Source organism: Peromyscus maniculatus, chromosome X, assembly GCF_049852395.1.
Source record: "Peromyscus maniculatus bairdii isolate BWxNUB_F1_BW_parent chromosome X, HU_Pman_BW_mat_3.1, whole genome shotgun sequence".
Lineage (NCBI taxonomy): Eukaryota > Metazoa > Chordata > Mammalia > Rodentia > Cricetidae > Peromyscus > Peromyscus maniculatus.
Genome location: NC_134875.1, coordinates 20,603,265 through 20,675,353, shown reverse-complemented (window position 1 = coordinate 20,675,353; position 72,089 = coordinate 20,603,265). Strand labels below are relative to the sequence as shown.

At 41.7% G+C, this 72,089-nt stretch overlaps 1 protein-coding gene and 1 long non-coding RNA gene across 4 annotated transcripts; one reads left to right on the top strand and one right to left on the bottom strand.

The window, feature by feature from the left end:
• Positions 1 to 5,241: 5,241 nt before the first annotated feature.
• LOC143270932 (uncharacterized) lies at positions 5,242 to 6,627 on the bottom strand. The gene is made up of 2 exons (XR_013048134.1): positions 6,222 to 6,627; positions 5,242 to 5,618 (listed from the first exon to the last, which is right to left on the bottom strand). It is a non-coding gene; the product is annotated as an uncharacterized LOC143270932 (long non-coding RNA).
• A 17,346-nt stretch (positions 6,628 to 23,973) lies between these two features.
• LOC143271014 (synaptonemal complex protein 3-like) lies at positions 23,974 to 41,619 on the top strand. Of its 3 annotated transcripts, none has more exons than XM_076562728.1 (9): positions 23,974 to 24,064; positions 30,099 to 30,236; positions 30,652 to 30,718; positions 31,162 to 31,196; positions 33,489 to 33,606; positions 35,060 to 35,159; positions 38,143 to 38,241; positions 40,670 to 40,777; positions 40,915 to 41,619. In XM_076562728.1, exons 2-9 carry the CDS (start codon positions 30,146 to 30,148, stop codon positions 40,969 to 40,971), a joined length of 675 nt encoding a protein of 224 aa, XP_076418843.1. In that variant the 5' UTR covers positions 23,974 to 24,064; positions 30,099 to 30,145; the 3' UTR covers positions 40,972 to 41,619. The 3 variants fall into 3 exon arrangements, with proteins under 3 accessions (XP_076418843.1, XP_076418842.1, XP_076418844.1); XM_076562727.1 differs by lacking the exon at positions 23,974 to 24,064 and adding an exon at positions 24,082 to 24,285; XM_076562729.1 differs by lacking the exon at positions 23,974 to 24,064 and adding an exon at positions 24,082 to 24,303.
• Positions 41,620 to 72,089: the final 30,470 nt, after the last annotated feature.

Sequence of the window (72,089 nt, the reverse complement as noted above, 5' to 3'; positions counted from 1 at the left end):
AATAAAAAGCTGACCGGCCAATAACTAGGCAGGAGAAAGGATAGGCCGGCCTGGCGGACAGAGAGAATAAATAGAAGGAGAAAATCTGGGAGAAAAAGAAGAAAGAGCAAGAGCACAAGGAGGGGAGGGTGTTGGGAGCCAGGAGCCCAGCCACCCAGCCACCCAGCCAGCCATGAGTAAGAGTGAAAATAAGATACACAGAAGAAAAGAAAAGACCAGAGGGAAAAGGTAGATGGGGTAATTTAAGTTCAGAAAAGCTGGCTAGAAACAAGTCAAGCTATGGCAGGGCATTTAAAAGTAAGAAAAGCCTCTCTGTATTTATGTGGCAACTGGGTGGTGGGGCCCCAAAAGAGTAGAAAAATCAACCGACAGCACTCTTCCTCATGTCTACCATTATGCACAGCCACTAACTTACTTGGGGCAACTGCCAGCAGCTCCTGATTGCCCTTTTTACCTCCAGAGGAAAGAGTGTAGGGTCTACTAGGCAGCACCTGCCTCGCTGATCATTCAGGCATCACAAACACTATTAACCTGAAGTGATTTGCCGACACCTTCCTTCCTGATAAGTGTCCCAAATGTAACCCAACACACCAGAGGTTCTCCAGGCACTTCTAAGAATGATGAAAGTCAGGCTGGAGGAGTTCAGAATGGAGATTGTGGAGTCATAATCTTGGTCAAAATTTGAAGAGTCACTCAGTGCTCTGATGAGTCCCTGAACCAATTGTATGACCAGCTCTGTGACAGTTAAAGACAGTACACCTGTTTTGACCCGGAGGCCCCTGTGCACTGGACAGTGGTCAACACAGCTTTTGGCCAACAGTTGATGACAGATGTTCACTGGAAGCCCCAAATGCAAGAGGGATTTTACAGGGATACATCCTGAGCAATTTATAGACATCACCATCAAAGTGGGTGTTAACTGGGAAAAGGCTGCAAAAAAATGATGGTGCTCACATTGGGGACTAGAGAAAATTCAGCTTCCCCGAAATTCCTGCAACAGTTGGTTTCCATATGAAGGTTAAAATAACTGGTTTCCTTTCTGATAGCACACATGAAAATTCAGATGAACAAAAACGAAAATAAAATTCTTACAGACATTATGAGGGAATATGTTATTTTATTTTACTTATTTTTATTGAAAATAGATTCTTCTTGGCAAAGACCAAGATAGCCAGGAGTCTCTCTTCCTTCAAGATGCCTCAGTGAAGGAGTCAGTGATGGTAGTGTCTGGGCCTTGCTATAATTATGCTCATAGTCAGCCCTTACACCAAGTACGCAGTTTTGATCAACCAGGCCACACCCACCCTACAACTACCCAATGCCTGTGCAAGATAATGGGAACATGCCTAATGTACCCAGCCACTCCCAGGACCCTCAGTTCCCATACCTAGAAAGGCTGAAGAACCTGCAAATAATCCTGCTGATGGATGAGGACCCTACCTTGTTGCCCCCCAATAAAAATGTGAAAACCAACTCCCCCCAAAAGGAAAGAAAATAGATTCTTCTCTCATACAATAAATTCTGCCCACAGTTTCCCTTCCTCCTTTCCTCCCAGCTCCCCACCACCTCCCCTCTCCTCTAGATCCACTCCCACTCATTCTCTCATAAGAAAAGAGCAGATCTGCAGGAGACAACAAAACAAGATACAATAAGACCAGGCAGTTGCTCTCACACCGAAGCTGGAAAAGGCAACCCAGCAGAAGGAAAAGAGTCATAGGAGATTATTTTAATTTTTTAAAATTTATTGCCAGGTGGTGGTGGTGGTTACACCTTTAATCCCCGCACTTGGGAAGCAGAGACAAGTGAATCTCCTAGTTCGAGGCCAGCATGGTTTATAGAGTGAGTTCCAGAATGGCTGGGGCCACACAGAGAAACCCTGTTTGAAAAGCCAAAAAAAGAAAATTACGTTTTGTGTGCAGGGGTTTTTTGAATGCATGTATTTATGTGTACCAAATGTGTGCCTGGTATGTTCCAAAGAGGCCAGAAGAGGGCACCAAATCCCTTTAGACCCTATAGTACAGGGGAATAATTTTATGATTCACAGTAGTATTCTTTAAAACACATAGGGGCTAATACTCAGCATACAGAACTACAAATCAGCTGATGATGTAGCTCAGTGGTAGAGTGCAGTGTAAAAAACATGAGTTTGATCTTCAGTGGTGAAAAACCAGCAATAAGCACCACAAATCCAAAGTTGATTTATGCAACTCATACAGTTAAGTCTGAACTGTAAAGTGAGCAAAAACCAATTAGCTGTTTTGAGAAAACAGGAACAAAATCCTCACTAACGGTTTGCGTGCCTAATCTTAGGAGTGATTAGAGAAATACAAGCAAACAATGGCAGTAACAACAACAAAACTCACAGAGAGGGGCTAGGGAGATGGCTCCTTTGGTCAAGTTCTGGCCTTGCAAGCATATGGACTTAAAGTGGGAGCCTAGAATCCACTTTAAAAATCCAGGCTGGCAGGCCAATGCTGGGTAGGTAGAGACAGGCAGAGAGATCCCTGGAGCTTGCTGGCTAGCCAGGTAGTGGAACTGGTGACCTGCAGGTTCAGTGAGACCCTGTCTCAAGATTTAAGATGGAGAATGATGAGGCTATGCATTATAACCGCCTACACACACACACACACACACACACACACACACACACACACACACACACACACACACATACAGAGAGAGAGAGAGAGAGAGAGAGAGAGAGAGAGAGAGAGAGAGAGAGAGAGAGCACATATGTGTACTCAGAAGAACATGTGGGCACACATACTCATAATTCCGAATTATTTTTTACTTAGTGGGGAAAGTCAGTTCCTTTCTCATTAGGATGCTGCAAAATCATCAGGATGTCATTTTTTTCTTAATCAACTTATAAGACTAAAGCAGTCCCTGTAAAAAACTATGTCAGTTATTTTCTTTTTCTGGACGCAAAGGGTACAAAAATGGCCATTAAAATTATTTCCTTTTTTGGTGATTATACTAGAATTACATAACTTCCCCCTTCCTTTTCCTCCCACTGTACCATCCCATAGAGCTCTCTTTGCTCTTTTCAAGTTTAGCCTTTTTCTTTTTTAACAGTGCACAGGTAGGAAAACAGTGAAAGCAAACAGCTTTTGGGAGAAATGCCCTCACTCAATAAAGTGCATGCAAGACTGGTCTGGAAAAATGGCTCAGCTGTTAAGAGCACTTATGGCTCTTGCAGAAGACTCCAGTTCAAAGCTCCCGAATGATGGTCAGAACAGCTTCTTTATTAACCAATGGTATTCACAGACCATCCCACAGCACTAAACATTTTCTGAAGCATCAAAAATTTTATGAACTGCTATACTTACTGATGAAAATGTCCCACAGAAACATCTATGAAAAATGTGTTTTTCTGATTGGTCGATAAATAAAAAATTGATTGGCCAGTAGCCAGTCAGGAAGTATAGGCGGGGCAAGCAGACAAGGAGAATTCTGGGAGGAGGAAGGCAGAATCAGTAGTAACCAGCCAGACACAGAGGCGGTAAGATGACAAGGTAGAACTGAGAAAAGGTACCAAGTTATGTGGCTAAACATAGATAAGAATTATGGGTTAATTTAAGTGTAAGAGCTAGTCAGTAATAAGCCTGACCTAATGGCCATATGGTTTGTAATTAATATAAGCCTTTGTGTGTTTATTTGGATCTGAGCGGCTGTGGACTGGGCAGGGCACAGGAAAACTTCCAAATACAATAAAGTTTTGTAGTAATTAGTCAAGACATGAAATGGTAAATTGGGAATTTGACCTTAAATGTACTTCCTAGTTTATTAACACTTTATTCTGTTTAACTAAGCATAACAAGTCTGTATATCATTTCTGCAGAATCTTTCATCTTTGTATCCTTGGGATTTGTTTAGTAAGAAGTGTCTTTCTGTTTTAGAGTTTGGAGAACTCAGAGAAGAGCAGCTATGATCTGCTTACTAATGCAGAAAGTGAACTTAAAAAAAATTTCAGTGTTTCAAGGCAAACTCATGAAGCAAACTCTAAAGTACACTTTGTCTTGTAAAACTTCAGACTAATGAAAGCATGAGTAACAGTAAACTAAAAATGAGGTAACTGTTGCTGTCTCCTTCTAGGAGTGATTGCAATTATTTGGCTCTTCAATTTTTATTCTGAAGATTCTTTTAAGAAGGAACTTGAGCCAGAGTAATGAGACATAATTACAATGTTAGCTAAGGGGTATGTCTTTAGAATAGAAATAGTTTACATTGTAGTTCTTAATAATTAACCTGTTTCATTGCAAGAGCCTCTTCATATTAACTTCCAAATAAAATCTAAATGACTATGTAAGTAGCAAATACTCCTTTGTACAGAACTTCCACACACTATTGTAGTGATTTTTTCCTTTCTATCACTGTTAATTAATTTTTATCAATAAAGATTATTTAAATTTATATTTTGACATCAGTGTTATATCAGTTCCCAAAGGTACGTGATACAAGTGTAGAAGGTTACATTGGTTTGATTTGATTTGATCTTGAGCTACGCACTTATTGTATTGTGTGTTGTCCAGGAGGGTGTACAATGTCTAGGCTCAAGGTGATCTCAGAATCCTATGTAGGTACTGTGAGACATATGTGCTTACATTGTTCTTAAGAAAAAAAAAATTCCCACTCTTCGACTGGACTCCTGGAGCTTGACCTGGTGTTTGGCTGTGGATCTCTGCATCTGCTTCCATGAGTTACTGAATGAAAGCTCTATGATGACAGTTAGGGTATTCACTGATCTTCTTACTGGGGTAGGTCAGTTCAGGCACCCTCTCTACTATTGCTAGTAGTCTAAGCTGGGGTCATCCTTGTGGATTCCTGGGAACTTCCCTAGCACCAGGTTTCTCCCTGTCCCCATAATGTCTCCCTCTATCATGGTATCTCTTTCACTGTTCTCCCACTCTATCCCTATGTGAAAAAAAAGAAAAAAAATCCCACAAAATCTATCTTATAAACACTATATATTTGCTTACTTACCACAGCCTGCTCTGAGAAATGAAAATGTTTCCTGTTCATTTATAAAAATTCATTAAAAGAATGCACATTTGTGTCTTGGAACAAACTAAACTGCTAACATGGTTAATGCAAGTAACAAAATTTATAAATATCGGGCTCCGTTTTCAGATAAATGACAACTACCCTTACTTAATGATTAAGAATACTTCACATGTCTTCGAACATTAATGGCTTAGAATGGTTTTTATTTTGATGTTCAGCAAATATATAGAAGCCTGATTTTTATATTCATTTCTAAGCTGTTAATTTTTATTTCTCATTTAAAACGTTCATAATTATACATAAAAAGGGATGAAAATTTGTTTTACCAAATATTGAGTATTTAAACATTTCTTTGAAATCAGTCAAACTTACATTTTTCTAAAATTCCCTTCAGTGACTTAATCATTCACACAAAGACATCAAGTGTTTTCCTTGACTGCTGTCCATCTTATTTTTTTGAGATAGGGTTTTCTCACTGAACCTGGAGCTGGCTCTTTCAGCTCCACTTGCACTTCAGGTAGCCCTGCCTGGCGTCTGTCCATCTCCATTCCTCCAAGACTAGGGTTACAGATGAGTGCTGGCACACTTAGCATTTACTGATCGTGGGGTCCATGCTGGAAAATATAAAAACATGTTTTTAATGAACAGTCACAGTCTCTCCATTTGTTCTAAAATAATACCCTACTTTATGCCATGAACTACAAACTACAAGCTTGCGCCTGTCTCTCTTTGCCCTTTGATGCACATACATCTACAACCTTGCTTCAGTGGCTCTAGTATCATTCATTTAATGGGCTCACCAGAATTTCTCAGGACAAAGTCCTAGCTTTTAAAAATTTAAATTATTCAAACTTCCTTGTTAATTATACCATACAAATGAAAGTTCTAGGGTAGCCAATATTGGATTAAGAAAATGTCAGCTCAGACCGCCAAGAAATAATTTTTAAAGAGAGAAGGTGGACATAGACATGGAATTTTGATTGAAGAAAAAATAAATCATAAACATGTAAATAATAAAGTAAATACATATAGTAAATATATAACAGTGAATGAGTTAATAAACATCTCTGATTGTTTCTGTTATTTTGGAAAACAATGACTAATGTAAGAATTAAATGGCATCTTTTAATGTTATGTAACTGTCTCCCCAGAACTGAAACATTCCTTCCTGTAGGGAGGATGGCTGATCCTGCAACTCAGAACTAAAGAAAACTTACAAGTTTGGGGAAGCTCAGAAAGTGGTAAGGTTTTCAGGGGCCCTCCCAAAGGTTAGAAAAGAAGTAAACAATTGCTGGTTGGAAGAGATTATCCGGTGGGGCTGCCTGCAGGTTGAGAAGAAAGCTCCTGGGGACACAGCTTTTGTGAGTCAACACTCATGCTGGGGTGGGCTTCTCTCTGATGCAGCTGCATTTTGAGTCATTCATGTTCCTGTAAGAAACCCCAAGAAATCTTTGGTTCACAAGGGTAAACTTAGAACTGTTTCTGTCACTGATACCCTGTCTGGAGTAAACAGGCAGCTAACTGGTCCTGTTTTGAAACTTTCTATTAGCACTCTTTACTATCTGTGGATAAGATGCATAACTAATTCTTGCTACTACTGATCTGGCCCTGCTTTGTGGGTCCAGCCCCCTCATTCTGAGATCCACTGTATTCACCTAATTCACTTGGGACAGACTTACTTGGACCCTGCTTTAATTTTTTTATTTTTTGGTTTTTCAAAACAGAATTTCTCTGTGTAGCTTTGCGCCTTAACTGCAACTCACTCTGTAGCCCAGGCTGGCTTTGAACTCACAGAGATCCATGTGCCTCCACCTCCCAAGGACTAGGATTAAAGGTGACACCACTGCCTGGCTACATGAGGGTTTTTTTATGACAATGAAACATGTCTGAGCCCAGCAGCACCAGTCTACTTCAGAGAAGATGATGGGCATCAAAGAAACACCATATGGGGTTTATTTTCTTTGTGGTAAAAGTTAGCAACTGGCCAAGAAACTGCCCTTGCCTCAACTGCTGACATATACTGTCCAAATTTGACAGATAGGACACAAAAGAAAATGGCTGCTGAAGTTTGCCAAGACAAGGCAGGACAGTCCTTCAAAATTCCTGCTTCACAGAAAAATCTGTCAGATATTCTAGGCGTGTAGGCCGAAGATGGATCCCCCAAAATTGCAGAGGAACCTCGAGTGACTGTCCAAGCAGCCAGCTGTTTCTGTCATTCCTTAGTTTTGGGAGTTGTTTGCTCTGTAATTCCTGTTTACTCAGGTAATATTATATCCTTCTCAGGTCTCTGATGGAGTTGAAGACTAGATAGTTATAGTTATAGTTTTCCTTGTTACAAATTTTAGAAAAGAAACTCATAAAAGGGGTGTAAAGTGAATAAGGTTGAGAGACATAAAGAGATAGTTTTGGGTTGGTAATACAAGTTAGGATAGAAAATGATTTAGGTACAACACTTTAGGCTTACCAAGATAGGATAGATAATGGAGAATTTTCTCTGAATTTGTCAAATGCAAATGGACTAGACATTGTTAATGTAGTTATTGCCTGTATATATTGTATATAGTTATTGTACTTATTATATATAGTTTTACCATGTTAGTTAAAAACTTCTATTTTTATTTAAACAAAAGGGGGAAACGTGTGATATTTTGATTGTGTTCTGACAAATAAAGCTTGCTTAGAGTCAGAGGGCAGAGCTAGACACTAGCTGACCAAAATTATCCATAGAAGTTTGGAGGACTGTAGACAGGAGACAGTAAGTAGTAAGGCAGGGCTGAGACAGGAACTCGACCCTTTTAGAGGAAGGAACAAAACAGGTAGGAGGTGACTGATGGCAGCTCCCCTGTTTGCTCTTTTAAGTTCTTACCCCAATGTCTGACTCCCGATTTCTATTGATAGAGAATAATTAGATAAGGCTTCACTATCCTCAAAATTTTAAATTACAGAAGACCAACACACACACACACACACTCTATCACTGATTCAAACAATGCCACAATGTGGATAGTGCTTATGTTAATCATCAAGCATAATTTTGGGGGTCAGAGCAGGGACACAGGTTTCTGTCACACCTGCTAAGACAAAACCCTGGTTCTATCGAAAACATAGGAAGGAGACCCTTTTACATCCAAACTGAGTACCCCCAAGGGCACACCTACACGCAGATTTTTCCAGGGACCTTCATATTGATGAACTCACAATGGGTGGGTGGGGCCAAAAGTCTCCTCCCTGTGCCTCTCATTGGCAGTGATGTAACATCCCATTGACTCTCATTGGCTGGGCAGTGGAAAGAGGTGGACTCTCCCTGGGAGCTTGAAGGGAGCTGCCAGAAGCCAGGGTGGTTCCCTGTCCCTGTCATTCCTGAGGGCTGCCCTTTAGCTGGTCACTACCATCTCACAGAGGCTGGAGAAGATAAGTGGGGCCAGATCCTGAGATTCATAACATCAGGCGTAGTGATTCATTCGCAAGCCTCGGCATTGCCCAGGCTGGTGGTAACACCAGTATGCAGAGACTTTGGCAGCGAATTTCAGCTATCTTTCAGTGGAAGACAGGGTCTGAAGAAACACCACAGGAACAACTTCAAGGTATGCCTCCTGGAGTCCCCTCATTCTTCACTCAAGGAGACTCCTCAGAAAAGGGTCTCTCTCCACCATGAGGTGTTGTGGGACACAGATGGCGGGAGGGACCTGCCACCATCCTGAGTGGCTGTTGAGCATGAGGGTGTCCCTGAGTTCCCAAGAGTTAGGCCAACACTGAACTGTGCCCCAAGCTCCCGTGGTGGGCCAAAGCAGGAGGGTGTTTGGACCAACTCAAAGAACACGTGACACAAGTCTTTGCGGGATGTACTATCTCTGCCTTTCCTCTTGCAAAACGCCTCTGTGCATTCCCCAGAGAAGGGAACATCTCACTGGAGATTGAATTTGGTCTTGTTTCCCATGCACACATGTCAGAGTCAGTCATAAGGAGGGTACCACGAAGGAAGGTGGCCGGTTGTCCCAGCAGGATACTGGAGCCAGTTCCCAAGACATTACTTACCCATTATGCTCATTAAGAATAAAAGACAATTTGGAAACATGTCCTTACATCTGCACATATCTTTTAATGCTCGGTCTGAATTTAGAGCCATGGTCATGCATTTGCTGCTGCTGCTGCTGCTGAGACAGGCATATACCAGCAATAATGGGAGTTTAAAGAGGCTTCCTGAGCAGGACTTGTACTCTTACTGGGACAGGCCACCCACAGATGCTGTGGAAGTGACATTCAGTGGTCACGATCTTAGGGCCCAGGAAATGTTTTTCTTGTCAGAGAAGTGATGATATGTGCTCACATCTACACAGGTGCTCAGAGTAGGACTTTTTTGTAGAGACGGATTGCATTTGATATGAACCATTGTGACCTTAGTTTATCTGTGCCATAGATATCTCCAAGTTGAAGACTGTCAGAGGAATTGTGACCACCCTGTGTACCGACTGTGGCTGGATTAATGAATCTATCTTTTTCAATACTGACATGTTGTGTAGCAAAGTCCCACTAAACACTGGGACAAGTGTCATTGCTCTCGTGGAAGAAAACGAAACAACTCATATCCAAAAAGCAATCAAGGTATGCCTGACTTCACCCAGAGTCTCTTGGTGTATTATTTACTTCTCTGTTGCTGTGATAAAATACCATGATGAGAGCAACTTAAGGAAGTGTGTTTATTTGTTCTTATGGTTCTAGAAAAATGAGTGAGTCCATCAAGGCAGGTAGGGACGGTAGGCAGCAAGCAGCAGGTATGGTAACAGAAGCAGGAAGTTGAGAGCTTACCTCTTCAAATGCAGTCTCAAAACACAGAGACACTACTAGAAATGTTGCTAGTCTTTACATTTTCAAACCTCTTGCAATAAATTCACACCTCTTAAACCTCCCCAAACAGTCCCTCCATAGGGATTAAGTTTTCAAAGGCCTTGACTCTATTGGGGACATTCTCATTCAAAACACTGTGTGTGATGGGAATGGTGGTGCCAACTCAGGAAGGAGAGGAAGGCAATTTTCTCAGTTTAAGGCCAGCCTGATCTATATAGTGAGTTCCAGGACAGCCAGAGTTACATGGTGAAAACCCATTTTTCAAAAAGATTCAGAAAAGAGAAAGGAGTGGATGGAGGCCTCATTGGAAGGGGAGGAAGGGGGGGAAACTGTGGTCATGATATTATATAAGAGGAAAAAAGAAAAGTGTGATACTATCATGCATTTTAGTAACACTTTGATCAAATTACATTGTAAATATGAATAAAAAATTAGAGATGTACAGTTTCTTGCTGAAAATAGATAAAAGGGTTTCCTGGCTTTTCTTTTTAGACCATAAACTTAATAACCTTAAAACTTCTCTTCTATGCAAAAATAAAATTTTCACCAAAAAAAGATTAAGAAAATGATGATGTATGGTCAAAGTTGACATCCCACTTCTCTGAGCCTAGTGGATTTGATGTTATAGAATTTGAATGCAGTGATGCTTATTCTGTTTCTAAATATTTTGTATCAGTTCTCTTAATATTTGAAAAACATGACAGCAAGGTCTGAGCTCAGCTGAGGACGCAGGGACTTCCTCTGTTTGTCCATGTCCATCCTTAGCTAACACATCAAGTTTCAGTTAACAGGTGAGTGGGGGCAATTGCCGTCATAATGATAGGTGTACACTTTGTTCTGTGGTTCAAATGGAGGGAGTTCCACCTTTCCTTTGCTCTCGTGTGTGTGAAAAGTTCCTGGGCTTGGTTTTCCTTTGCAATCTCTTGTGATGGGGGTTATTTCTTCCACTTCATCTCCTGCTTCTGCACCCATGTCCAGATAGGGAAAAACATGCTCTCCCTTCTTGTTCTCCAAAATTGTTCTGCTCGTTCTTGTCTCTGTCAACTTTATTCTGCTCCACTCCCATCTCCCAGGTAACCCATTTCTCTTCCTTTGAATGCCCTGCAAAACCCATTTCCTCACATTACACCACCAATGTCAGTCTAAAAATTAATTTGAGTTACAGCCATGACTCCACCTCATTTAGAAGTATATTTTACACTATTGGATTTTGAGTTCCTGGAAAGCAAGAGCCCTGTCTTTCTAAGGTCAGAAGGTGAGTTTGTAAGAGCATTAAACATAGGTGTGAAATTCACAGTTGCAAGGCACTTGCAATCCATGGAGCAAGCACAGACACAATTGATGTCATCATCTCAGGCCAACGGTGTATCATTAATGGGAAATGTAAGGTTTAGGTTTGAGAACAGTTGCTTAGAAGATTTCTGCCACAGGAGTGCTATTTTGGCATGACTAATAAAGTCCATGTCTCTAACATGGAGTCCTATGTCCTGCAAACACCCTTACAACTCTGTTAGGTCAACTTTTTAAAATGCTATTATTTTCATGGGGAATCCTTGGTAACTGTACAGTCTCCGGCCTGTAATTTTTATTTTATCTTCAACCACCGTCTCCCTCTCTTATAGGTGAAAACCATGACTGACCCTGTTGATGGTACTGAGCAATCAGAACTTGACAGAGAACTTTGTATTAAGTGTGTCACCTCAGTCACACAGGACAGCATCTATATCGACAAGGAAACTTCTTTCCCTGTCCATCTGTTTTCTGGAGGTAAGATTTATAGTTTTAAAAGCAAAGAACAAGAGTGTGGGAAGTGTCCTTGAAATTGAAAGTGGGGTATGATTAAAATGGGGAAAGTGGGTAATATTTTAAGTATCACATAGCGGTCCTGTCCCCCAGTGCCATCATCATGCATCCATGTGGTTTTCACTATTCAATTGATTGGTTTGGCTGTTTTGATTTCTCATACAGGGTTCCTCTAAGTTATCTGAAACTCACTATGCATCTGAGAATTGTTCATGACCTTAGCAAACCCATCCCTGACTCTTCTGAGTGCTGAGGGCATAATCTTTCTGCCACTGCATCAGGATACATGCAAAATATCATCAATGATAACATCACACAAGTATAAGACATTTATCTTGAAAATACATCCACCATTTCAGAGCAAAGGTGCAGATAGGCCTCTTTCTTTCTGTGTCCTCTTTCCAGAATATTCATCAGATAGGCTCTCATATTTTGTCCCTAGCCTAGGTACCAAGGTTGAAGCATGTGATCCTACTGTGTACCTGGCTTCCATCCTTAAAAGAGATCTCAAAATGACCACTTGATGAGAAAATCCAGTATTCCTATCTGTAACTTTCACCCTGAGACACACAGTTTTTAGTTATCCATGTCTGTGACTAAATCATTGTCGAAGCACCAGTGTTTAAAGGCCTTAAGCGGCCCTTCCTGTGGGAAGATATTTGAGATGTCTGTGTAAGTATTTGGAAAAGTTACTTTGCATTCAGGAAATGTTTGTCAGCATATCGCCTTGATGAAGGGTCTTAGGTATTGTGACATGACCTGAGTGCCATAATATTTACACTTCTAATGTTCTTGGCTGTTTTAGAATTCATGCCTTACAAAGGAGACTTGTTGCTGGTTGAGTATTCCATGAAGACAGGCACGTCAAACATGGACATCCACACCGTGAGCCCCTTAAGCTCCCAGAATATGGATGAGGTAATTTGCTTCCATGTTGCCCTTGTCATGAATAGGTAGTTGCCTATTTTTCCTTCCTGGTTACTTTTTTGCCCAGGACTTTGTTTGGTATGTTTGCTAGTGTATTCCCTGTCAAAGTGGACAAACTCACTGATTGAAAAGGAAATAAGCAGAAAATAATGTAGAATATACACATTGTTAACTCCTAGCTTTTGTGCTTTACTTGACGTTAGGGTGTTCTGTGAAAAACATTTCAAAAGCGTCTTGGCTGTGTGGCCATTGTGGGGAAACTGTGAGTGCACTGGGTTTGAGGTGTTCAGCCTGCTTATAAGGATGGGTAAGACCTTGTCTAGTACAGCCTGAGAATAAGATGTAAAGTCAGGGAGGCAGAGTGTGAAATCACATTGTGTAGCATGAAGGGCACATCTTCTCATAATTCACCCAACGTTTGTGTTATTTCTGTGGTTTAATAGAAACGAGGTGGGATGCTGACTCATTGTGATAACACAGTACCCAGGCATTCCCTGTGTGTCAAGGATGAGAATCAGTGATGGGTTGAAGGACCTGCTGAGTAGAGCCAAGGGGTGGTTGAGGTCCATCTGTGGTGGGTTATGCTTCTCCATACTCATTGCCTTCATTTCTCATCGTAGGTTTGTGTTACCAGTACTGATGGAAAAACTGGTGTGGTGGAATCCTGTATCTTTTTTACTGCGGATTCCCTCCAGAAGCCTACAGATTATACTCCGGGATTGTATGACATCGTGAATGTGGTTGCTGTGGACAGCATTCAACCACACTGTTCTTGGAGAGCAGTATCAATGATCCCAGTGGAAATGTATATTGACCAAGCCTTGTAATTCACAATTATTTCTAAGGCTCTGGGTTAATAAAACACAATGAGCATGTAATCCAAAGAAATGAACTATGACTCTTCTTTTAAACATCCTGGTGATTTCATTAGGAACATGAACTCATTTTAGGAAGGTACCTTGTTAATTCAAAACCATGCCCTATTGGAACATGATTTTAGCAAAGAAATAGCCCTGCCCTTAGGGTAGATGCATCATTTTCTTTAAGGAGGAGCAGCTTCAGTGTTACCAGTGTCCTCGTGGGCCATTAAGCAGCATAGAGAAGCAAAGCATTTAACTCAAGGTTCCAGGAGTGAGCAGGCAAATGTGACCAGGTTGGATTTAACATTATAGCTCGCCTTCTTGCTTGAGTCTCTCTATGCCTTTCCAAAGTTTTTTTCTCTACAATATCTTTTATTTTCTACCAGCTATTCCATTTGTTAAACTTAGTGTTTATCTGTGGATCCTCTTCCTGTGATAGTATACCAAACATGCAAGTGCAGAGAAATGAAAGACCAGACCCAGGTCTACTTCAAACAGAAAGATGAGAGTACACTTTTAGTAGTCTGAGAGGTGGCACCCCCCCCCAAAGTCCTTCCTATACTGAGGAGGACCTTCTGTGAAGTTAACTGGCCCTCCTTCCACATTTCCTGCCCTTTAGAAGGAATCCTGGACCTTTCCAAGATCTGCAGAGTGAAGGATGCCTGCACTGGAGAGCCAGGCCACCTGGACCAGTTTCCTTACATCAATACCTGGTGTAGTCTGGCCCTCTACCCACAAGACAGAGTTCAATTCCATGCCTCTTGGGTATCCACTGCTGTCCTGATCTCTAAGAGGAGTTTCAACCCTGAAAAAGCCACCTATCTTCCAGTTAGAGGATGAGGATTTGGAACTTCCACCATCTACCCCTCCTTCTGAGGGTGGCCATCCCCACGATAAGAATTCAGAACAAAGTGCCAATGTCTGCTTTGTATCCTGACTTCCCGTCTGATGGCTCATGCCACAGCTGCCATTGGCCCCTTTTCCACAGACCGCTGGAGGGTATCCTCCACCTCAGTATGCTTAAGGTCCAGGTCCCTGAAGGCTTCCCAGTGACCAGCCATTGAGTGCCCCGTGCCTGTGGTGTCAAACTCCATGGCCAGCCAACCTCCAGGAGGACAGGATTCTCAGACCAGACCCAGTTCATTATATTTATCAGGCATTCACCACTACTGATCTCCTGAACTAGTGACATCACACCCCACCATACTTAGAGCAGCCACAAGTTATGATCAAGTGTTGTAGAATATTATTTTGAGTTGTGTTACTTTTGTTTATGTTGCATTTGTTTTAACTGTGAAGCTGTGTTACTGTGCCTATCTAAAACACCTGGTGGTCTAATAAAAAGCTGACCGGCCAATAACTAGGCAGGAGAAAGGATAGGCGGGGGCTGGCAGGCAGAGAGAATAAATAGAAGGAGAAAATCTTGGAGAAAAGGAAGAAAGACCAAGAGAACAAGGAGGGGAGGGTGTTGGGAGCCAGGGGCCCAGCCACCCAGTCAACCAGCCAGCCATGGAGTAAGAGTGAGAATAAGATATACAGAAGAAGGCCGGGCGGTGGTGGCGCTCGCCTTTAATCCCAGCACTCGGGAGGCAGAGCCAGGCGGATCTCTGTGAGTTCGAGGCCAGCCTGGGCTACCAAGTGAGTTCCAGGAAAGGCGCAAAGCTACACAGAGAAACCCTGTCTCAAAAAACCAAAAAAAAAAAAAAAAAAAGATATACAGAAGAAAAGAAAAAAGCCCAGAGGGAATAGGTAGATGGGATAATTTAAGTTCAGAAAAGCTGGCTAGAAACAAGTCAAGCTATGGCAGGGCATTTAAAAGTAAGAAAAGCCTCTCTGTATTTATGTGGGAAATGGGCGGTGGGGCCCCCAAAAGAGTAGAAAAATCAAACAACAGCAATCAACCTCATGTCTACCATTATGCACAGCCACTAACTTACTTGGGACAACTGCCAGCAGCTCCTGATTGCCCTTTTAACCTCCAGAGGAAAGAGTGTAGTGTCTACTAGGCAGCACCTGCCTGGCTGATTATTCAAGCATCCCAAACACTAGTAACCTGAAGTGATTTGCCGACACCTTCCTTCCTGATAAGTGTCCCAAATGTAACCCCAACACACCAGAGGTCCTCCAGGCACTTCTAAGAATGATGAAAGTCAGGCTGGAAGAGTTCAGAATGGAGATTGTGGAGTCACAATCTTGGTCAAAATTTGAAAAGTCACTCAGTGCTCTGATGAGTCCCTGAACCAATTGTATGACCAGCTCTGTGACAGTTAAAGACAGTACACCCCTTTTGACCCAGAGGCCCCTGTGCACTGGACAGTGGTCAACACAGCTTTTGGCCAACAGTTGATAACAGATGTTCACTGGAAGCCCCAAATGCAAGAGGGATTTTACAGGGATACATCCTGAGCAATTTATAGACATCACCATCAAAGTGGGTATTAACTTGTCAAAGGCTGCAAAAAAATGATGGTGCTCACATTGGGGACTAGAGAAAATTCAGCTTCCCCGAACTTCCTGCAACAGTTGGTTTCCATATGAAGGTTAAAATAACCAGTTTCTTTTCTGATACCAGCCATGAAAATTAAGAAGAACAAAAATGAAAATAAAATTCTTACAGACTTTATGAGGGAATATGTCATTTTATTTTACTTATTTTTATTGAAACTAGATTCTTCTTGGCAAAGACCAAGATAGCCAGGAGACTCTCTGCCTTCAAGATGCCTAGGTCAAGGAGTCAGTGATGGTGTTGTCGGGGCCTTGCTATGATTATGCACATAATCAGCCCTTAGAGCAAGTATGCAGTTTTGATCAACCAGGCCACACCCATCCTACAACTACCCAGTGCCTGTGCAAGATAATGGGAACATGCCTGATGTACCCAGCCACTCACAGGTCCCTCAGGGTCCATGCCTGGAAAGGCTGAAGAACCTGAAAATAATCCCACTGATGGATGAGGACCCTTCCTTGTTGCCCCCCAATAAAAATGTGAAAAAGAGATCCCCCCAAAAGGAAAGAAAATAGATTCTCCTCTCATACAATAAATCCCACCCACAGTTTCCCTTCCTTGTAGAGGTAACCAACCGTTTTATTAAACAAGAAACACGTAACCAATGCAAAGAAGAAAGCCAATGGATCAGAGCTTAAATCCTTACCTGCCTGCTGCAGCTAACCTCTTTAGCCAAGAGACCTCCCTGAAAGAGACCTACTTCCTGTCTGTTTGTCTTTATATAGACTTTCTGTTCTGCCTTCTCATTGGTTGTAAACCCAAACACATGACTGCCTTGTCACTGCCTGTATGTACAGCCCTCCAGGTCTTCTATGGTATTGAGATTAAAGGCATGTGTCTCCAACGTTGTCTGTATCCTTGAACACACAGAGATCTACCTATCTCTGCCTACCAAGTGCTGGGATTAAAGGTATGCACCACCATAGGCCAGCTTTTGCTATGTGACTTCCAATGGCTGTTGTACAAAATATTGGCACAGAGTTGGGCTGTTCAACATTCCCTGTGGGAGGACCCTCCAGTGAAATCTTTTAACCAGTTGAGAATTATTAAAAGTAGGCACTGTGAAAGCAAAATTTTCTCTGTCTTTTTCTTGTAAGGGTATTGAAAAGAAACAGTCTTTTAAATCAATAACTATGGGAGGCCATCCTTTTGGTAACAGAGTAGGCAAAGGAATTCCAGATTGTAGAGAGCCCATTGGCTGAATTACTTTGTTAATTGCTCTAAGGTCTGTTACCATTCTCCATTTACCAGATTTCTTTTTAATAACAAATACAGGAGAATTCCAACAGCTGGTTGATTCTTCTATATACTGAGCATTTAACTGTTCTTCTACCAGCTCTTCTAAAGCCTGGAGTTTCTCTGTTGTTAAAGGCCATTGCTGGACCTATACAGGCTTTTCTGTTAACCATTTTAAAAGTAGAGCTGTTGGTGTCTTTGGAAGATCATCAGTTATTGTGCCCTGTTCTTGTATAATATGGATGGCTGGTGACCACTCATTAGAATAATATCTTCTAATATTTCTCTCAGAAACATGTGCTAGTTTATGACTTGTTTCTGCGATTGGAGGGAGGTTAATCTGAGTATTCCATTGTTGCAACAAGTCTCGACCCCACAGGTTCATAGTTATGTTAGCCACATATGGTTTTAATTTTCCTCTCTGTCATTCTGGACCAATATATTCCAGCCATCTTGCACTCGGTTTCACTTGAGATAATGTCCCAATTCCTAACAGTTGAACATTTACCTCCTGAAGAGGCCAAGTTGGATTCCAAAATTCTGGTGCAATTATGGTAACGTCCACACCTGTGTCTACCAGATCAGACAACAAAACACCATTTATTTTTATTGTTAAGTTTGATCTTTGTTCATTAATAGAAGTTTGCCAAAAAATTTTCTTTATGCTTTCTCCTGAACTTTCTATTCTCTCTGTTTCATCATCCTGACCAGCATGATTTATTCCAATAGGCATTTGGTTATTTAATTGCTCTGAGTAGGGGTTTTCTCTACGACTGCAGGAAAAGTTTGAACTGGATTTGCTATGGGGGCCTGCATAAGGCCCCTCTGGGAGATTCCCGAAGACTGAGGCAAAGGATTACCTTACCTGTCCCTTGTGGATCAACATTCATTGGTCCAATGTTTTCCCTTACCACATCTTCTGCATACTCCAGAAGGAAGGGGCATTCTTTTGCCATTGTTCCTTGAAGAAACATTGTTTCAAGGAATGACCTGTTTACAGTCCCTTTTCAAATGTCCTTGCTTTCCACATCCAAAACATCTAACCTTCCTCAAACCTTTTGAAATTGCTTCTCCTACCCACATATCATCATGGTCATGAGCCTCAACATTAACCATGTCTCTAATCCAATCTTCCAAAGGTGCAGATCTTGCCTTTAAAGGCCTGATTATTCTTTTGCATGCTGCATTCGCATTCTCAAAGGCTAAACATTCAATTATTATCTGACTAGCTTCTGAATCTGGGACCATTCTCTTTACTGCTGAAGCCAGTCTTTGTAAAAAAAAATCTGCGAAAGATTCTTTTGGGCCTTCTATAACCTTTGTAAATGACTCAGTTTTTTTTTCCTGGTGCCTCAACTCTGTCCCATGCATTCAAGGCTGCCGTTCGACATAAAATTAGGTTTTGGACATCATATAAACATTGTGTTTGTACTGAAGCATATTGGCCTTCTCCAATAAGTTGATCCTGGCAGACTTGTATTCCTTTATACCTCCATTGTTTTTCTATGTTTTTAGCCTCATCCTTGAACAAAGTTAGCCACTGGAGCCTTTGACTGGGTTCCAGAACATCCTGTGCCAGTTCCATCCAGTCCTGTGTTATAATCCTACTATATGTTGACCAAGAGTTTAACATTTGCTTTACATATGGGAAATGCATGCCATAAGATACTATTGCCTCCATAAACCTTTGTAAATCTAACATTTCAATTGGAGCCCAAATATTTTGTGTAGTCTTTTGATTAGGCAACTGTTGTATGGTTACCGGATAAATTAAGGGTGACTGTATGAAAACAGGCTTTCTTTCTGTAACGTTATGATCCAATCTTGAAACAACTTCACTGTTAATTTCTTCTGTCTGAATTTGAATTTCTCTATGATTCATTTTTCAGGTTTAACAACTTTTTCTGAAACTGTTAACCTGGCACATAAATTGACTATCTTTTTAAATAGTAAAATGAGGATAAGAATAGTAATAAACTGCATAATTCCATCAACATTAATCTTCTCATACAGTTGTTCCATTGTCAGACTGCCTAAAATTTCAAACAAAGCCCAATTTTCTTCCAATATACACATAAAACCCATTTTTTTTAATGTGGAAAAATTTTCTCTTTTAAATAGTTTCCTTTAAAATATCTGACATGTTAAGTGATTTACCAAGTCTGCATTGAACTTTAGAAATCCGAGGGAATTTCAAAACAGCCAACTAGTTTCTCAGGTGAGAATACAGAGAGAGAGAGAGAGAGAGAGAGAGAGAGAGAGAGAGAGAGAACAAGAAAGCGTAGCCACAATTATGCCTAAGAGCTTTAATCCAGCCACATGTTCCCCCTTGAGTCATGTCAAACCTTGGCTCTGGCTTCCTTAAGCTCCGACCATGTGTATTGGCTTTACAGGCAGGGGCCCTGTTTGGCAGGGAAGGCCTGAGTTGTTTGTAGCACCGGCTTTAAGCTAACCACTTGGGGGTACAGTCAGTCTGGCCTGAGGCGGGAAACTGGACCTGCTGCCAAGCCAAGTCAAGTAGTTTTTAATGGATTCTTGTCACATTGGGTGTCAAATGTAGATGTAACCAACCGTATTATTAAATAAGAAACACAGAACCAATGCAAAGAAGAAAGCCAAGAGATCAGAGCTAAGAGCCTTACCCGCCTGCTGCAGCTAGCCAAGAGACCTCCCCGAATGAGACCTAGTTCCTGTCTGTTTGTCTTTATATAGACTTTCTGTTCTGCCTTCTCATTGGTTGTAAACCCAAACACATGGCTGCCTTGTCACTGCCTGTATGTATAGCCCTCCAGGTCTTCTATGGTATTGAGATTAAAGGTGTGTGTCTCCAATGTTGCCTGTATCATTGGACACACAGAGATCTACCTATCTCTGCCTACCAAGTGCTGGGATTAAAGGTGTGCACCAACAATGCCCAGCTTTTGCTATGGCTCTAATAGTTCTGACCCCCAGGCAACTTTATTTATTAACATACAATTAAAATCACATTTCAGTACAAATAAAATATCACCACACTTCCTCCTCTCCTTTCAGCTCCCCACCATTTCCCCTCTTTTCCAGATCTACTCCCACTCATTCTCTCATAAAAAATGAGCAGATCTGCAAGAGACAACAAAACAAGGTACAATAAGACCAGGCAGAAGCCCTCACGCCAAAGCTGGACAAGGCAACCCAACAGAAGAAAAAGAGTCATAGGAGATTATTTTAATTTTTTTAAATTTATTGCCAGGTGGTGGTGGTGTATACCTTTAATCCCAGCACTTGGGAAGCAGAGACAAGTGAATCTCCTAGTTCAAGGCCAGCCAGGTTTATAGAGTGAGTTTCTGGATGGCTGGGGCCACACAGAGAAATCCTGTCTTGAAAAATCAAAAAAAGAAAATTACCTTTTGTGTGTAGAGGTTTTTTGCATGCATGTATTTATGTGTACCAAATGTGTGCCTGGTATGTTCCAAAGAGGCCAGAAGAGGGCACCAAATCCCTTTAGACCCTATAGTACAGGGGAATAATTTTATGATTCACAGTTTTCTTCAAAACACATAGGGGCGAATACTCAGCATACAGAACTACAAATCAGCTGATGATGTAGCTCAGTGGTAGAGTGCAGTGTAAAAAACATGAGTTTGATCTTCAGTGGTGAAAAACCAGCAATAAGCACTACAAATCTAAAGTTGATTTATGCAACTCATACAGTTAAGTCTGAACTGTAAAGTGAGCAAGAAACCATTTAGGAGTGTAGTGGGTAGCTATTCCAGCTTTAATCTGGAAGTTCCAACCCCCATTGAGACTCTGGCAACTGTCATGCCTATGAGGCGGGGCCAAGGGAGACGTCTGGAGACCGGAGACCTGGATGGACAAGCACGCTCTCTGTTCCTGGAACCTGGACGGTGGAGGTTGACTGAGCAGAGCTCCAGAGAACACCGCTGGACTGCGATACACCTTCCCCAGACCCCCCCCCCCAATCTACCTATTCCTTCATTTGTAAGTCACCCACTAAATAAATCTTCCTTTTAACTACGTGGAGTGGCCTTTATAATTTCCACAATATCTGGCGCCCACTTGGGTCAAATTCCAAAGTGCTGGGTGGCTCCTACCCTCAGCCTCCTCCCTGGCTGGCGGGTACCTAAACCCGCCTGCAAAGTTCCATATAACCAGGGAACGCCTACACGGTTCCATTCCCGAAAAAGGGAGCAGCTAGTCGGGTCTCAGCTCCCTAGCTTAGCCCCGAGACCAGTGAAAAACCACTGCTAGTGAGGTATCCTGGCTCCCAGCTCTCGGCCATCCCGCCATCTGCCTCCAGCTGCCGCCAGCCAAGGTCGCCAGCAGGCCCTGCTTTGGAGCTCTACCAGCGCCGCCTGCTGGCTGAAAAGCGCTACTTTACCCCCCCACCGCCTCTCTCATTTGGCCCAGCCTGCACGCACATCCCTTCGGGTTCCCTGACCAGGAATCAAACTGGGCTGTGGCGGTGAGAGCCCCGAATCCTAATAATATCTTAGATAGAACATATTAAGTATTAGATTCAGGTTCTTTAGGATAGGACACCTTTGAATGATCTTTGTAACATACCATTTACCTATGCTCTATACTTCTCTGGATTTTACTATGTGTTTCTTGCTTGATATTGTTTGCATTGGTTGTAGTTCCATCTTATCTAGGTCATTATCCCTCATTATTCCTGGACAATATTTGATAACCATTCCTTTGTATATAGTCTTGTACTAGTTTAGAACCTTCTTATTTAGACAAAAAGGAGGAGATGTAGTGGGTAGCTATTCCAGCATGGATCTGGAAGTTCCAACCCACATTGAGACTCTGGCAACTGTCACGCCTACGAGGTGGGGCCAATGGAGACATCTGGAGACCAGAGAACTGGATGGGCAAGCACGCGCTCTGTTCCGGGAACCTGGACGGTGGAGGTTGACTGAGCAGAGCTCCAGAGAACACCGCTGGACTGCGATACACCTTCCCCAGACCCCCCCCCCCCCCCGCAACCTATCTATTCCTTCATTTGTAAGTCACCCACTAAATAAATCTTCCTTTTAACTACGTGGAGTGGCCTTTATAATTTCCAAAATATAGGAGTTTTAAGAAAACAGGAATAAAGTCCTAACTAACATTTTGCATGTCTAATCTTAGGAGTGATTAGAGAAATACAAGCAAACAATGGCAGTAACAACAACAAAACTCACAGAGAGGGGCTAGGGAGATGGCTCTTTTGATCAAGTTCTGGCCTTGCAAGCATATGGACTTAAAGTGGGAGCCTAGAATCCACTTTAAAAATCCAGGCTGGCAGGCCAATGCTGGGTAGGTGGAGACAGGCAGAGAGATCCCTGGAGCTTGTTGGCTAGCCAGGTAGTGGAACTGGTGACCTGCAGGTTCAGTGAGACCCTGTCTCAAGATTTAAGATGGAGAATGATGAGGCTATGCATTATAACCGCCTACACCCACAGAGAGAGAGAGAGAGAGAGAGAGAGAGAGAGAGAGAGAGAGAGAGAGGAGAGAGAGAGAGAGCACATATGTGTACTCACAGGAACATGTGGGCACACATACTCATAATTCAAAATTGTTTTTTACTTAGTGGGGAAAGTCAGTTCCTTTCTCACTAGGATGCTGCAAAATCATCAGGATGTCATTTTTTTCTTAATGAACTTATAAGACTAAAGTAGTCCCTGTAAAAACTATGTCAGTTATTTTCTTTTTCTGGACACAAAGGGTACAAAAATGGCCATTAAAATTATTTCCTTTTTTGGTGATTACACTAGAATTACATAACTTCCCCCTTCCTTTTCTTCCCACTGTACCATCCCATAGAGCTCTCTTTGCTCTTTTCAAGTTTAGCCTTTTTCTTTTTTAACAGTGCACAGGTAGGAAAACAGTGAAAGCAAACAGCTTTTGGGAGAAATGCCCTCGCTCACATAAAGTGCATGCAAGACTGGTCTGGAAAAATGGCTCAGCTGTTAAGAGCACTTATGGCTCTTGCAGAGGACTCCGGTTCGAAGCTCCCAAATGATGGCTCCCAAATATGCATAACTCCAGTTTCAGAGGATCAGTGCTGTCTTCTGGCTTCTGTGAGCATCAGGCATGCATGCATGTGGTTCATGGACATACATGATGGCAAATACTCATAAACATGTCAGAGAGAGATAGATAGAGATAGAGATCCAGAGAGAGAGACACAGAGACAGAGATACAGAAGGAGCGAGAGACAGAGACAGAGAGAGATACAGAGAGAGAGACAGAGAGAGAGAGAGAGAGAGAGACAGAGAGAGAGACAGAGAGAGAGAGAGGAGAGAGACAGAGAGAACACTCTTGGAATCAGTCTCAGTAGGTAGAGACAGGAGGACCAGAAATGTGGTGTGCCTATGTACATGCAGGAAAAACACACACATTAAATATATACATACATAAATCAAAACAAAAATTCATACAAGGGCCTCTACAGTTGAAATAAGGTAGCAGTGCCATGCTTCGTATTTTACACGTTTTCCTTTCATTTTCAAGCATGTAAAGGAGTATAAACCTAGAAACTGACAGAGTTTCGTGCTTTGCTTTGTATTTTACACGTTTTCCTTTCATTTTCAAGCGTGTAAAGGAGTATAGACCTAGAAACTGGAAAGCATTTGTCCTGAAGTCAGTGGTCCGTTCCCAGGGCTGAAGACGCCATCAGGATCAACCCGTTTGCCCTTCCAGCGGAGTTGGCCTCGCACTCTATGTGCGCATGTGCGGCCGTTCAGCCAATCAGCGAGCGCCCTGAGGAGCCTGCCTCTTCTCCCGCTCAAATCCCAAAGGTCCTCTGGCCGCGGTGGCGCTGGCACAGCAGCTTTCTCGGTCGGGGCGCCGAGTGCCGGAGGGGGCCGACGTGAGGGTGCTCACTGCCCGATGCCCAGTAAGCGAGTTCGGCTCGGCTGAGGGTTTGGGGTCACTGGAGGAGGCGGTGCTTAGTGAGGAAAATCCTCCGGACGGGCCGGTGACCTCTGGCAGGAAGTCGTTCCCGTGACTTCTGACAGGAGAACGGAGGCGGAGAACCTCACTAACGGCCGAGGGATGAACAGGCCGCGGCCTTCGAGGATGGGCAACCCTTGGAGGACACACTCACGGAGCCTGGCGGTAGAAGCCGAGAGCGGGGTGGGGTGAGGGGATGGGGGTGGGGTGGGCAGGACCGGGGTCTGCGGAACATGGAGCCCTGGGGAGGAGCTGTGGGGGCTGCCCCCATGCTTCTGGGTGGGGCCCAGATCCCTTAGACACAAACTGAGGACCCATCTTCGTTTCCCTCCATGTGGTCTGCTGGTTTGATGCGGACGGTGTGGATGGTGGAGAGCGGGGCGTGGCGAAGGAAAAGGAAAAACAGAGGAGACATTGCAAGGGATTAATAAGTAACCCAGGGTGGGTTCTAACCACTGATCCTCCAGGCCCAATCTCCCACATACTGGGATTAGAGCCCTGCACCACCACGGTCAGCTTCTTCTGTCAGTTGCGGTTTGTTTCTGTAGGGTGGGATCTCCCTTTGTAGCTCAGGCCTTGTCAAGCTTAGACTGGCCTTGAACCTGCAATCTTTAAATTGAAAGACCCCTGGCTGAGATCTTCCTCCGGGAGAGACCCCAAACCCAAGGAACACACCGAAACCACAGATCAGATGCAAAAGCAAGAGGGTTTATTTAGACCAGGTACCTGGGGCGAAGTCTCTTGGAGGACTTGCGCCCCTTCCTAGGGCAAGGGGGACTTTTTATGGGATCCCAGGGGCAGAGGCGCGGTTACAGAAGCGAGAAGCATAGTTACAGGGTCCCTATTGGTTGTTTCAAAGAAGGCCAGGGTGAACTTGGGGTCGTATGTGTGTGGCTGATTTGGCCTTGTCCAGGCCAGCTGCTTATTCCTCAAGGCCAGGGGGCCAGCCATAAAATATCCTGATTTGACTTAACTGTCTTTCTCTCAAGGCCGCCGACCACAGTTATCTCTCTCAAGGCTGGCCATAGCTATCTCTGTCAAGGCCGGGTGGCTGGCTATGGCTGTGAACTCCTGTTTTTCTGATTCCTTTAGAATGGCGTTTCTTAGGCTAAGTTATAGGTGGGGGCGCATTTTATTGGCCCAAAGCCCCATGTCCTCATAATGGAGCGGGGGTCTTTCATTCCCCCATTTTCTTTTGTACCAAATGAAATCTTTCATTTTAGGATGGAGAATAAGGGGTTAACTCTATCTCTGACTGTCTGAGCCTCTGATATTGCTGGGTTAGGATCAAAGCCTGGGCAACAGAAACCTTATCCTTGATGAATTGCACTAATCTGTTGAGGATGTATGACTCAAACAATAAAATGAGCAGAAGGATGATTAGGGGGCCCATAATGGTGGAGACAAGGGTCGTAAACCATGGTGACCTTTGGAACTATCTTTTAAATCATTTCTGTTGAGCATGGCTACTTGGAGCTGTCTGAATTGGCCGGTCTCTATAAGGGCTGCAGTCTTGTATCTACCCCAGCAGCTATTTCGCCCATGGTAATTTTTTTCCAGTAACAGGGCCAGCATCAGGGAAACAGGCTCTCTGGTGATGTCCCTCCTTATGTCAGGAGGACTATTAGGGGGATCAAGGGGACCCCCAGGTGAGTCTTATCTTTAGTGGGTTTGGAGAGTGTTGAACTAGATGTCTCGGTGCTCTCAGCTTCGTCGGGTTCCTTGGCAGCCTTTACATGCGACGTGTGGACCCAAGCCGCTGTCCCGTCAACCTCGGCTCTAGGTTCCTAGATTGATGGCGTCGGACCCAGACAGAGTCCCCAATCTTGAATGGGTGAGGCACCACCGGGCGGTTCAGTTGTTCCCGGCAGGCAGGGGTTTTTACATCGTCTTTTGCATCAGTTGGAGGGCTAGTGGCAAAAGAGGAGATATCAGAGTAAAGGAAATTTACAATTGGTGGGGGAGCCCCATACATGATCTTGAACGGGGTTAGGCCATGAGGCCCAGGAGTATTCTGGGCTCGGTAAAGGGCTAGGGGGAGTAGGAGCACCCAATCTCTAGTGCCAGCTGCAAGCGTTAATTTGGTTAAAGTCTCCTTAATGGTTTTATTTGTACGTTTTACCTGTCCTGAGCTCTGGGGGCTGTATGCACAATGAAGTTTCTAATCGATCCCCAGTAGCCTGGCCACCTTTTGACTTACCTGGGAGACGAAGGCGGGCCCATTGTCTGACCCCAATATCTGGGGTATTCCATACCTGGGAAAGATGTCATCTAGGAGTTTTTTTGGTTACCACGTTAGCGGTCCTTTTCTTGGTAGGCAAGGCCTCTGTCCATCTATGATGTAAGCTTGTCGCTCAGGGCTCCATTCCGCCCCCATTTTTTTTGTTAGTTCCTGGTCCTCCGGGCTTCCGCCATCCGGAGGGCCTGGGTCCGCGCGATCAGCTCTGTCTTTTGGGCCGATGTTCCAGGTGGCAGTGGTGAGGTCCAAACTATCTCCGATTCGGTGGTGACGGCTGCTCCGGCCCTCCGTTCTCCTTCTTGGAGGAAGCTGCTCCCATCCGTGTACCAGGCAGCAGGGTTGCGGGGTTGAGGGAGACAACTGGTCTGAACATCACTCGGTCTGGGGGCTGCTGGACCAGAGCTTTTACCGCATGGGAGGATAACACAGTTAATGGCTGTCCCAAAGTCAGTTTTTCTGCATCCTTGAGCAAAACAGCAATAGCGGCTACCCCGCGCAGACAGGGGGCGGGCCATCCTGCAGCTATCGGGCTTTTATGGCCCCAGTCTCTGTACCAGCATTCCTTTTGCAAAGCCTGAGTTCTCGTCCACGAACAGTTCAAAGGGCTAGGACTTGTAGGAGGGTCCCTTTGGGTCCTGTCCAGATGCCAGCTGAACCTTTTTTTCGGTGGTCCTTTGATACCTCCTGTTACCTGTGGCCCCCTGGACCAAAGCTGTGCGGTCACTGAGAGAGCTTCCGGTATGGGTCAGGACTGAATGTTGAGCCCCGGTGTCCACTAGGAAGGTCACTGGCTGCCCCACAATCTTGAGAGTTATCTTAGGCCGGGGGGGGGGGGGCTCCTGGCCGTGACCTTCTCAATCCTCTAGATTGAGGACCCTTGGCTTAGGTCTCCGAGACCCTGGAGGCTCTTTTTTTTTTTTTTTTTTTTTTGATCAGTCACGAGCCCAATGTCCTCTCTGTTTACAGTAAGCACTTTGTCTTTGTCAAGCAGTGTTTTTTTTGATCTCCCGTCCTAACTTTCTAACTCCCTCTCTGACCTGTCCCTGAGACATTACAGTGGCCAGGACTTTTTTTGTTTGTTTTTTCTCTCCCTCCGTGTCTCTTTAAGTCTTTTTTTAAAAACGCGCTGCCGGCGTCTCTTTCTGGTAACCTGAGCCGAATCGGTAGGGGGTCTAGAGCCCCTTGGAGACCAGCTAAGAGCAACTGGCGATAGAGATATAGGTGTTCCATACCTTTGCTGGTTTGTCCCGCCTTCCTCCTAGGCGACCGGCAATTGGGGAGGAAGCAGGAAACTCATCCTCCACTGTTTGGGGGCCGCTGCAGGAGCCGCCGGTCCCTCCGGCGCTGTCCCCATCCCCGGCCCTGCCTGCGTCGCCGCGGGCCTTCGCGATCAGATTCCCCTGGTCAGCACCAGTTCTAAGTCGGCTGTTAGGCGCCGGCCGAGACGAAGCGCCGCGCGGAAAACCGCGGCCCGGCGGGGCGGACTCCTCCGCCCGCGCGGACAGCCGGGGAGAGCGGGAAGCGAGGGGAGCCCCTCCCAGCGCCGCCTCGGATCCCCGCCACCACCGCCACCGCCGCCGCCACTGACGGCCTGCGGGGACTGGGCAGGGGGCGTCCCGGCGCCCTAGCTTCCCGGCGGCCCCGCCTGCGCGCCCGCCTGCGCGTTCTCTTTTCCCGCACCCGCCTGCAAGCCTGCCCGCGCGCCCGCTTGCGCCGGAGCAGCGGCCCGCGGGGAGAGGAAAAGACTTGCTGGTGTGGGGTTAGGGAGGAACAGGGAGTGGGAGGGATCCGCCGATCTGGCTTCCTCGGCTCCGGGATTCGGCGAGCGCTGCTGCTGCCGGGGGGCCAAGGGGAAGAGAAACGGCTTAACCCATGGGGGAGGTTCTGTTGTCAGGAGTCTCCACATGGCAATGTATGGGACCTGGTCCGGGTGGCCATGGGGACTGGAAGCAAAAACTTTTTCCTTCACCTGTGAAATAAGACTGAGGTTAAAGGTTCCCTGACGAGGCCATCTTATATTTATTTTAACCTAATCGGCCTCGCAAAGAGTGATCTATTTTTTTTTCTTGATTACGACTCCTTCGTTGTTGGCTCGTGTCTTTACGTCTGACCAGTGTTTAAGCATGAGGCTCAAGGGGGTGGTGACAGTCTGTCCTATGGCTGTTTCTAGGAGGAGAACGGTTAAACAGAAAACAAAAAACGACAGACCAATATAAATAAGACTAACACTCGCTGCGCGGCTTCGGTTCCAAACCGAAAACAAAACCAGAAAAACCGTGCCCCCAGAGGGGTCTTTAAACCGTGCCCCCGGAGGGGTCTTCAGACCGTGCCACAGAGGGCACTACAGATCGTGCCTCAGAGGGCACTACAGATTTCCGTGGAACTTCTTTCAGGGTTCCAGATTCCCCTGGGACGTCTCCCAGGGTTCAGCGGCGAAGTCCAGGCCCGTCGGCCTCCTCTTTCAGATCCACTGACACAGACAGATTATCAGACGCAGGCACGGAGACAAACAAACAACATTTAACATTCAGACAAACAGACAACCCTCAGACTGGACAGGGATGACATAAATCAAGGCCGGCCGGCTTACCTCCTGATGGTGGGTCGGTGGTTTCAGGGAGGGGTCTCAATCCCCGTACGGGCCACCAAATGAAAGACCCCTGGCTGAGATCTTCCTCCGGGAGAGACCCCAAACCCAAGGAACACACCGAAACCACAGATCAGATGCAAAAGCAAGAGGGTTTATTTAGACCAGGTACCTGGGGCGAAGTCTCTTGGAGGACTTGCGCCCCTTCCTAGGGCAAGGGGGACTTTTTATGGGATCCCAGGGGCAGAGGCGCGGTTACAGAAGCGAGAAGCATAGTTACAGGGTCCCTATTGGTTGTTTCAAAGAAGGCCAGGGTGAACTTGGGGTCGTATGTGTGTGGCTGATTTGGCCTTATCCAGGCCAGCTGCTTATTCCTCAAGGCCAGGGGGCCAGCCATAAAATATCCTGATTTGACGCATTTTATTGGCCCAAAGCCCCATGTCCTCATAATGGAGCAGGGGTCTTTCAAAATATCTTCTGATGTTTGAAATACTCAGCTTCCTCAAATACCCAGCTTCTCGAATGTCTGGTCTTTCTGTGGGAGGAGTGGTGGTTATGGTGGTGGGTGTTTGTTGTGAATAGACCATACGATCTTTTTCCATGAACACATATTTGCCCAGGTTGATTTCTGATAGCACCATGATTTTACTTTAAAACTGAGCTACAGACTTGCTCACTTTTTAAAAAGAATCTGTGAGACATAGGACCAAAATTCAGATGTCCCAGACGTTAAGAACAGAAATATTTTGCTCTTTTTTTTTGTTGGGGGGGGGGACTCATATAGTGTAGGTTGTGGCCAATTTTGCATTTTTAAAATTGAGAAATGACAAATTGTTTGCTTTGGTTAAAAAGGATACTTTTTTAAAAAAAGAAATCAAAGTTTGGATAGAGACATGTTGAGTAGGATACAGGAGGAGATGGAGAGGGGGAAATGTGCATACATGTCACATGTATTGAATATGTATATGAAATTATCAGTAATATAGGAAAATTATTAAAAAATCAATGTAAAAAGACGAAAAAACTTAATCTTTCAATGAACAAAGATAATTCTTATTTGGTTTTTTGACATTTTAAATTTAGCATTTATTTAAATGATACCTTTGGATTTCCATGACTTCTGAGATTCTTTACCTTTTTGTTTCAACTAAGAAAACATCTGATCGTTTGCCAACAGAAGAAGGGATTTTGGTAGAGTTATGTCTGTAGGAAAGCAGGAGCGCTTAGTGCTTTTTGACTTTGATGATGAAGAAGATGGTCTGAGTGTTTTGAAGAAGGCTCTGTCTGAAGGTACAGCATATCCAGTGTTGGGCATTGATTGTGTCCTGGAGTTCATCTGATTGTTACCTAGTCTCAGATTTTCTGATACTTTCATTTCTAATTTTAGATGTACATTTCTCTACCGGAGTTTTAGTGATGCATATAGCTTCTCTTGGCTCTGTAGTCCCGTTATATTGAGAAATAATGAAGAACTTAAAATGGTTTTACCCCAGGAAGACTTGAAAATTGGTCATATAAAATGCTGACAAATTGTGAATTGATTTCATAAAACCTGCAAAGAAATTATTTCATTTCTGTAGCTGCTTCAAAAATTTACATTGAGAAAAGTTCCAGAGAAATGCAAATGAAGATAGCACTTTGCTAACTATTAGTAATATAACATAATTAATTTCCAATGTGTTTTTCATTTGTATTGTTAATACAGAAAAGAGCCCAGTGTTGAACAAAGATGAGAGGAAATGCCCTCCTGCAGAAGTGGATGAAGCTATGGGGTAAAATTTTCAAATACTTTTTTTTGCCAGTTCAATAGAGTACTTCAAATGTAGTGCCTGTGATTCCTGCTCTAGAGAGGTGGATGAAGGTAGATCAGAAATCCGAGGTCATCTTCAGCTATATACGTATTTCAACCTAGCCTGGACTCCTTGAGACCTGGTTAGTTGGGAAGAAGGGGTTCAGCAAGAGTGAGAGACAGATAAAAGAAAGTAATGGGGATGTACGTGTATGAATTGTCAGCAATAAAATAATAACAAAGGTTTACTTTAGTTGTCTAAGAAATAGTTTATGTTAGGTTGCATGTGACATTTGTTCCAACCCATATGCTATATATTATAAATAAATAAAAGAACTTTTTGTGTAAAGTTTTGTTTGTGCTAGGCAAATGATCTACCACTGAACTGTATTTCCAGCTTTAATTTTTATTGTAATTTCTTCACAGAGATGAAATACACACTATGTTGGATAAATACAGAGGTATGTTTTTTGGAGAATAGTATGTTAACACTATATATTAATTCTTATGTAAAAGGAAGTGTTAATTGGTGTTCTATAGAACTGTCATTTAATGCTTTCTTAGCACTGGATTTCACATGAATTTTGTGATTTAAAAACATAAATTTTGCTGCTTAAAATTTTCCATGATAAAACAAAGTAAAAATGATGCCTTTAGACCTGTGAGTCTCATATAGAATTTTAGAAGAAAAAAATAGATGGAGAAAATTTTACAATTCTTTCTATTCCCAGACTAATAGTTCCCACAAGTGATTCTATGTATCAGGTTTTTATTTCCAAAATGTATTTTGTAAGACTCTTGCTGAAATCCCTTTTCTGTGAAGGAGAGCATGATCCTGAACACTAATAAAATTCTTCATTATTATTTGTTAAGATTTATTTTCTTTTTAATTATGTGTCTCCATGGGGGTATGTGCACATGTAAGTGTCTGTCACACTCTGAAGATGGAGTAGGATATCCTGGAGCTGGAGTTAGAGGCAGTTGTGAGCTGTGTAACATGGAACTGGGAAATGGTCTCAAGTCCTCAAAAGAGCAGCAAGCACTTGGAACCACTGAGCCATCTCTCCAACCCCTTTATAATTACTTTTATATCCAAAACTGTGAGGGTACTGGCTTATCGGTTAAGACTGATTGCTTCCCTTGTAAATGACCTGAGTTCTGTTCCCAGCATCCTCATGGTAGATTATAGCTATTTCTAACTCCAGTTCTGGAGGATCTTACTCCCTCTTCTGATCTCTGAGGGCACATACAAGTTATATATACATACTTGCATGCAAAACATTCATCTACATCAAGTGAAGAAAATCGAAAATAAAAGTTGTGAAAGGGAAAGATCTGAAATTTAAATACTGTTCATCACTTGTATAAACTCCCTTTTATATAGTATTTTGTTAATTACTTTGTTAATTTTGTGTTGCTTCCTTGTTTTTAAGACAGGATCTTACTATGTAGTTCGAGTTGATCTGGAACTTGATCTGAAGCCCAGTCTAGGCTTAAACTGTAGATCTCCTGTGGCAGCCAGAGGTTGAAATTGGAATGTCTTCCTCAGTCATTTCATGTGTGTGTGTGTGTGTGTGTGTGTGTGTGTGTGTGTGAGAGAGAGAGAGAGAGAGAGAGTTTTGCCGTCATATATGCATGCAAAACATGCTTGTCTCTTGCCTTCAAGAGCCAGAAGAAAGAATTTATTCCTCTAGGAATGGAGGTATAGATCATTGTGAGGCACCATGTGTGTATGCAGGGGAAATGAACCCGAGTTCTCTGAAGAGCAACCAATGTTGTTAAGCACTGAGAAATCTCTCCAGGGCCTTCCTTTTTTCTTGAGAGAGGATCTCTTTGTATCTGCACCTCATCATTTCGGAGAGATTGAATGTCCAAGGAGTCCGAAGGAGCTGCCTGTCTCTGCCCCTCAGTGCTGTGGTCAGGGACACACAACATCACAGCTGGCTTTTATGTGGGTGGTGGGGAATCAAACTCAGGGCCTCTTGCTTGGCATAGAAGGCATTTTAAACACTGAGCCATTTCCCCAGACAAAAGCTATTTTTCCATCTTCGGTATTTTGCTAGTTTTTATAAAAATATATTTAGGATTATCGTTGACAATATTTTAAACAAATATCTTATTTTTTTAATCATGACTTGGATTATAATACTCAAAAGAGTAATTTTATGTATTTTAAAGCTTGAGTTATAAGACGATCCTTCAGGATCATTTCTGTAGTTAAAAGTTTGACTTCTAACCACTGTTCAAATGCTGGCTAATAAAGCTGATGTCAGTGGGATATTATTTTTTTGAATTTAGAAGTATTTCCCTTCTGCTAAACTGTTTTTGAAGCACTTAAAATTTATCTTCAACATTTTTCTCCTGGGTTCATTATTATTGTGTCTAATTTTAAAATTTTCTTCCATTAGGAAAATCAGAACTAAGGTAAGGTTGAACATTTCTCATCCAAAATATATAGGGCCAAAAATATTTTGGATTTCAGAGTTTTGTGTATTTTATGTTATTTGCATTGACTTCACTGGTTGTCCATCCCTAGTCTGAAAATGCAAAATTCTAAGTACTCTACAGTGGGAAACTTTTTGTGCACCATGTTGGTGATATATTTCAATTTAATTTTAAGTGTCAGTGATATTGTTTAATAATCTTTAGCCATATCTACTTATCTATAGCTATATATCTATATCTATATATATACTTGAATATTTAGGAACAATTGAAGCTATTTTTAACATCAACCTTTATTTTCGATATAGATGGGATTAATAAATCTCTACTTAAAAAGAGAAGAAGAGTGCAAAACCTCTCTGAAACTGTTTCCAAAAAGAGTAGCTACAAGATGAAACAAGTTTGGGGAACCAAACAACAGCGAATGTAAGTTTGCTGGCATTTTTAAGTGCCAAGTTTATATCATCTCTGAGTATATATTGGTGCAAATTACTTATGAAAATAGTATCACCTGTCTATTGGAATCTCCAGTGAAATGTTTCAATTGAATTTTCTCTAAGTAAGTAGTAGTACAGCTGTTGATTTTAAATACAGTGCTTTTACTCTGTGAGGAAAGGTCACGAGGCATGAGAAAACCCAGTCTCAGAGCTTTATTTTGGGGCCTGAGTGAAGAGAGCATGGCAGGCCTGTGGAAGAGATACGTGAGGAGAAGGGACAGAGGTGGGAGGAGAAGAGAGAGGGGAAGAGTCTGTGATCAGCTTTTTAAGGATTTCCCTGCACATGCGCATGTGGGCTTAAGGAGCTATGCCATGCATGTGCAGATTACCTGACTACACTGCACGCATTTGCATAATGCGCAGCATAGTGATGATGTAAGTCCCCTTGCTTAGCTACTGAACTGCCCATGTGTGGTCATACAACTGGAGGAGTGGCAGAATCCTAACAATAATCCCATGTCTTCATAGAAGTGAGACATATTTCGTGGAAGTCAGTGAAGATTACATGCTCTTCCTTCCAAAGAACAGTTGAGAGAGTTATTATTTTAAAAGTAATTCATGTTCACTCTGGAAAAACATTTATTAAGTAAATGGTAGATGACATATAAACTATTCAATGTCTTTTAGTTAACTGTGTGGACAATGTAAAATATACTTCATTTTACATCAAAACTAATTTGTGTTATTTTAATTTACCTAACTATTCTTTGTACTGAATCACATCTGCCAAAAGGGATTAGTAAAATATTTCTACTTAGAATTTACTTTTTGTGTTTTTTTTTTTTTTTTTTGTTATTTGAAACTGAGTTTCTCTGTGTGCCCCTGGCTGTCCTGGAGCTTTCTCTGTTGACCAGGCTTGCCTTGAACTCACAGAGATCTGCCTGCCTCTGCCTCCTGAGTGCTGGGATTAAAGATATGCGCCACCACCCCCCAGCTGAAATAATTTGCTTTTTGTTGGAACCTGTAGAAATAGTGAAAAATTATTTGGAGATTAAATTAATCTTCCCTTGAAATATGTGTGTTTATATATATATATATATATGTGTGTGTGTGTGTGTGTGTGTGTGTGTGTGTGTATGTATATATATGGGAGATATATACATGATATATATGCATCCTTATATTTTATATATACACATATATGATAAAATTTCCTTGGATTTCAAGAGGCAAACCATATGAGAAGATTTTTAGTAAGGAAAAGACGTATTTTTAGAATTTATATAAATCTACTTTTACTCTTGGGTTCCCACCAGAATATTTAAACTGTTAAACTGTTATGATTTCCTTCTTTTTTATCGTATAAAATATGTCAATTTAATTTTGTTTTAATTATTTTCATATTGGTATAAAATGTGAGACTTTATCCTTATGTTTTACAGGCTGGAAGTTAACAATAAGTATTTCCTGCAGTTGATGGATCTGTTTAAGCAGTGGGATTTGGAGAAGCAGAAATACAAGAAACAGCAAGAAAACCTAATTGTTGGTATCGCAATTAGCTTTATAATTAATCTTTGATAGCAAGATTTCAAGTAGGACTCTAGATGCTCGCCTTCAATAGGCCTGGGGAGCTAACCCAAGGTGCATTACCCACTGTTACCCAGTTCTGGTCCTGCAGAACCGTAACCACAGAAGTATAGGCAAATATACCACAGATTCCACTGGGCTCCTTATAGTAGCTGGGATTCTTATCATTTCAAACAAAAGAAACTTTTGAAAGACTGAAGGTGGTTTACTTCTTGCTGTGAAATAAATCGTGGGTAAGTTAGATTTAGGTACGGTTGAATGGAAAACGGGGGTATTTTAGGAACTATCTTTCTTGATGTTGTTGCAAGTTATTCTTGGGGTTACTAAGTTAATCCTTCCAATCCTATGTTTCCTCCAACATTGGAACATGCAGTGGACTGAGACAGACTTTCTCACTACTGCTGGTAGAACAGCATCACCGAGTTCTTTGTGGTCATTTGCCCATTCCTGAAAAAACACACTGTACTTAGATTATGATTTGGTTTAGCTTTTCTTTCCTTTATTCCTTTCCTCTCTCCCTCCCTTTCTCCCTTCCCCCTTCCTTTCTTTCCTTTCTTTTTCTCTCTTTTCTGTCCCTCTTCCTTCTCCATTGCTCCCCCATACCCTTGCTCCCTGCTTCTTGTGATGTGAAACTGAAGACAGGGCCTTTTACAAACTAGTGAATCACGCCACGGCCTAACCACAGCACCAGTACAGGAAACGGTTTACTTTCAATGTCCAGAGCTGTAACACAACTCAAGTCCCCCTCACACATTATATAGCTGTATTAGTTACTCTTTATATTTTCTTCTTTCATTGCTTATAATCATCAAAAAAATTAAACCTGGGCTGGAGAGATGGCTCAGAGTTTAAGATCCATGGCTGTTCTTCCAGAGGTCCTGAGTTCAATTCCCAGCAACCACATGGTAGCTCCACACAAGCACCTGTAATGAGATCTCGTGCCCTCTTCTGGATTGCAGGGATACATGCAGGCAGAACACTGTATACATAATAAATAAATAAAATCTTTCAATACAAAAATTAAACCTAAGTTCTGGGGAAACAGGTCATATCAAATAATTTTGGACTTCATAGGTCAGCTTAGTTTTGCAAATGTTCAATTTGACATACACAAGAAATTTTGTCTAGGAAGATATTGAATAGGCCAATGACTTATATAAGTCTGAGATTCTGGAGAGAACGCTGAACTAAAGCTACAAAGTTAAAATTCTCCGCTTAAATGCAGGTTTTTAACCATAAACCTGCATGAAATCACCAAGGGAGTGATTAAAAATGTAAATAGGAAGTCTGAGGATAGGCCACTAGGGGCCTAGTTGGTAGAAATTCAACTACCCCAAATGAAGGAATTATTTATAAAGAAAAGACCCTTAATTGTGCCATATACTGCCTATAGACCAGATAAGCTAGATTTAACAACAGGATTAAATTTAACAGAATGATTTGGTTGGAAAAATGATTACAAAACTAATTAGAAGCAGGTGTGGTAGTGACAAGTTTAGTCCCAACACTTGCAAGGCCAAGGCAGGTAGATCTCTCAGTTCGAGGCCAGCCTTGTCTACAGAGTGTGCTCCAGACAAGACAGTAAGACTGTCTGAAAAATAAAATGAATTAGAATTAGAATTAGAATTAGAATTAGAATGGGTACAGGACAGAACAGGAAAGAAAGGACTGCTTAGTAGGAGAACAAATGAAACAGGTTTGTAGAGATTCTTGTGTGATTTGGCTTTTTGAGCTGAGAGATAACATGTTTGTGTGTTAATAGGAATAATCTTTTTGTTGTTGTTTTGGTTTTTTGAGAGAGGGTTTCTCTGTGTAACAGCCCTGGCTATCCTGGAACTCCCTCTGTAGACCAGGATGGCCTCGGACTCACATAGATCCACCTGCCTGTGCCTCCCAAGTTGCTGGGATTAAAGGTGTGTGCCACCACTGCCTGGCAATAGGAATAATCTGTAGACAAATTAATTATTTACTTTTTTGTGGTCCTGGGGGCCTGAAATTAGAACCTAGGGTTTCATCCATGATAGCAAATGCTCTTAGCACTAAACTATACCCACAGACATTTCTTACTTTTCCTTATGAGACAAGGTTTCATTAAATTTCCCAGGCTGGCGTGTGGTTCAGGCATGCCTTGTCCTTGTGATCCTCATGCTTCATCCCCCCAAAGCAGCTGATATGGCAGACAGAAGTTAACTGGCCTGGCTAGAGGGTCAAATTACAAATGTAAGGTAGAGGAGGTAAAGGCTGAATTCTTGAGTTTGAATGGGCATGTGAGACAGAACATGGTAAAGAGCAAGTATGTTGTATCCTGAGAAATGAGAGCATAGACAGATACAGGTTGGTAAAGAGAGACTTGATGTTTTCTTTGTGATGTTTCTGTATACATAGTGAAATAAGGACATCAGGTAGTGAAAATGATTCCACCAAGTAGACTAGCTAGAGTTGAATTTTCCAAACTCGGGGTTTAGAAAAGTAAAAGTGAGAGAGTTAAAATTAATTATATTGTAGACATTGAGATTTCAGAGAATGAGCTCTTACTTGGATATGAAGATTTTCTACTTGTTCTCATGTGGTGGTGCATGCCGGTAATGACAGATATTTGGTAGACTAAGGAAGAAGCACAAGTCCCAGCTAGCATGTGCAATATAGGGTGACCCTGTCTCAAAAAGTTAAACAATTCCTTTTCAGCGAATGGTGGGGTCATTATATTGCATATTAATTATTTTTAAAATTACTTAAACTTAGACATAATCTTTGTCAAAGTCAAATGTTAAATGTATTCATTTTCAAATTATTTCTTTTGACTTCAGTATGGAATTATTCTTTTGCTTTAAGGGTGAAAATGTAGCTTAGAGATACAGCATTGACCTATAAAATATAAAGATTAGAAGAACAACAAAAACATTTTCCAAAATACATAAGCATTCCTTTACATTTGTAGAATATTTTCCAACAACAGAAGATGATGCTAAGACAGTGCAAAATTAAACAGATGCAGAGAATGAAACTAATTATGCAGATGGTTACACGATACATACAGGTATGTTGTACCCAGAAATGGAACACCTCAGATAATATGTGTATAATGTTGATTTTCCAGCTGATTAGGGAAACATTTGAATATGAAATTTTAACTGCTTTTCAGTTTGAATTGTTATGGACAAAAGTGTTAAGTATAGTTGTAGAGCTCTAATTGTTTTGTGATGATTATTCAAGATAGGAAATGCAAATTAGTAATTTTACCTAACAATGTACTTGCCATGCATCATAGTCATAACTGATTAACTCTTGAGTCACCATTTCCTATTTATCTGAGATGAGGTCTGTGAATCAGTTCTACATTATCATCTGTATTTGCATCCCAGTGTTTGTTGAATAGGAAATACTGAATTGAAATTGTGGACTTTTTCTTTTCAAATGTATTATAGAAGTACTTTCTGACATCCTCAGTTCTGGAATGTTACACTGACCAAAAATGACTGTAATGCTACTTTATAATCATTAGAGGTAACCAAGATAGTACTAGACTGTTGAGGAGATTTTTAGATTGAGAGTTGCCTGTTTATACATAAGCATATTACTAAACTTGGTTCTCAATATTAAATAGTTTTAAAAGGATGTTAAAAGGTATGTTATTAAAATTTTTAAAATATCTTTCATGGAAACAAAAGTTATTTTAAGTGTTTTCAGGCAGAGACCTTGTCAGCTTTCTGTAATGTTCCCTAGGAACAGTTTTTTGATTGGTATCAATATTTGATAAAGCACTAATCAAGCTTTCACCTAAATAGTATCATCACTGAATGTTCCCATTTACCATTAGGAACATTAGTGTAATGTTTAACTCTTCCATATCTTTTAGGTTCTGAAATTGAGCTTCTGTGCAGTGGCTCATTATTTCATCAAGTCTTTCTTATCGCTATTAACCTTAGTTCATTCTTTCTGCTAGGAAACCTTATCATCTGTGTACTTTGAAAACTCTTAACTGATTTCTCTTCTTCAGTCCATCCTTCATAGGTCTGTCATGTTGTCTTTCTACAACATCTCTTCCTTCCTGCACATCCATCAGTGACTTCTCAGGTGTTATAAGTTTCTTAAATACATTCTAGCTATTTAGATTCCCCATGACTGAGTCTCGTTTTAAGCACCATTTCCTCCATGTACCTACAATCCCCACCTCTACACAACTGCTTTGTCTCACCCCACAGACTGTACTCCTGTGCTCTGGGAGTGTTGTTCTCCAATATGTTTCAGTCCTCCTTATCTGTTGATGTCTTGTTCATTTACCAGCTAAACTAAAATCTTTACCACTCTAATCTCTGTAGATACAGAAAGCTGCATTTCTATTTGTATTTTAACTTATTTGCACTGTTGTTTATATTGTTCCTCATTGAAGAAAAATAAAGCAATCTCCTCTTACTATTGTTATTGTTATTATTACTACATTAAGTAATTCATTTTGGGGACAATAGGAAGTAGAATAATAGTTTATTGAGTGGATAGTAACGGTTTAAAATTGATTTCTTTTGGCTGGATGTGATGGTACATGCCTATACTGCTAGTATTAAGGAGGCTAGGGTAGGGGGATATCAAATTTGAGGATTGACTGAGATACATTGTGAGACCCTGCCTTAAAAAATACTTCATATATATATATATATATATATATATATATATATATATATATATATATGAAGTTTTTTAAATGTAAAAAACCCTGAATGCTAAAACGTGATATTTCTGAGACAGGTCTCACTCTATTGCCTTATCAGGCCTGCTATGTAGGCCAGACAAGCCTTGAATTCACAGAGATCCACTTGTCTTGGCCCTCAAGTGCTTGGATTAAGGGTATGCCCCACCATATACAGATTAAAAATGTAATTTTCAATTTACATAATTTAAAAAGATTTCCACAGGTCAGATCATTTTCTTCCCTTAGTGAATTCATGTCACATTTACCACTAGTCCAAATAAAATATAATCTGACATTTGGAAACCTACTAGAAAATTTCAAAATTATCTTACTGTTGGGACCTTGTAGTCTTAATCCTATGTCTTTAGTCTTTGCTTTTCTTTGAGTCAGGTCCCACTGTGTTGCTCAGGCTTACTTCTAGATCTCTGTTCTCCTTCTTGAGCCTCCAGATACCTAGGAATCTTGTGATACTGCACAACATTTTTGTTGTTGTTTGTTTGCTTTGGCTTCATCTTGATCTTAACAGTTCATTAAACCTTTGTTTGGGAGATAGTATGCTAATTTAGTCTCTTTAACAACATTTGATTCATATCTGATGTCTTTTACTTCATTCTATATTATTATTATTCATTTCTAATTTATAATGTTTTGAAAAATGGAATAAATAATAACCATTGATGAGTATTAATAAAGTCTCACTTGTGAAAATAAATTTTACAATTTAGAATCTAAGATGAAACAGGATGGTTTACAACTGAACTTGCCTTTTGTGTTTTAGATTTTGAAGAACATTGAGGATAAGAATAATAATGATCGAAGTACTGCTTCATTTGTTGAACTTAAAAAAGAAATAGCTGAGTATCAAAAGAAATACATGATGGAAACGGTAAGTTATATTTTAATCTGGAAGTTTTATACATATATATATATAAAATTTAGCAGAAGCACTGAAGTATTTTATTTACTAAAATATGCATAACAACTAAAAATTCATCATTTTTATTTTCTCCTTCTATGAGACAGCAGCAGCAAGAGATTGCAAATATTCGAAAGTCTCTTCAATCCATACTATTTTCATGATTCTTTGAAGAAAACATGAACCTGTGTGGAGCAATATAATTCTAATGTTAGATAAAAAAAAGCATGTTTTTATGGTGGAAATTCACATTTAAATAAAATGAGAACAGCAAATAACTAGCACCTATTCTGATGTTTCCAGGTTTTAACTCTTTTGTTGTTAATTAGTGAGATTTTTCTGTGCAGCAATGTGAATTCACTTTTGTGAATAAAGATTAGTTTGTTTGTTTTTTGCCATTAGTGTATTGCTTTGTTTTATTTTGGAGACATGATCTTACCATGTGACCCAGACTAGTCTCCTATTTCTGAGCTCAAGTGATCCTCACAACTCAGCCTCCAAAGTGCCTGTGATTTTTAATTTTGATTTGCTGATATATGTATAGTATTTATGTATATGTACTATATGTATAATACTTATCTCAAAATTGAACATGTTTATGTGCCTCTTCATAAAAAGGCAGCAGCAAAAGATTGCAAATTCTCTCAAAAGCTTTTACAATTTATTATTGTACTTTCCAAATAAAATAAAAATGGCATGTGACTGGCAGCCATTTCTCTGTAGCAAGGTTTCAACTCTTTTATTGTAAAAGTATTTTTTTCCTCTAACACTGTCAACTCATTTTATCATCAATAAAGAGTATTTAAGTTTAAGTTTTGGCTTCTGAATATTTTTTAATCACTCATAACAGGTACAAACATAGTATTATAAAATGTCAAATTGAGCATTGTATTATGTTATAGGTTTTTCTGTCTTGTCTCGTTTTTTGAGACAGATTCTAACCGTGTTTCCCAAACCAGTCTTGAACTCCAGCGCTCAAGTGATCTTCACATCTCGCCTTCTAGATACCTTGTACTATAGGTGTGTGTCACAGTACTGAGCTTCTTTTTTTTTTGAAGGAAAATATTCAAGATCCCCATTTTACATGTATATCACCTTCTTTGTGTTTAGTAAAATATCAGTCCAATTTGAGGGAAATAAAATATTCTTTGATTTATAAAACTTACTTAAAACAAACCTTGTGTCTAACAATAACTCAAACTGCCGTGTGTGCCTGCAGCTGCCATGCTCCCTGCCACAAAGATAGTGGACTGAGCCTCTGAAACTGTAAGCCAGCCCCAGTTAAATGCTGTTCTTCATAAGAGTTGCAAGGATCCCCTGGGACAGGGCAATAGAGTAGAGTTTGCTGATGGGGAGGGGAACAGGGGGAATCTGGTTGGGGGTATATGGAGAGACTGCAGGGAGAGGCAGCTGGAATTGGGGGGAACTTGGGGGTAATGTAGTAACCTAGTGCAGTGGAAACTTCCTGAAATCTATAAGGGTGACCCTAGTGAGGACCCCTAGCAATGGAGGATACAGAATCTGAAATGGACATCTTTTGTAGCCAGGCAAGGCTTCCAGTAAGGAGCTGGAATTGCATTCAGTCACGTCTTTGGCCAAAGGGGTTCTGTGGAAATCCCCAAATACCCCAGGCTCATGCTAGGACAGAAGGTCGCCCTCCAAATACTGATAGCAGGGTGGTCTTATTACAGAGGACAATATCCACATAGCTCATTGAATGTAGAGAAGTTAGGTGGTACCTTCATGGAACCATCACAGCTATGGTCTAGTCTCTGGTGTGGGAAGGTACTTTTCAGGCCACTAAAAGAGAAACGTGGACAGCAACCAAGCCACAAAACCTTCATCCTACAATCGGCCTGCAAGATATGCAGGGGGAGGGGGAATGGTGGTGCAGAGCTTGTGGGAGTGGCCAACTAATGTCTGGTTTAACTTGACGTCCATGTCATGAGCAGGGGCCCATGCCCAACAATGCCTGGATAGCCCAGAGACCTAGGGTAGAACCAGACATGACAGGCTAAACAAATAAACAAACAAACAAATAAATGTAAATAAAACAATGAAATGATTCCCTATGATATTCTGCTATACTCACAGACTGGTTCCTTGTCCAGTCCTCACCAGAGACACTTCCTCCAGCAGCAGATTGGATCATGTGCAGAGATCCAGAACCAGAAGTATGGAGTCTAAATTGGAGGTCTCCATTCGGTCCCTTCCCTTGGAGTTCAAGAAACCCTGTAGAGGAGAGAAAGGAAAGACTATAGGAGTCAGAGGGAACGGAGGACAGCGGGAGAACATGGTCTACTGAATCAGCTATGCTGGGCTCACCTGGGCTCACAGAGACTGAAGTGACAAGCACCGGCCTGCATGGGTCTGTGCCAGGTCTTTGTGTACATGGTATAGCTGTTAGCTTGGTGTTCTTGTGGGACTTGTTTCTAACAGTGGGAGTGGAACGATCTCTGACTCTTTTGTCTGCACTTGGGACACTTGAGCCTCGATGAAAGCTTTTGCCTTGGCTTACTGTATCTTGTCTTGTCATATTTGGTTGTGGTCTCTGGGAGTCCTCCTCCTTTCTGAATGGAAACACAGGGGGATTAGATCTGGGGGGAAGGGGTTTGTGGGGACCTGGGAGAAGGGGAGGGAAAGGAAACTGGCTGGGATGTATTGTATGAGAGAAGAATCTACTTCCAAATGAAACAAAACAGAAGTCTTTAGACTGTTTATGCACATCTGAAGCCAGTCAATTTTACCACTGATTTCATTGTCCTTGAACATATTCTGAGATGAGCAAAGTGGTTGAATTTGATCATGGAGCCCAGGCTTTTCCTTTGTCAATTTATCCAGAAATGGTAGGACCAACCAACCAGTATCATCATTTTCCTTGTTTTTCCACAAATTGTCAAAAATTTTATGTAGAGTCACCAACTCTGTTTCTGCTCACAACTGGTGAATCAGAATAATCAAATGCATTTGTTTCCTTTAGTCACACCATGGGCTTTCAGAACTCTCTGAGCTTCCAGGAGAGGCTTCAGTAACTGTAGGTGTTGACAAATTGGAAAACCTATGCCATGTGCTTAAAATTTATGCCAGGTGGCAGCGGGACATGCCTTTCATCTCAGTACTCAGGAGGCAGAGCCAGGAGGATCTCTGTGAGTTCGAGGCCAGCCTGGTCTATAGAGTGAGATCCAGGACAGGCACTAAAAACTACACAGAGAAACCCTGTCTGGAAAAACAACAACAATGTTATCCTTATATTTCTGTTGTTTTAAAACCTCTTCTGGTACCAAAATCGGCATTAATCATGGTTCTTTAGAGGATCAAAACTTATGAGGAAAGGCAGAGATAGTACATCCCGCAAAGACTTGTGTCACGTGTTCTTTGAGTTGGTCCAAACACCCTCCTGCTTTGGCCCACCACGGGAGCTTGGGGCACAGTTCAGTGTTGGCCTAACTCTTGGGAACTCAGGGACACCCTCATGCTCAACAGCCACTCAGGATGGTGGCAGGTCCCTCCCGCCATCTCTGTCCCACTGCACCTCATGGTGGAGAGAGAGACCCTTTTCTGAGGAGTCCCTTGAGTGAAGAATGAGGGGACTCCAGGAGGCATACCTTGAAGTTGTTCCTGTGGTGTTTCTTCAGACCCTGTCTTCCACTGAAAGATAGCTGAAATTCGCTGCCAAAGTCTCTGCATACTGGTGTCACCACCAGCCTGGGCAATGCCGAGGCTTGCGAATGAATCACTAAGCCTGATGTTATGAATCTCAGGATCTGGTCCCACTTATCTTCTCCAGCCTCTGTGAGATGGTAGTGACCAGCTAAAGGGCAGCCCTCAGGAATGACAGGGACAGGGAACCACCCTGGCTTCTGGCAGCTCCCTAGGTATGGGAACTGAGGGTCCTGGGAGTGGCTGGGTACATTAGGCATGTTCCCATTATCTTGCACAGGCATTGGGTAGTTGTAGGGTGGGTGTGGCCTGGTTGATCAAAACTGCGTACTTGGTGTAAGGGCTGACTATGAGCATAATTATAGCAAGGCCCAGACACTACCATCACTGACTCCTTCACTGAGGCATCTTGAAGGAAGAGAGACTCCTGGCTATCTTGGTCTTTGCCAAGAAGAATCTATTTTCAATAAAAATAAGTAAAATAAAATAACATATTCCCTCATAATGTCTGTAAGAATTTTATTTTCGTTTTTGTTCATCTGAATTTTCATGTGTGCTATCAGAAAAGAAACCAGTTATTTTAACCTTCATATGGAAACCAACTGTTGCAGGAATTTCGGGGAAGCTGAATTTTCTCTAGTCCCCAATGTGAGCACCATCATTTTTTTGCAGCCTTTTCCCAGTTAACACCCACTTTGATGGTGATGTCTATAAATTGCTCAGGATGTATCCCTGTAAAATCCCTCTTGCATTTGGGGCTTCCAGTGAACATCTGTTATCAACTGTTGGCCAAAAGCTGTGTTGACCACTGTCCAGTGCACAGGGGCCTCCGGGTCAAAACAGGTGTACTGTCTTTAACTGTCACAGAGCTGGTCATACAATTGGTTCAGGGACTCATCAGAGCACTGAGTGACTCTTCAAATTTTGACCAAGATTATGACTCCACAATCTCCATTCTGAACTCCTCCAGCCTGACTTTCATCATTCTTAGAAGTGCCTGGAGAACCTCTGGTGTGTTGGGTTACATTTGGGACACTTATCAGGAAGGAAGGTGTCGGCAAATCACTTCAGGTTAATAGTGTTTGTGATGCCTGAATGATCAGCGAGGCAGGTGCTGCCTAGTAGACCCTACACTCTTTCCTCTGGAGGTAAAAAGGGCAATCAGGAGCTGCTGGCAGTTGCCCCAAGTAAGTTAGTGGCTGTGCATAATGGTAGACATGAGGTTGATTGCTGTTGGTTGATTTTTCTACTCTTTTGGGGCCCCACCACCCAGTTCCCACATAAATACAGAGAGGCTTTTCTTACTTTTAAATGCCCTGCCATAGCTTGACTTGTTTCTAGCCAGCTTTTCTGAACTTAAATTACCCCATCTACCTTTTCCCTCTGGTCTTTTCTTTTCTTCTGTGTATCTTATTTTCACTCTTACTCATGGCTGGCTGGGTGGCTGGGTGGCTGGGCTCCTGGCCCCCAACACCCTCCCCTCCTTGTGCTCTTGCTCTTTCTTCTTTTTCTCCCAGATTTTCTCCTTCTATTTATTCTCTCTGTCCGCCAGGCCGGCCTATCCTTTCTCCTGCCTAGTTATTGGCCGGTCAGCTTTTTATTAGGCCACCAGGTGTTTTAGATAGACACAGTAACACAGCTTCACAGTTAAAACAAATGCAACATAAACAAAAGTAACACAACTCAAAATAATATTCTACAACACTTGATCATAACTTGTGGCTGCTCTAAGTATGGTGGGGTGTGATGTCACTAGTTCAGGAGATCAGTAGTGGTGAATGCCTGATAAATATAATGAACTGGGTCTGGTCTGAGAATCCTGTCCTCCTGGAGGTTGGCTGGCCATGGAGTTTGACACCACAGGCACGGGGCACTCAATGGCTGGTCACTGGGAAGCCTTCAGGGACCTGGACCTTAAGCATACTGAGGTGGAGGATACCCTCCAGCGGTCTGTGGAAAAGGGGCCAATGGCAGCTGTGGAATGAGCCGTCAGACGGGAAGTCAGGATACAAAGCAGACATTGGCACTTTGTTCTGAATTCTTAGTGTGGGGATGGCCACCCTCAGGGGGAGGTGTAGATGGTGGAAGTTCCAAATCTTGATCCTCTAACTGGAAGATAGGTGGCTTTTTCAGGGTTGAAACTCCTCTTAGAGATCAGGACAGCAGTGGATACCCAAGAGGCATGGAATTGAACTCTGTCTTGTGGGTAGAGCGCCAGACTACACCAGGTATTGATGTAAGGAAACTGGTCCAGGTGGCCTGGCTCCCCAGTGCAGGCATCCTTCACTCTGCAGATGTTGGAAAGGTCCAGGATTCTTTCTAAAGGGCAGGAAATGTGGAAGGAGGGCCAGTTAACTTCACAGAAGGTCCTCCTCAGTATAGGAAGGACTTTGGGGGGAGGGTGCCACCTCTCAGACTACTAAAAGTGTACTCTCATCTTTCTGTTAGAAGTAGACCTGGGTCTGGTCTTTCATTTCTCTGCACTTGCATGTTTGGTATACTATCACAGGAAGAGGATCCACAAATAAAGACTATGTTTAACAAATGGAATAGCTGGTAGAAAATAAAAGATATTGTAGAGAAAAAAACTTTGGAAAGGCATAGAGAGACTCAAGCAAGAAGGCGAGCTGTAATGTTATATCCAACCTGGTCACATTTGCCTGCTCACTCCTGGAACCTTGAGTTAAATGCTTTGCTTCTCTATGCTGCTTAATGGCCCACGAGGACACTGGTAACACTGAAGCTGCTCCTCCTTAAAGAAAATGATGCATCTACCCTAAGGGCAGGGCTATTTCTTTGCTAAAATCATGTTCCAATAGGGCATGGTTTTGAATTAACAAGGTACCTTCCTAAAATGAGTTCATGTTCCTAATGAAATCACCAGGATGTTTAAAAGAAGAGTCATAGTTCATTTCTTTGGATTACATGCTCATTGTGTTTTATTAACCCAGAGCCTTAGAAATAATTGTGAATTACAAGGCTTGGTCAATATACATTTCCACTGGGATCATTGATACTGCTCTCCAAGAACAGTGTGGTTGAATGCTGTCCACAGCAACCACATTCACGATGTCATACAATCCCGGAGTATAATCTGTAGGCTTCTGGAGGGAATCCTCAGTAAAAAAGATACAGGATTCCACCACACCAGTTTTTCCATCAGTACTGGTAACACAAACCTACGATGAGAAATGAAGGCAATGAGTATGGAGAAGCATAACCCACCACAGATGGACCTCAACAACCCCTTGGCTCTACTCAGCAGGTCCTTCAACCCATCACTGATTCTCATCCTTGACACACAGGGAATGCCTGGGTACTGTGTTATCACAATGAGTCAGCATCCCACCTCATTTCTATTAAACCACAGAAATAACACAAACATTGGGTGAATTATGAGAAGATGTGCCCTTCATGCTACACAATGTGATTTCACACTCTGCCTCCCTGACTTTACATCTTATTCTCAGGCTGTACTAGACAAGGTCTTACCCATCCTTATAAGCAGGCTGAACACCTCAAACCCAGTGCACTCACAGTTTCCCCACAATGGCCACACAGCCAAGACGCTTTTGAAATGTTTTTCACAGAACACCCTAACGTCAAGTAAAGCACAAAAGCTAGGAGTTAACAATGTGTATATTCTACATTATTTTCTGCTTATTTCCTTTTCAATCAGTGAGTTTGTCCACTTTGACAGGGAATACACTAGCAAACATACCAAACAAAGTCCTGGGCAAAAAAGTAACCAGGAAGGAAAAATAGGCAACTACCTATTCATGACAAGGGCAACATGGAAGCAAATTACCTCATCCATATTCTGGGAGCTTAAGGGGCTCACGGTGTGGATGTCCATGTTTGACGTGCCTGTCTTCATGGAATACTCAACCAGCAACAAGTCTCCTTTGTAAGGCATGAATTCTAAAACAGCCAAGAACATTAGAAGTGTAAATATTATGGCACTCAGGTCATGTCACAATACCTAAGACCCTTCATCAAGGCGATATGCTGACAAACATTTCCTGAATGCAAAGTAACTTTTCCAAATACTTACACAGACATCTCAAATATCTTCCTACAGGAAGGGATGCTTAAGGCCTTTAAACACTGGTGCTTCGACAATGATTTAGTCACAGACATGGATAACTAAAAACTGTGTGTCTCAGGGTGAAAGTTACAGATAGGAATACTGGATTTTCTCATCAAGTGGTCATTTTGAGATCTCTTTTAAGGATGGAAGCCAGGTACACAGTAGGATCACATGCTTCAACCTTGGTACCTAGGCTAGGGACAAAATATGGGAGCCTATCTGATGAATATTCTGGAAAGAGGACACAGAAAGAAAGAGGCCTATCTGCACCTTTGCTCTGAAATGGTGGATGTATTTTCAAGATAAATGTCTTATACTTGTGTGATGTTATCATTGATGATATTTTGCATGTATCCTGATGCAGTGGCAGAAAGATTATGCCCTCAGCACTCAGAAGAGTCAGGTATGGCTTTGCTAAGGTCATGAACAATTCTCAGATGCATAGTGAGTTTCAGATAACTTAGAGGAACCCTGTATGAGAAATCAAAACAGCCAAACCAATCAATTGAATAGTGAAAACCACATGGATGCATGATGATGGCACTGGGGGACAGGACCGCTATGTGATACTTAAAATATTACCCACTTTCCCCATTTTAATCATACCCCACTTTCAATTTCAAGGACACTTCCCACACTCTTGTTCTTTGCTTTTAAAACTATAAATCTTACCTCCAGAAAACAGATGGACAGGGAAAGAAGTTTCCTTGTCGATATAGATGCTGTCCTGTGTGACTGAGGTGACACACTTAATGCAAAGTTCTCTGTCAAGTTCTGATTGCTCAGTACCATCAACAGGGTCAGTCATGGTTTTCATCTATAAGAGAGGGAGACGGTGGTTGAAGATAAAATAAAAATTACAGGCCGGAGACTGTACAGTTACCAAGGATTCCCCATGAAAATAATAGCATTTTAAAAAGTTGACCTAACAGAGTTGTAAGGGTGTTTGCAGGACATAGGACTCCATGTTAGAGCATGGTCTTTATTAGTCATGCCAAAATAGCACTCCTGTGTCAGAAATCTTCTAAGCAACTGTTCTCAAACCTAAACCATACATTTCCCATTAATGATACACCATGGACCTGAGATGATGACATCAATTGTGTCTGTGCTTGCTCCATGGATTCCAAGTGCCTTGCAACTGTGAATTTCACACCTATGTTTAATGCTCTTACAAACTCACCTTCTAACCTTAGAAAGACAGGGCTCTTGGTTTCCAGGAACTCAAAATCCAATAGTGTAAAATATACTTCTAAATGAGGTGTAGTCATGGCTGTAACTCAAATTAATTTTTAGACTGACATTGGTGGTGTAATGTGAGGAAATGGGTTTTCCAGGGTATTCAAAGGAAGAGAAATCGGTTACCTGGGAGATGGGAGTGGAGCAGAATAAAGTTTACAGAGACAAGAACGAGCAGAACAATTTTGGAGAACAAGAAGGGAGAGCATGTTTTTCCCTATCTGGACATGGGTGCAGAAGCAGGAGATGAAGTGGAAGAAATAACCCCCATCACAAGAGATTGCAAAGGAAAACCAAGCCCAGGAAATTATCACACACACCAGAGCAAAGGAAAGGTGGAACTCCCTCCATTTGAACCACAGAACAAAGTGTACACCTATCACTATGACGGCAATTGCCCCCACTCACCTGTTAACTGAAACTTGATGTGTTAGCCAAGGATGGACATGGACAAACAGAGGAAGTCCCTGCATCCTCAGCTGAGCTCAGACCTTGCTGGTGATAAGGCCTACTTATCTGGCTTTTCCAGCCCCTCTGATTAACCTCGGTGTCGTCACTCAATCAATCCACCCACTCTTGAACCTGGTAAACATTCTGTTTTTTGCCTCTGCATCTGGACATACATCTGTATTTTTGATGAAAACACCCTGGTCCACAACAATTGATAGTACAAAAGCAGCTCCTTCACTAAAGCAAGTTTCAGTTTCTGTTCTTACCAATAAAGACTGTATTTACATTTTTGAAAAATTATTTTTTTAATTTATTTTACATCCTGACCTCAGTTTTCCCTCTCTCCTCTCCTCCCAGTCCCTCCCTCCACCTCCCCTCTGCCCTTCCCCAATTCAATCATCTGTTTCTTTTCACAAAGGGGCAGGCCTCCCACGAGTATCAACAAAACATGTCATATCTAGTTGGAGTAAGACTAAGCATTTGCCCATGTAGTAAGATTGGACAAGGAATCAGAGGAGAAAGTGGAAAATAATCTTGAACATAATGGCATAGGAGACAACTTCCTGAACAGATAACCCATCTTGCAGGCACCAAGATCAACATTTAACAAATGGGATCTTATGGAATTGAAATGTTTCTGTAAGGCAAAAGACACCATCAATAGGACAAAACAGCAGCCTACAGAATGGAAAAAGATCTTCACTAACCCCACCTCTGACAGAGGGCTGTTTTCAAAACTATACAAAGAACTCAAAACCTAGATATCAACAAACCAAATAATCATCCAATTAAAAACATGGGGTACAGATCTAAACAGAGTTCTCAACACAAGGATCTCAAATGGCCGAGAAAAACGTAAAAAGATGTCCAATATCCTTAGTCATCAGGGAAATGCAAATCAAAATGACTCTGAGATTCCAACTTACACCTGTCGGAATGACTAAGATAAAAAACACAAAGGCCAGCTCATTCTGGAGAGCATGTGGTGAAAGGGGAACACTCCTCCATTGCTAGTGTGAGTGCAAACTTTCTACAGCCAGTTTGGAGGCCAGCTCCACTACCCTTGGGCATAAATCCAAATGATTCTCCATCCTACCACAAAGACACATGCTCAACTACGTTCATAGTAGCTTTATTCATAACAGCCAGAACCTAGAAACAATCCAGATGTCCCTCAACTAAGGAATGGATAAAGAAAATATGGTACATTTACACTGAAAGTGATACCTGGAAAGGGAGGTGCATTTGGGGGTCAGGTAAAATCCTGACACAACTGAATCTCCCAGGATTCTACAAGGATGACCCCAACTAAGACTCTTAAGCAATAGCAGATAACGTAGCCTGAACTGGCCATCTTCTGTGACCAGATCGGTGCCTAGCCCAATTGTCACCAGAGAGGCTTCATCCAGCAACTGATGGAAAAACAGATGCAGACCCACAGCCCAACATGAGGTAGAGTTCAGGGAATCCTACAGAAGAGGAGAAGAAAGGATTGTAGGAGCCAGAGGGGTCAAGGACACCACAAGAAAACTCACAGAATCAACTAACCTGGGCTCATAGGGGCTCACAGAGACTGACCCGACAACCAGGGAGCCTGCGTGGGACTAATGTAGGCACTGTGCATGTATGTTACAGTTGTGTAGCTTGGTCCTTTTGTGGGACTCCTAACAATGGGAACCAGGGCTGTCTTCAACTCATTTACTGGCTTTTGGGACCCCACCCCATTTACATTTTTTCCATCCATTTGAAACCTCCTGAAACACTGCTCCAGCCTCTTTAAACAGTTGTGCTCATCATGTAACCTGTATTTTCTGTGCATTTACATATTGATTGTGGTGTGTTATATGAAAATTAAGAATAGCAATTAAGACTGAAATAAAAAAAAAAAAAAAACCCCGCCGGGCAGTGGTGGCACACGCCTTTAATCCCAGCACTCAGGAGGCAGAGCCAGGTGGATCTCTGTGAGTTCGAGGCCAGCCTGGTCTACAGAGGGAGATCCAGGAAAGGTGCAAAGCTACACAGACAAACCCTGTCTCGAAAAACCAAAACCATAAAAAAAAACAACCATGTAATCTTGTCCATATTACCAAAGTAAGCAGGATTTTCTTGCAAATTGCTGCCATTAAAACTACTGTGTCTTATGAATTTATTGTTATTCAATAAATTCTGACATTGTGAAAGACACAACTGTTCACCTATGTTCCTGACAGAGTACATTAATGACATAATATTTTTGATATTTTTAAAATATTTGAAAAACAAAAAACTGTAAGTTTTAAAAAAAACCAGTGGGAGAACACATTCCTATTTTCCTAGTAAATATATTCTTACAAATGTGGAAAGGTCTAGGATGGATCTATGTTTGAGAAGAACAAGAAGTGAAAATGAGAACTTTATCATTAAGATGATAATTCAAACTAAGATCAGGAGCCTGCTTCCGGTTTTCAATTTTACCATGATTTTACAATAACAGTCTTCCAGTGTTTTCCAATACTGGCAAAGGTATCTTCTGTGGCCTGCTGTTGAGACTCTCAATTGGAACAACATAAGTAAGAGTAATTTGACAATAGCCATCAATATGTAAAGAGTTGAATGGAAGTGATGATTACAGAACCCACATGGAGGCTCAGCACCTCCTCAGGCAGCAGGAACACGTGGTACACAGATGCACACGCAGGCAAAACACTCATGCACATGGCATAATAAAAAGAAATCTAAAAAATTAAAGTAAATAAACACATACACTTCAATTGACATAGAAAAGAGTGTGAACAATACAGTCTTTGTCATATCAATTCTTCTAGTTTGGATACTGAATAGAAAATGGCTGGCCACTATATGATGGAAGTTGCAGGATTATACAGAATCATTTCCATGTTTTTCAAATATTAAGAGAACTGATACAAAATATTTAGAAACAGAATAAGCATCACTGCATTCAAATTCTATAACATCAAATCCACTAGGCTCAGAGAAGTGGGATGTCAACTTTGACCATACATCATCATTTTCTTAATCTTTTTTTGGTGAAAATTTTATTTTTGCATAGAAGAGAAGTTTTAAGGTTATTAAGTTTATGGTCTAAAAAGAAAAGCAAGGAAACCCTTTTATCTATTTTCAGCAAGAAACTGTACATCTCTAATTTTTATTCATATTTACAATGTAATTTGATCAAAGTGTTACTAAAATGCATGATAGTATCACACTTTTCTTTTTTCCTCTCTTATATAATATCATGACCACAGTTTCCCCCCCTTCCTCCCCTTCCAATGAGGCCTCCATCCACTCCTTTCTCTTTTCTGAATCTTTTTGAAAAATGGGTTTTCACCATGTAACTCTGGTTGTCCTGGAACTCACTATATAGATCAGCTGGGCTTAAACTGAGAAAATTGCCTTCCTCTCCTTCCTGAGTCCACACCACCATTCCCATCACACACAGTGTTTTGAATGAGAATGTCCCCAATAGACTCAAGGTGTTTGAAAACTTATTCCCTATGGAGGGACTGTTTGGGGAGGTTTAAGAGGTGTGAATTTATTGCAAGAGGTTTGAAAATGTAAAGACTAGCAACATTTCTAGTAGTGTCTCTGTGCATTGAGGCTGCATTTGAAGAGGTAAGCTCTCAACTTCCTGCTTCTGTTACCATACCTGCTGCTTGCTGCCTACCGTCCCTACCTGCCTTGATGGACTCACTCATTTTTCTAGAACCATAAGAACAAATAAACACACTTCCTTAAGTTGCTCTCATCATGGTATTTTATCACAGCAACAGAGAAGTAAATAATACACCAAGAGACTCTGGGTGAAGTCAGGCATACCTTGATTGCTTTTTGGATATGAGTTGTTTCGTTTTCTTCCACGAGAGCAATGACACTTGTCCCAATGTTCAGTGGGACTTTGCTACACAACATGTCAGTATTGAAAAAGATAGATTCATTAATCCAGCCACAGTCGGTACACAGGGTGGTCACAATTCCTCTGACAGTCTTCAACTTGGAGATATCTATGGCACAGATAAACTAAGGTCACAATGGTTCATATCAAATGCAATCCGTCTCCACACAGAAGTCCTACTCTGAGCACCTGTGTAGATGTGAGCACATATCATCACTTCTCTGACCATAACAACCGTTCCTGGGCCCTAAGATTGTGACCACTGAATGTCACTTCCACAGCATCTGTGGGTGGCCTGTCCCAGTAAGAGTACAAGTCCTGCTCAGGAAGCCTCTTTAAACTCCCATTATTGCTGGTATATGCCTGCCTCAGCAGCAGCAGCAGCAGCAGCAGCAAATGCATGACCATGGCTCTAAATTCAGACCGAGCATTAAAAGATATGTGCAGATGTAAGGACATGTTTCCAAATTGTCTTTTATTCTTAATGAGCATAATGGGTAAGTAATGTTTTGGGAACTGGCTCCAGTATCCTGCTGGGACAACCGGCCACCTTCCTTCATGGTACCCTCCTTATGACTGAGTCTGCCTCCTGGCTTCAGATACTTGTGTCCATGGGAAACAAGGCCAAATTCAGTCTCCAGTGAGATGTTCCCTTTTCTGGGGAATACATAGAGGTGTCTTGCAAGAGGAAAGGGGGAGAGACAGTACATCCCGCAAAGACTTGTGTCAAGTCTTCTTTGAGTTGTTCTACATACCCTCCTGCTTTGGCTCACCAAGGGAGCTTGGGGCACAGTTCAGTGTTGGCCTAACTCTTGGGAACTCAGGGACACCCTCATGCTCAACAGCCACTCAGGATGGTGGCAGGTCCCTCCCCACCATCTCTGTCCCACTGCACCTCATGGTGGAGAGAGACCCTTTTCTGAGGAGTCCTTTGAATGACAGATAAAGGGACTCCAAGAGGCATACCTTGAAGTTGTTCCTGTGGTGTTTCTTCAGACCCTGTCTTCCACTGAAAGATAGCTGAAATTCGCTGCCAAAGTCTCTGCATACTGGTGTCACCACCAGCCTGGGCAATGCCGAGGCTTGCGAATGAATCACTACGCCTGATGTTATGAATCTCAGGATCTGGCCCCACTTATCTTCTCCAGCCTCTGTGAGATGGTAGTGACCAGCTAAAGGGCAGCCCTCAGAAATGACAGGGACAGGGAACCACCCTGGCTTCTGGCAGCTCCCTTCAAGCTCCCAGGGAGAGTCCACCTCTTTCAACTGCCCAGCCAATGAGAGTCAATGGGATGTTACATCACTGCCAATGAGAGGCACTGGGAGGAGACTTTTGGCCCCACCCACCCATTGTGAGTTCATCAATATGAAGGTCCCTGGAAAAATCTGCGTGTAGGTGTGCCCTTGGGGGTACTCAGTTTGGATGTAAAAGGGTCTCCTTCCTACGTTTTCGATAGAACCAGGGTTTTGTCTTAGGAGGTGTGACAGAAACCTGTGTCCCTGCTCTGACCCCCAAAATTATGCTTGATGATAAACATAAGCACTATCCACATTGTGGCATTGTTTGAATCAGTGATAGAGTGTGTGTGTGTGTGTGTGTGTGTGTGTGTGTGTGTGTGTGTGTGTGTGTTGGTCTTCTGTAATTTAAAATTTTGAGGATAGTGAAGCCTTATCTAATTATTCTCTATCAATAAAAATCGGGAGTCAGACATTGGGGTAAGAACTTAAAAGAGCAAACAGGGGAGCTGCCACCAGTCACCTCCTACCTGTTTTGTTCCTTCCTCTAAAAGGGTCGAGTTCCTGTCTCAGCCCTGCCTTACTACTTACTGTCTCCTGTCTACAGTCCTCCAAACTTCTATGGATAATTTTGGTCAGCTAGTGTCTAGCTCTGCCCTCTGACTCTAAGCAAGCTTTATTTGTCAGAACACAATCAAAATATCACACGTTTCCCCCTTTTGTTTAAATAAAAATAGAAGTTTTTAACTAACATGGTAAAACTATATATAATAAGTACAATAACTATATACAATATATACAGGCAATAACTACATTAACAATGTCTAGTCCATTTGCATTTGACAAATTCAGAGAAAATTCTCCATTATCTATCCTATCTTGGTAAGCCTAAAGTGTTGTACCTAAATCATTTTCTATCCTAACTTGTATTACCAACCCAAAACTATCTCTTTATGTCTCTCAACCTTATTCACTTTACACCTCTTTTATGAGTTTCTTTTCTAAAATTTGTAACAAGGAAAACTATAACTATAACTATAACTATCTAGTCTTCAACTCCATCAGAGACCTGAGAAGGATATAATATTACCTGAGTAAACAGGAATTACAGAGCAAACAACTCCCAAAACTAAGGAATGACAGAAACAGCTGGCTGCTTGGACAGTCACTCGAGGTTCCTCTGCAATTTTGGGGGATCCATCTTCGGCCTACACGCCTAGAATATCTGACAGATTTTTCTGTGAAGCAGGAATTTTGAAGGACTGTCCTGCCTTGTCTTGGCAAACTTCAGCAGCCATTTTCTTTTGTGTCCTATCTGTCAAATTTGGACAGTATATGTCAGCAGTTGAGGCAAGGGCAGTTTCTTGGCCAGTTGCTAACTTTTACCACAAAGAAAATAAACCCCATATGGTGTTTCTTTGATGCCCATCATCTTCTCTGAAGTAGACTGGTGCTGCTGGGCTCAGACATGTTTCATTGTCATAAAAAAACCCTCATGTAGCCAGGCAGTGGTGTCACCTTTAATCCTAGTCCTTGGGAGGTGGAGGCACATGGATCTCTGTGAGTTCAAAGCCATCCTGGGCTACAGAGTGAGTTGCAGTTAAGGCGCAAAGCTACACAGAGAAATTCTGTTTTGAAAAACCAAAAAATAAAAAAATTAAAGCAGGGTCCAAGTAAGTCTGTCCCAAGTGAATTAGGTGAATACAGTGGATCTCAGAATGAGGGGGCTGGACCCACAAAGCAGGGCCAGATCAGTAGTAGCAAGAATTAGTTATGCATCTTATCCACAGATAGTAAAGAGTGCTAATAGAAAGTTTCAAAACAGGACCAGTTAGCTGCCTGTTTACTCCAGACAGGGTATCAGTGACAGAAACAGTTCTAAGTTTACCCTTGTGAACCAAAGATTTCTTGGGGTTTCTTACAGGAACATGAATGACTCAAAATGCAGCTGCATCAGAGAGAAGCCCACCCCAGCATGAGTGTTGACTCACAAAAGCTGTGTCCCCAGGAGCTTTCTTCTCAACCTGCAGGCAGCCCCACCGGATAATCTCTTCCAACCAGCAATTGTTTACTTCTTTTCTAACCTTTGGGAGGGCCCCTGAAAACCTTACCACTTTCTGAGCTTCCCCAAACTTGTAAGTTTTCTTTAGTTCTGAGTTGCAGGATCCGCCATCCTCCCTACAGGAAGGAATGTTTCAGTTCTGGGGAGACAGCTACATAACATTAAAAGATGCCATTTAATTCTTACATTAGTCATTGTTTTCCAAAATAACAGAAACAATCAGAGATGTTTATTAACTCATTCACTGTTATATATTTACTATATGTATTTACTTTATTATTTACATGTTTATGATTTATTTTTTCTTCAATCAAAATTCCATGTCTATGTCCACCTTCTCTCTTTAAAAATTATTTCTTGGCGGTCTGAGCTGACATTTTCTTAATCCAATATTGGCTACCCTAGAACTTTCATTTGTATGGTATAATTAATAAGGAAGTTTGAATAATTTAAATTTTTAAAAGCTAGGACTTTGTCCTGAGAAATTCTGGTGAGCCCATTAAATGAATGATACTAGAGCCACTGAAGCAAGGTTGTAGATGTATGTGCATCAAAGGGCAAAGAGAGACAGGCGCAAGCTTGTAGTTTGTAGTTCATGGCATAAAGTAGGGTATTATTTTTATAACAAATGGAGAGACTGTGACTGTTCATTAAAAACATGTTTTTATATTTTCCAGCATGGACCCCACGATCAGTAAATGCTAAGTGTGCCAGCACTCATCTGTAACCCTAGCCTTGGAGGAATGGAGATGACAGACGCCAGGCAGGGCTACCTGAAGTGCAAGTGGAGCTGAAAGAGCCAGCTCCAGGTTCAGTGAGAAAACCCTATCTCAAAAAAATAAGATGGACAGCAGTCAAGGAAAACACTTGATGTCTTTGTGTGAATGATTAAGTCACTGAAGGGAATTTTAGAAAAATGTAAGTTTGACTGATTTCAAAGAAATGTTTAAATACTCAATATTTGGTAAAACAAATTTTCATCCCTTTTTATGTATAATTATGAACGTTTTAAATGAGAAATAAAAATTAACAGCTTAGAAATGAATATAAAAATCAGGCTTCTATATATTTGCTGAACATCAAAATAAAAACCATTCTAAGCCATTAATGTTCGAAGACATGTGACGTATTCTTAATCATTAAGTAAGGGTAGTTGTCATTTATCTGAAAACGGAGCCCGATATTTATAAATTTTGTTACTTGCATTAACCATGTTAGCAGTTTAGTTTGTTCCAAGACACAAATGTGCATTCTTTTAATGAATTTTTATAAATGAACAGGAAACATTTTCATTTCTCAGAGCAGGCTGTGGTAAGTAAGCAAATATATAGTGTTTATAAGATAGATTTTGTGGGATTTTTTTTTCTTTTTTTTCACATAGGGATAGAGTGGGAGAACAGTGAAAGAGATACCATGATAGAGGGAGACATTATGGGGACAGGGAGAAACCTGGTGCTAGGGAAGTTCCCAGGAATCCACAAGGATGACCCCAGCTTAGATTACTAGCAATAGTAGAGAGGGTGCCTGAACTGACCTCCTCCAGTAATCAGATCGGTGAATACCCTAACTGTCATCATAGAGCTTTCATTCAGTAACTGATGGAAGCAGATGCAGAGATCCACAGCCAAACACCAGGTCAAGCTCCAGGAGTCCAGTCAGAGAGAGGGAATTTTTTTTCTTAAGAACAATGTAAGCACATATGTCTCACAGTACCTACATAGGATTCTGAGATCACCTTGAGCCTAGACATTGTACACCCTCCTGGACAACACACAATACAATAAGTGCGTAGCTCAAGATCAAATCAAATCAAACCAATGTAACCTTCTACACTTGTATCACGTACCTTTGGGAACTGATATAACACTGATGTCAAAATATAAATTTAAATAATCTTTATTGATAAAAATTAATTAACAGTGTTAGAAAGGAAAAAATCACTACAATAGTGTGTGGAAGTTCTGTACAAAGGAGTATTTGCTACTTACATAGTCATTTAGATTTTATTTGGAAGTTAATATGAAGAGGCTCTTGCACTGAAACAAGTTAATTATTAAGAACTACAATGTAAACTATTTCTATTCTAAAGACATACCCCTTAGCTAACATTGTAATTATGTCTCATTACTCTGGCTCAAGTTCCTTCTTAAAAGAATCTTCAGAATAAAAATTGAAGAGCCAAATAATTGCAATCACTCCTAGAAGGAGACAGCAACAGTTACCTCATTTTTAGTTTACTGTTACTCATGCTTTCATTAGTCTGAAGTTTTACAAGACAAAGTGTACTTTAGAGTTTGCTTCATGAGTTTGCCTTGAAACACTGAAATTTTTTTAAGTTCACTTTCTGCATTAGTAAGCAGATCATAGCTGCTCTTCTCTGAGTTCTCCAAACTCTAAAACAGAAAGACACTTCTTACTAAACAAATCCCAAGGATACAAAGATGAAAGATTCTGCAGAAATGATATACAGACTTGTTATGCTTAGTTAAACAGAATAAAGTGTTAATAAACTAGGAAGTACATTTAAGGTCAAATTCCCAATTTACCATTTCATGTCTTGACTAATTACTACAAAACTTTATTGTATTTGGAAGTTTTCCTGTGCCCTGCCCAGTCCACAGCCGCTCAGATCCAAATAAACACACAAAGGCTTATATTAATTACAAACCATATGGCCATTAGGTCAGGCTTATTACTGACTAGCTCTTACACTTAAATTAACCCATAATTCTTATCTATGTTTAGCCACATAACTTGGTACCTTTTCTCAGTTCTACCTTGTCATCTTACCGCCTCTGTGTCTGGCTGGTTACTACTGATTCTGCCTTCCTCCTCCCAGAATTCTCCTTGTCTGCTTGCCCCGCCTATACTTCCTGACTGGCTACTGGCCAATCAATTTTTTATTTATCGACCAATCAGAAAAACACATTTTTCATAGATGTTTCTGTGGGACATTTTCATCAGTAAGTATAGCAGTTCATAAAATTTTTGATGCTTCAGAAAATGTTTAGTGCTGTGGGATGGTCTGTGAATACCATTGGTTAATAAAGAAGCTGTTCTGACCATCATTCGGGAGCTTTGAACTGGAGTCTTCTGCAAGAGCCATAAGTGCTCTTAACAGCTGAGCCATTTTTCCAGACCAGTCTTGCATGCACTTTATTGAGCGAGGGCATTTCTCCCAAAAGCTGTTTGCTTTCACTGTTTTCCTACCTGTGCACTGTTAAAAAAGAAAAAGGCTAAACTTGAAAAGAGCAAAGAGAGCTCTATGGGATGGTACAGTGGGAGGAAAAGGAAGGGGGAAGTTATGTAATTCTAGTATAATCACCAAAAAAGGAAATAATTTTAATGGCCATTTTTGTACCCTTTGCGTCCAGAAAAAGAAAATAACTGACATAGTTTTTACAGGGACTACTTTAGTCTTATAAGTTGATTAAGAAAAAAATGACATCCTGATGATTTTGCAGCATCCTAATGAGAAAGGAACTGACTTTCCCCACTAAGTAAAAAATAATTCGGAATTATGAGTATGTGTGCCCACATGTTCTTCTGAGTACACATATGTGCTCGTGCTCTCTCTCTCTCTCTCTCTCTCTCTCTCTCTCTCTCTCTCTCTCTCTCTCTCTCTGTGTGTGTGTGTGTGTGTAGGCGGTTATAATGCATAGCCTCATCATTCTCCATCTTAAATCTTGAGACAGGGTCTCACTGAACCTGCAGGTCACCAGTTCCACTACCTGGCTAGCCAGCAAGCTCCAGGGATCTCTCTGCCTGTCTCTACCTACCCAGCATTGGCCTGCCAGCCTGGATTTTTAAAGTGGATTCTAGGCTCCCACTTTAAGTCCATATGCTTGCAAGGCCAGAACTTGACCAAAGGAGCCATCTCCCTAGCCCCTCTCTGTGAGTTTTGTTGTTGTTACTGCCATTCTTTGCTTGTATTTCTCTAATCACTCCTAAGATTAGGCACGCAAACCGTTAGTGAGGATTTTGTTCCTGTTTTCTCAAAACAGCTAATTGGTTTTTGCTCACTTTACAGTTCAGACTTAACTGTATGAGTTGCATAAATCAACTTTGGATTTGTGGTGCTTATTGCTGGTTTTTCACCACTGAAGATCAAACTCATGTTTTTTACACTGCACTCTACCACTGAGCTACATCATCAGCTGATTTGTAGTTCTGTATGCTGAGTATTAGCCCCTATGTGTTTTAAAGAATACTACTGTGAATCATAAAATTATTCCCCTGTACTATAGGGTCTAAAGGGATTTGGTGCCCTCTTCTGGCCTCTTTGGAACATACCAGGCACACATTTGGTACACATAAATACATGCATTCAAAAAAACCCTGCACACAAAACGTAATTTTCTTTTTTTGGCTTTTCAAACAGGGTTTCTCTGTGTGGCCCCAGCCATTCTGGAACTCACTCTATAAACCATGCTGGCCTCGAACTAGGAGATTCACTTGTCTCTGCTTCCCAAGTGCGGGGATTAAAGGTGTAACCACCACCACCACCTGGCAATAAATTTTAAAAAATTAAAATAATCTCCTATGACTCTTTTCCTTCTGCTGGGTTGCCTTTTCCAGCTTCAGTGTGAGAGCATCTGCCTGGTCTTATTGTATCTTGTTTTGTTGTCTCCCGCAGATCTGCTCTTTTCTTATGAGAGAATGAGTGGGAGTGGATCTAGAGGAGAGGGGAGGTGGTGGGGAGCTGGGAGGAAAGGAGGAAGGGAAACTGTGGGCAGAATTTATTGTATGAGAGAAGAATCTATTTTCTTTCCTTTTGGGGGGAGTTGGTTTTCACATTTTTATTGGGGGGCAACAAGGTAGGGTCCTCATCCATCAGCAGGATTATTTGCAGGTTCTTCAGCCTTTCCAGGCATGGGCCCTGAGGGTCCTGGGAGTGGCTCGGTACATCAAGCATGTTCCCATTATCTTGCACAGGCATTGGGTAGTTGTAGGGTGGGTGTGGCCTGGTTGATCAAAACTGCGTACTTGGTGTAAGGGCTGACTATGAGCATAATTATAGCAAGGCCCAGACACTACCATCACTGACTCCTTCACTGAGGCATCTTGAAGGAAGAGAGACTCCTGGCTATCTTGGTCTTTGCCAAGAAGAATCTATTTTCAATAAAAATAAGTAAAATAAAATAACATATTCCCTCATAATGTCTGTAAGAATTTTATTTTCGTTTTTGTTCATCTGAATTTTCATGTGTGCTATCAGAAAAGAAACCAGTTATTTTAACCTTCATATGGAAACCAACTGTTGCAGGAATTTCGGGGAAGCTGAATTTTCTCTAGTCCCCAATGTGAGCACCATCATTTTTTTGCAGCCTTTTCCCAGTTAACACCCACTTTGATGGTGATGTCTATAAATTGCTCAGGATGTATCCCTGTAAAATCCCTCTTGCATTTGGGGCTTCCAGTGAACATCTGTTATCAACTGTTGGCCAAAAGCTGTGTTGACCACTGTCCAGTGCACAGGGGCCTCCGGGTCAAAACAGGTGTACTGTCTTTAACTGTCACAGAGCTGGTCATACAATTGGTTCAGGGACTCATCAGAGCACTGAGTGACTCTTCAAATTTTGACCAAGATTATGACTCCACAATCTCCATTCTGAACTCCTCCAGCCTGACTTTCATCATTCTTAGAAGTGCCTGGAGAACCTCTGGTGTGTTGGGTTACATTTGGGACACTTATCAGGAAGGAAGGTGTCGGCAAATCACTTCAGGTTAATAGTGTTTGTGATGCCTGAATGATCAGCGAGGAAGGTGCTGCCTAGTAGACCCTACACTCTTTCCTCTGGAGGTAAAAAGGGCAATCAGGAGCTGCTGGCAGTTGCCCCAAGTAAGTTAGTGGCTGTGCATAATGGTAGACATGAGGTTGATTGCTGTTGGTTGATTTTTCTACTCTTTTGGGGCCCCACCACCCAGTTCCCACATAAATACAGAGAGGCTTTTCTTACTTTTAAATGCCCTGCCATAGCTTGACTTGTTTCTAGCCAGCTTTTCTGAACTTAAATTACCCCATCTACCTTTTCCCTCTGGTCTTTTCTTTTCTTCTGTGTATCTTATTTTCACTCTTACTCATGGCTGGCTGGGTGGCTGGGTGGCTGGGCTCCTGGCCCCCAACACCCTCCCCTCCTTGTGCTCTTGCTCTTTCTTCTTTTTCTCCCAGATTTTCTCCTTCTATTTATTCTCTCTGTCCGCCAGGCCGGCCTATCCTTTCTCCTGCCTAGTTATTGGCCGGTCAGCTTTTTATTAGGCCACCAGGTGTTTTAGATAGACACAGTAACACAGCTTCACAGTTAAAACAAATGCAACATAAACAAAAGTAACACAACTCAAAATAATATTCTACAACACTTGATCATAACTTGTGGCTGCTCTAAGTATGGTGGGGTGTGATGTCACTAGTTCAGGAGATCAGTAGTGGTGAATGCCTGATAAATATAATGAACTGGGTCTGGTCTGAGAATCCTGTCCTCCTGGAGGTTGGCTGGCCATGGAGTTTGACACCACAGGCACAGGGCACTCAATGGCTGGTCACTGGGAAGCCTTCAGGGACCTGGACCTTAAGCATACTGAGGTGGAGGATACCCTCCAGCGGTCTGTGGAAAAGGGGCCAATGGCAGCTGTGGAATGAGCTGTCAGTCAGGATACAAAGCAGACATTGGCACTTTGTTCTGAATTCTTAGTGTGGGGATGGCCACCCTCAGGGGGAGGTGTAGATGGTGGAAGTTCCAAATCTTGATCCTCTAACTGGAAGATAGGTGGCTTTTTCAGGGTTGAAACTCCTCTTAGAGATCAGGACAGCAGTGGATACCCAAGAGGCATGGAATTGAACTCTGTCTTGTGGGTAGAGCGCCAGACTACACCAGGTATTGATGTAAGGAAACTGGTCCAGGTGGCCTGGCTCCCCAGTGCAGGCATCCTTCACTCTGCAGATGTTGGAAAGGTCCAGGATTCTTTCTAAAGGGCAGGAAATGTGGAAGGAGGGCCAGTTAACTTCACAGAAGGTCCTCCTCAGTATAGGAAGGACTTTGGGGGGGGGGGTGCCACCTCTCAGACTACTAAAAGTGTACTCTCATCTTTCTGTTAGAAGTAGACCTGGGTCTGGTCTTTCATTTCTCTGCACTTGCATGTTTGGTATACTATCACAGGAAGAGGATCCACAAATAAAGACTATGTTTAACAAATGGAATAGCTGGTAGAAAATAAAAGATATTGTAGAGAAAAAAACTTTGGAAAGGCATAGAGAGACTCAAGCAAGAAGGCGAGCTGTAATGTTATATCCAACCTGGTCACATTTGCCTGCTCACTCCTGGAACCTTGAGTTAAATGCTTTGCTTCTCTATGCTGCTTAATGGCCCACGAGGACACTGGTAACACTGAAGCTGCTCCTCCTTAAAGAAAATGATGCATCTACCCTAAGGGCAGGGCTATTTCTTTGCTAAAATCATGTTCCAATAGGGCATGGTTTTGAATTAACAAGGTACCTTCCTAAAATGAGTTCATGTTCCTAATGAAATCACCAGGATGTTTAAAAGAAGAGTCATAGTTCATTTCTTTGGATTACATGCTCATTGTGTTTTATTAACCCAGAGCCTTAGAAATAATTGTGAATTACAAGGCTTGGTCAATATACATTTCCACTGGGATCATTGATACTGCTCTCCAAGAACAGTGTGGTTGAATGCTGTCCACAGCAACCACATTCACGATGTCATACAATCCCGGAGTATAATCTGTAGGCTTCTGGAGGGAATCCTCAGTAAAAAAGATACAGGATTCCACCACACCAGTTTTTCCATCAGTACTGGTAACACAAACCTACGATGAGAAATGAAGGCAATGAGTATGGAGAAGCATAACCCACCACAGATGGACCTCAACAACCCCTTGGCTCTACTCAGCAGGTCCTTCAACCCATCACTGATTCTCATCCTTGACACACAGGGAATGCCTGGGTACTGTGTTATCACAATGAGTCGGCATCCCACCTCATTTCTATTAAACCACAGAAATAACACAAACATTGGGTGAATTATGAGAAGATGTGCCCTTCATGCTACACAATGTGATTTCACAGTCTGCCTCCCTGACTTTACATCTTATTCTCAGGCTGTACTAGACAAGGTCTTACCCATCCTTATAAGCAGGCTGAACACCTCAAACCCAGTGCACTCACAGTTTCCCCACAATGGCCACACAGCCAAGACGCTTTTGAAATGTTTTTCACAGAACACCCTAACGTCAAGTAAAGCACAAAAGCTAGGAGTTAACAGTGTGTATATTCTACATTATTTTCTGCTTATTTCCTTTTCAATCAGTGAGTTTGTCCACTTTGACAGGGAATACACTAGCAAACATACCAAACAAAGTCCTGGGCAAAAAAGTAACCAGGAAGGAAAAATAGGCAACTACCTATTCATGACAAGGGCAACATGGAAGCAAATTACCTCATCCATATTCTGGGAGCTTAAGGGGCTCACGGTGTGGATGTCCATGTTTGACGTGCCTGTCTTCATGGAATACTCAACCAGCAACAAGTCTCCTTTGTAAGGCATGAATTCTAAAACAGCCAAGAACATTAGAAGTGTAAATATTATGGCACTCAGGTCATGTCACAATACCTAAGACCCTTCATCAAGGCGATATGCTGACAAACATTTCCTGAATGCAAAGTAACTTTTCCAAATACTTACACAGACATCTCAAATATCTTCCTACAGGAAGGGACGCTTAAGGCCTTTAAACACTGGTTCTTCGACAATGATTTAGTCACAGACATGGATAACTAAAAACTGTGTGTCTCAGGGTGAAAGTTACAGATAGGAATACTGGATTTTCTCATCAAGTGGTCATTTTGAGATCTCTTTTAAGGATGGAAGCCAGGTACACAGTAGGATCACATGCTTCAACCTTGGTACCTAGGCTAGGGACAAAATATGAGAGCCTATCTGATGAATATTCTGGAAAGAGGACACAGAAAGAAAGAGGCCTATCTGCACCTTTGCTCTGAAATGGTGGATGTATTTTCAAGATAAATGTCTTATACTTGTGTGATGTTATCATTGATGATATTTTGCATGTATCCTGATGCAGTGGCAGAAAGATTATGCCCTCAGCACTCAGAAGAGTCAGGTATGGCTTTGCTAAGGTCATGAACAATTCTCAGATGCATAGTGAGTTTCAGATAACTTAGAGGAACCCTGTATGAGAAATCAAAACAGCCAAACCAATCAATTGAATAGTGAAAACCACATGGATGCATGATGATGGCACTGGGGGACAGGACCGCTATGTGATACTTAAAATATTACCCACTTTCCCCATTTTAATCATACCCCACTTTCAATTTCAAGGACACTTCCCACACTCTTGTTCTTTGCTTTTAAAACTATAAATCTTACCTCCAGAAAACAGATGGACAGGGAAAGAAGTTTCCTTGTCGATATAGATGCTGTCCTGTGTGACTGAGGTGACACACTTAATGCAAAGTTCTCTGTCAAGTTCTGATTGCTCAGTACCATCAACAGGGTCAGTCATGGTTTTCATCTATAAGAGAGGGAGACAGTGGTTGAAGATAAAATAAAAATTACAGGCCAGAGACTGTACAGTTACCAAGGATTCCCCATGAAAATAATAGCATTTTAAAAAGTTGACCTAACAGAGTTGTAAGGGTGTTTGCAGGACATAGGACTCCATGTTAGAGCATGGTCTTTATTAGTCATGCCAAAATAGCACTCCTGTGTCAGAAATCTTCTAAGCAACTGTTCTCAAACCTAAACCATACATTTCCCATTAATGATACACCATGGACCTGAGATGATGACATCAATTGTGTCTGTGCTTGCTCCATGGATTCCAAGTGCCTTGCAACTGTGAATTTCACACCTATGTTTAATGCTCTTACAAACTCACCTTCTAACCTTAGAAAGACAGGGCTCTTGGTTTCCAGGAACTCAAAATCCAATAGTGTAAAATATACTTCTAAATGAGGTGTAGTCATGGCTGTAACTCAAATTAATTTTTAGACTGACATTGGTGGTGTAATGTGAGGAAATGGGTTTTCCAGGGTATTCAAAGGAAGAGAAATCGGTTACCTGGGAGATGGGAGTGGAGCAGAATAAAGTTTACAGAGACAAGAACGAGCAGAACAATTTTGGAGAACAAGAAGGGAGAGCATGTTTTTCCCTATCTGGACATGGGTGCAGAAGCAGGAGATGAAGTGGAAGAAATAACCCCCATCACAAGAGATTGCAAAGGAAAACCAAGCCCAGGAAATTATCACACACACCAGAGCAAAGGAAAGGTGGAACTCCCTCCATTTGAACCACAGAACAAAGTGTACACCTATCACTATGACGACAATTGCCCCCACTCACCTGTTAACTGAAACTTGATGTGTTAGCTAAGGATGGACATGGACAAACAGAGGAAGTCCCTGTGTCCTCAGCTGAGCTCAGACCTTGCTGTCATAAGGCCTACTTACTTATCTGCCTTTCCCAGCTCCTCTGATTACCCTCGGTGTCTTCATTCAGTCTATCCACTCTTGAACCTGGCAAATATTCTGTTTTTTGCCTCTGCATCTGGACATACATCTGTATTTTTGATGAAAACACCCTGGTCCACAACAATTGATAGTACAAAAGCAGCTCCTTCACTAAAGCAAGTTTCAGTTTCTGTTCTTACCAATAAAGACTGTATTTACATTTATGAAAAATTATTTTTTTAAATTTATTTTACATCCTGACCTCAGTTTTCCCTCTCTCCTCTCCTCCCAGCCCCTCCCTCCACCTCCCCTCTGACCTTCCCCAATTCAATCATCTGTTTCTTTTCACAAAAGGGCAGGCCTCCCACGAGTATCAACAAAACATGGCATATCTAGTTGCAGTAAGACTAAGCATTGGCCCATGTAGTAAGTCTGGACAAGGAATCAGAAGAGAAAGTGGGAAATAATCTTGAACATAATGGCATAGGAGACAACTTCCTGAACAGATAACCCATCTTGCAGGCACCAAGATCAACATTTAACAAATGGGATCTTATGGAATTGAAATGTTTCTGTAAGGCAAAAGACACCATCAATAGGACAAAACAGCAGCCTACAGAATGGAAAAAGATCTTCACTAACCCCACCTCTGACAGAGGGCTGTTTTCCAAACTATACAAAGAACTCAAGAACCTAGATATCAACAAACCAAATAATCATCCAATTGAAAACATGGGGTACAGATCTAAACAGAGTTCTCAACACAAGGATCTCAAATGGCCGAGAAAAACGTAAAAAGATGTCCAATATCCTTAGTCATCAGGGAAATTCAAATCAAAATGACTCTGAGATTCCATCTTATACCTGTCGGAATGACTAAGATAAAAAAACACAAAGGCCAGCTCATTCTGGAGAGCATGTGGTGCAAGGAGAACACTCCTCCATTGCTAGTGTGAGTGCAAACTTTCTACAGCCAGTTTGGAGGCCAGCTCCACTACCCTTGGGCATAAATCCAAATGATTCTCCATCCTACCACAAAGACACATGCTCAACTACGTTCATAGTAGCTTTATTCATAACAGCCAGAACCGAGAAACAATCCAGATGTCCCTCAACTAAGGAATGGATAAAGAAAATATGATACATTTACACTGAAAATGATACCTGGAAAGGGAGGTGCATTTGGGGGTCAGGTAAAATCCTGGCACAAGGGAATCTCCCAGGATTCTACAAGGATGACCCCAACTAAGACTCTTAAGCAATAGCAGATAACGTAGCCTGAACTGGCCATCTTCTGTGACCAGATCGGTGCCTAGCCCAATTGTCACCAGAGAGGCTTCATCCAGCAACTGATGGAAAAACAGATGCAGACCCACAGCCCAACATGAGGTAGAGTTCAGGGAATCCTACAGAAGAGGAGAAGAAAGGATTGTAGGAGCCAGAGGGGTCAAGGACACCACAAGAAAACTCACAGAATCAACTAACCTGGGCTCATAGGGGCTCACAGAGACTGACCCGACAACCAGGGAGCCTGCGTGGGACTAATGTAGGCACTGTGCATGTATGTTACAGTTGTGTAGCTTGGTCCTTTTGTGGGACTCCTAACAATGGGAACCAGGGCTGTCTTCAACTCATTTACTGGCTTTTGGGACCCCACTCCATTTACATTTTTTCCATCCATTTGAAACCTCCTGAAACACTGCTCCAGCCTCTTTAAACAGTTGTGCTCATCATGTAACCTGTATTTTCTGTGCATTTACATATTGATTGTGGTGTGTTATATGAAAATTAAGAATAGCAATTAAGACTGAAATAAAAAAAAAAAAAAAACCCCGCCGGGCAGTGGTGGCACACGCCTTTAATCCCAGCACTCAGGAGGCAGAGCCAGGTGGATCTCTGTGAGTTCGAGGCCAGCCTGGTCTACAGAGGGAGATCCAGGAAAGGTGCAAAGCTACACAGACAAACCCTGTCTCGAAAAACCAAAACCATAAAAAAAACAACCATGTAATCTTGTCCATATTACCAAAGTAAGCAGGATTTTCTTGCAAATTGCTGCCATTAAAACTACTGTGTCTTATGAATTTATTGTTATTCAATAAATTCTGACATTGTGAAAGACACAACTGTTCACCTATGTTCCTGACAGAGTACATTAATGACATAATATTTTTGATATTTTTAAAATATTTGAAAAACAAAAAACTGTAAGTTTTAAAAAAAAAACCAGTGGGAGAACACATTCCTATTTTCCTAGTAAATATATTCTTACAAATGTGGAAAGGTCTAGGATGGATCTATGTTTGAGAAGAACAAGAAGTGAAAATGAGAACTTTATCATTAAGATGATAATTCAAACTAAGATCAGGAGCCTGCTTCCGGTTTTCAATTTTACCATGATTTTACAGTAACAGTCTTCCAGTGTTTTCCAATACTGGCAAAGGTATCTTCTGTGGCCTGCTGTTGAGACTCTCAATTGGAACAACATAAGTAAGAGTAATTTGACAATAGCCATCAATATGTAAAGAGTTGAATGGAAGTGATGATTACAGAACCCACATGGAGGCTCAGCACCTCCTCAGGCAGCAGGAACACGTGGTACACAGATGCACACGCAGGTAAAACACTCATGCACATGGCATAATAAAAAGAAATCTAAAAAATTAAAGTAAATAAACACATACACTTCAATTGACATAGAAAAGAGTGTGAACAATACAGTCTTTGTCATATCAATTCTTCTAGTTTGGATACTGAATAGAAAATGGCTGGCCACTATATGATGGAAGTTGCAGGATTATACAGAATCATTTCCATGTTTTTCAAATATTAAGAGAACTGATACAAAATATTTAGAAACAGAATAAGCATCACTGCATTCAAATTCTATAACATCAAATCCACTAGGCTCAGAGAAGTGGGATGTCAACTTTGACCATACATCATCATTTTCTTAATCTTTTTTTGGTGAAAATTTTATTTTTGCATAGAAGAGAAGTTTTAAGGTTATTAAGTTTATGGTCTAAAAAGAAAAGCAAGGAAACCCTTTTATCTATTTTCAGCAAGAAACTGTACATCTCTAATTTTTATTCATATTTACAATGTAATTTGATCAAAGTGTTACTAAAATGCATGATAGTATCACACTTTTCTTTTTTCCTCTCTTATATAATATCATGACCACAGTTTTCCCCCCTTCCTCCCCTTCCAATGAGGCCTCCATCCACTCCTTTCTCTTTTCTGAATCTTTTTGAAAAATGGGTTTTCACCATGTAACTCTGGTTGTCCTGGAACTCACTATATAGATCAGCTGGCCTTAAACTGAGAAAATTGCCTTCCTCTCCTTCCTGAGTCCACACCACCATTCCCATCACACACAGTGTTTTGAATGAGAATGTCCCCAATAGACTCAAGGTGTTTGAAAACTTATTCCCTATGGAGGGACTGTTTGGGGAGGTTTAAGAGGTGTGAATTTATTGCAAGAGGTTTGAAAATGTAAAGACTAGCAACATTTCTAGTAGTGTCTCTGTGCATTGAGGCTGCATTTGAAGAGGTAAGCTCTCAACTTCCTGCTTCTGTTACCATACCTGCTGCTTGCTGCCTACCGTCCCTACCTGCCTTGATGGACTCACTCATTTTTCTAGAACCATAAGAACAAATAAACACACTTCCTTAAGTTGCTCTCATCATGGTATTTTATCACAGCAACAGAGAAGTAAATAATACACCAAGAGACTCTGGGTGAAGTCAGGCATACCTTGATTGCTTTTTGGATATGAGTTGTTTCGTTTTCTTCCACGAGAGCAATGACACTTGTCCCAATGTTCAGTGGGACTTTGCTACACAACATGTCAGTATTGAAAAAGATAGATTCATTAATCCAGCCACAGTCGGTACACAGGGTGGTCACAATTCCTCTGACAGTCTTCAACTTGGAGATATCTATGGCACAGATAAACTAAGGTCACAATGGTTCATATCAAATGCAATCCGTCTCCACACAGAAGTCCTACTCTGAGCACCTGTGTAGATGTGAGCACATATCATCACTTCTCTGACCATAACAACCGTTCCTGGGCCCTAAGATTGTGACCACTGAATGTCACTTCCACAGCATCTGTGGGTGGCCTGTCCCAGTAAGAGTACAAGTCCTGCTCAGGAAGC

What these genes read in the sequence shown, in the direction of transcription:
- LOC143271014 (XM_076562728.1), top strand. Translation starts at nt 30,146, where the DNA reads ATGTCTGTAGGAAAGCAGGAGCGCTTAGTGCTTTTTGACTTTGATGAT. An exon ending in GAAGAAGGCTCTGTCTGAAG is followed by an intron (nt 30,237 to 30,651) that starts GTACAGCATATC and finishes TTGTTAATACAG; the next exon opens with AAAAGAGCCCAGTGTTGAAC. An exon ending in GGAACCAAACAACAGCGAAT is followed by an intron (nt 33,607 to 35,059) that starts GTAAGTTTGCTG and finishes TATGTTTTACAG; the next exon opens with GCTGGAAGTTAACAATAAGT.